The sequence below is a fragment of the Dreissena polymorpha genome, chromosome 12 (genome assembly GCF_020536995.1).
Source record: "Dreissena polymorpha isolate Duluth1 chromosome 12, UMN_Dpol_1.0, whole genome shotgun sequence".
Taxonomy (NCBI): domain Eukaryota; kingdom Metazoa; phylum Mollusca; class Bivalvia; order Myida; family Dreissenidae; genus Dreissena; species Dreissena polymorpha.
This window is the reverse complement of record NC_068366.1, coordinates 39,102,517-39,174,605: the sequence shown is the minus strand read 5'-3', so window position 1 is coordinate 39,174,605 and position 72,089 is coordinate 39,102,517. Positions and strand designations below refer to the sequence as shown.

Sequence of the window (72,089 nt, the reverse complement as noted above, 5' to 3'; positions counted from 1 at the left end):
ATTTTTTAAGAGAGTACAGCACCTACATGACACGATTATTTAGTATACGGTAACCCTGTGGTCCACCAACGCAACTGGACTAAAAAGTTCATTTCTATGAAAACTGGGCTTAATGCATGTGCGTAAAGTGTCCTCCCAGATTAGCCTGTGCAATCCACACAGTCTAATTAGGGACAAAACTTTCCGCTTTATGGCATTTTGCAGTTAAAGTAAGTATTGTCCCTAAGTTGATCGTGCGGACTGAACAGGCTCATATGGTACGACACTTTACGCACATGCATTTAGCCCAGTTTTCCCAGAATAAGGCACATATGAATAATCGTGTCCCTGTCTCTTCAACAGGCGTAGAGCTGGTCGGTCCTTCGTATCGCGTGGCGGCCGGAATCATAATCGAACTGTTCTGGTGCGCCGGCCTCTACATCCTCTGCCTCGTGGCATACCTCGTGCGCACGTGGAACACATTACAGCTTGTGCTCGCCTGTCCCACCGTGCTGCTATTCCTTTATTTCTGGTACGTCGGACGTGTATAAATGGTATCATCAAGAGTTTATATGTTACTGTAAAGTTCAAAAGATGTAAACTTAGACAGGAGGCAAATGGTATGTGCTTAATAGTACATTGTATAACGGCATATTCTTAAAAGTATAATAGTATGTTCTTAATGGTATGTTCTTAATCGTATAATGTCATACTATTAATTGTGACATGATCATGTGATATGTTCTTAAGGTTCATGGGGGGGGGTAAGATTCATTAAAACTTCGCTTTGGTTTTTCTTCATTCAATGTTTTACAATATGGTCAACTATATATCATTTTAAAGCTTAAGACGGATATAATAACATAAACACATTTTTGACATTCAATATTTGTGTGCTTTATTCATATTTTGGTTTAAAACCAATACATTTTAACACTGATTTACAAAATCTCAATCTAAAGTTAGGAAGGATATGCACTACCTTAAGTTGAATAAATACAAAGCTATATACATATACAAGGTCAAGTTAGCAACATTTCACAGAAAATTATTGTCATAAAACAACAAATGAGTTTTTATTCAACTGCCTTTTTTGGATAAATTTCCTAAACAAAGTTCTAAAATAACTAAAACGTAACTTCTTTAAAAAAAAACAGGTATGGTGGATAATTAGTCACAATTCTATTTCAAAGGCTTAACAATTTTGTTATTTACCTCTCAACCAAATTGCAAATTTTAAACCATCTCAAATTGAAATAGATTGCAGACGACATATAAAATTGTAAAGGAATATAAAGAAATTGGCAAACCGATTGATTTTATATTTCGATTCCTTCTACCCATTTTGAAAGCGTGGCCATCGCTGTGCTCCGTAGAAAAACGTGCAAAACAAATTGGTCGAAACCACGTGCAGTGGTGAGAAAACCGGGTATGCGTATACATATGCATACCTGAGAAAACATATACTTATTTTGACAGTTGGGTGGCAACTAGCAAAACAACTACATATTAACATTAATCAGCAAGAGATCGCACTAAATAGCAGAAATGACCACGTAGAGATATCATCACTTACCCTATTTCAAATATTTTCCAGCTGAAAATTGTCCCCCACAAGTCTTTTTTAGTTTATTTGTATTGTTTTTCTGGAGCCGAAGTGCATCTCACAGAATATCCAACTTCCGTTGTTTTCACTTTCGTTATTAAAAACTCCGTTTAAAAGAATTATTTCTACTTTTAGATTGTTAAAGCGATGTAGTATTATATATTATCAATAGAATAGTATACCGTGATGAATTGAACGGAGTTACGTATCGATCTTTCTGTCAGTCTGTAAGGGTACTATTTTATGTGCAATAATATACCAGTAGTACATGTGATTCGACAACGATTGTAAACATTGGTGAAATGCTTCTTAAATAGTTATTCTTTTGAGTGTTTATGAGGTCTAATCGTGCAGTTTGCAAACATCAACGGAAAGATTACAATCCAATGCATTTGTCATCGTCAACCGTTTGGAATGTCATTTAGGCGATGAGTGAGTTTTTAGCATGTTTCTTTCTATTTTATTAATTTAAAAATGGCTGCCCCCATGGTGATTAAATGACATGTGTTCGAGTTTTGATATTTCTAGATATGTAAACTTTTTTTACTATTTAAGCGTAACTTGCCCTCGTCAATGTCGATATTAATCACTAGTTATATAATTTTCCGCCGAAATACTAGGAATAAAGATGATTCAGATTTTTTAAAATAATGTATATTTTATTGTTAAAATCGCTCTGTATTTTGATTGATTTTGTGGATGTTATGATACGTTGATGTACAAAATTGGTAGCAGTTTGAAGGAAAAACATCCTTTAAAGCATATATGTATACATTTTCAATGTGGCACTCTTCCTTTAGTCAAATTTGAGTTCAATGCTAGGGGTCCCACATTTTTCAAAATAACGCCTCTACATGAACCTTAATTAAATGTGGTTATGGTCTTTATAGTATACCAGTATTCTTCATATGTTCTAAATTACCATTGCTTTATACAATATTTGATATTGAGCATTTGATGTATGCAAGTGTTTCCATAGTGTAGTGGTTATCACGCTCGCTTCACACGCGAGAGGTCCTGGGTTCGAGCCCCAGTGGAAACATATTTTTTTGTAAATAGGAAACGTCAATTTGATTATTAAATGGTATTGTTATTGTCTTGTGCTGATGGGGGAAACCAGAACAGCCCACCTGTCCGGGTATTGAACTAGATAAAGTGTAAACAGCTGTAATCTTAATGCATAAAAGCAAACAAATCAGCTATAAATGCGTCATAAATACATTAATGTAGTTTCGTTATATATATATTAAATATAATTCAATGAGACGCGTTATGTGAAAGCGGGGCGTAATGCCTGTGTGTAAAGTGTCGTCCCAGATCAGCTTGCGCAGTCCGCACAGGCTAATTAGGGACGACACTTTCCGCTTTTATGGTATTTTTCGTTTGAATGAAGTCTCTTCTACACGAGAATCTAGTTAAGGCGGAAAGTGTCGTCCCTGATTAGCCTGTGCGGACTGCACACAACGCGACTCAAATATACATGTATGTGCTTTTTCGCAGGCTTTCACAAGCTCTCAGTCTATGAATACTGGCTATAAAAGGGACCACTCAGTAAATTCCTTGTATTGACAATTTACTGACATTAAAAAAAATCAATTAGAAGAACTGTCTCTACGTGAAAAAGCATTTTCCGATGCATGAGTTTTAGCCATCAATTATTCTATTAAATTTTAAAAATCTGACCAACAAGTAACTTTGATAACATTTAGACTACCATGTATTTCCGGTCATGATCGCCATCTCCGGAAGTTGTATTTGCTCAAATTTCAGTCATGCCTACGAGAACAAAATGTACCCATGCCTTTTTAGTTTGCGTTTAAGCTATGACATGGGCAGGTTTAAGCCCGGCTTTCATATTGTGCGCCTCAATGCCTCATTGGCGTTCGGTCGGAACCTTAGACCTTTGGGCAAATATTACCGAAAATGCATCCACTCCGCCTGAAGGCAAACCATAACAGCCTATTAACATATAACATTTTGCAAGTGCAATTACTTCAGTAATGAGTTATTCCAGATGAAAAAAAACACTCTGTATTTAAGATCCTTAAATATTTTTGCGAGAAGAGTCGAATTTGTTTGTCAAACAAACACGGCTCATTTTAACTTTGCTTAAGCGTCTGGGCTCAATACAAATTATAATGTACGCACGTTTCAATGTCTCGTCAATGACAGGTTAATTCCCGAGTCCCCGAGATGGCTTCTATCTCAAGGTCGCACGGAGGAAGCCTTAAAGGTCATCAAGAAGTGTGCAAAGGTAAACGGCGTTACCTTGCCGCAGAAGGTCATGGAAGGGTTGGGTGAGAGGGAGGTCACGGTGGAGAAACAAAGCGTCCTAAAAGTGCTCACGGTTCCTAAGCTGCTTATCCGAACGTTGATCATATTTTTAAACTGGTATGCACCTGACTCGTTGATTTTAAATGTCTTATTATACTTATGTTATCTTCATCGGTGTTTTTTGCATTGTTTACACACGTTAATTAACATACTCTCCCATAGATAATTTAATAATAATCGTTTTATAAATCTGAATAATGAGTTTTTACATGTTCTTACAACCCGGTAATTCATTCACAATCACCGTCCCTTTGTTCATTAATGTATTATCAAAACTTCTTACCTGAAAAAATAAATCAGAAATAGAAGAGGCAATATGATTGGAAAATTAGAAGAAAAAAAAAAGAAAACTATATTTTACAAATTATAGCTCAATTCAACACATTGTTTCTTCCATCAAAGCGCATAAGTTTTGAAAACTTAAACAATAATTAATTCCATGCAATCGTTCTTAACCCATTTATGCCTAGCGTCTAGAAAAAGGACCTTGGCAAACAGCGTCCACCCAGATGAGACGCCGCATGATGCCTGGGTCTGCGCTGTTTGCTTAAAGGAATTTATGTAAGAAATATTCTAAATACAGAAATAAATATACTAGACATCCCTAATTTTGGAAATAAATTGATCCAATTTAGAAGGATGGGAGAGTCCACCAGGCATAAATGGGTTAATAACCGTTCCTCTGCTTACCATGTCACAGGATGGTCGTGAGCATGGTCTATTACGGTCTAAGTCTCAACGTTGGCAACCTGAACGGCGACATCTACGTTAACTTCGCCATCAACAGCACTATGGAGTTAGGCGCCTACGTCATGTGTCTTCTGCTTCTCAACAGGGTGGGCCGGAAGTCGCTTCACGCCAGCACTATGATCCTCGGAGGGGTAGCATGTCTGTCAACAATATTCACGGTGCTGTACGCAGAACAATGTAAGTGTCGCGGTATGAACCTTGTCACTGACCTGTAGAGGTTATGCATCGGCCAGAAAATCTAATAACGGTAAACTTGACCTGTAGAGATTGTGCATCGGCCAGAAAATCTAATAACTGTGAACTGTGTTAAGACAGAAGTAACATAAAAACAACTTATATATATTCATCAAACATAGTGCTTCCCAATTTTAAAGGTGTCAGAAGATCGCACAGGCTAATCAGGGACGACACTTTCCGCTTTGATGGTATTTTTCATTTAAAGGAATTCTCTTCTACACGACAATCCAGTTAAGGCGGAAAGGGTCGTCCCTGATAAGCCTGTACGGACTGCACATGCTAATCTGGGATGACACTTTACGCACATGCATTAAGCCCAGTTTTCTCATGTCGCGACTCAAACTTAATTCCGGTGCCTTGCATTTGTGCTACAATGGTCCGACTACACGAATTTATTTTTAATAATTAATATTTCGTAGTTAACGTAGAAATTTGATTTGAGATCAATGCTTTGCCGTTCTTCTCCAGCGCTGTACTGGGTCACAGTGGTCTTGGCGAACGTGGGCAAGTTTGGTATATCGGCTGCGTTCGCGATTATCTACGTCTGGTCGGCGGAACTGTTCCCTACCCTGGTGCGCAGCTCGGGCATGGGCTCTAGCTCCATGATGGCCCGCGTTGGCGGTATGGTGTGCCCCTACATAGCGGACCTGGTAAGTAAGGCGGGGTGATTGTTAATCAATGATTGAATATCGCGATGGTCTTCCGGTAATATAATACTAACTATATCTTCTTACTTACACAATGAAGAAGTTTTTATTATACATATTGTTGCGGTATTCAAAACACGTATACCCGTTTGTCCATTCGGTGGCTGTTATTGTTGTGTGATTTTTTAATTGCTGACCACATAAAAACGACTCTTCAATAAATAAAATTCTTATATACACAAATGGCGTGATGGATATGCGTAAAACGTAACCCGTTCCTTGTTCGTCATTTACTCGTCATTCAATCGCGTCTCGAAAACACACTTTATTCTTTTGTTAATCTGCTTGCTCATTGTTTTAAACACGTTTTTCCCGAATGCATTAATATCTATTATTGTTATAAATAAAATGAATATAATACTATTGTTACAACACACCAGATAAGGAACTTCAATTGTCGATTGATACCGTTTTGATCACCGGGCATGCAGTTTGTAATAATTACAATAATCTTTGTGATATAATTGTTAATGTTAATTTAATCTTGTATTTCAGGGAAAATACGTGGACGGTGATTTTGGAAAGGCTCTTCCCCTGATCATATTCGGTGGATGCTCTGTACTTGCTGGTGTTTTGTCACTCTGTCTGCCGGAAACGCGGGGCGCCATTTTACCGGAAACAATCGCCGATGCGGAGAACTTTGGGCGGTATGCGTAAAATGTTAAAGGAACACTTGTCATTTAAATTTTTTATAGCAATGTCAAAAAATGTCCGTGAAAAAATAATACAGAATCAACAGTTGCTTACATTTAATTCAGTATATATGATAATCCACGTTCTTCCAACAGACGCAGAAGAAAAGTATCGTTATCAAACTACGCATAAACAACGCAAAAAAGAAGTGTCGAACATAAGTAGCTCTTAGTGAAATATAGTTCGCATTTAATTTGCAAAATTAATTGCTTAGATTATGTTAGAATCTGATAAACATTCCACAGTATCATTGTTTGTCAGTTGATATAGAACGCGCTGTACTTCTAATTCAAGACTCGTCGCGTTTTGAGGCTTACGCACCAACTATCTAAAATGATTTTTGCAAATTAACAACGATCAATAGGGGGGGGGGATTCTCATGGATAATAAATTGCTTTAAGCATGCCATGCATGGTTCATTTGACGTGGAATACCTAAGAATACTCTTACATTTTAAGAAATTAAACAAAAGTTAACAAGTATCGAAAGCTCCTTCGTTTTTAAACTTTATGTTACAAGGGAGATAATTCTTCGTGCCTGAAGTTTACGTTACAAGGGAGATAATTGCGCGACAGGTTTTCCCATACGAGGGTGTGTCCGTTTTATACGGTGGCATAGAGGTGACATTCACTCCTCTTTTTTTAAATTGCACTCCTACTTTTTCTATCTCGTGGCCACAACTTAGTAACTCGTGGCCACGAGTTAGCTATGTCGTGGTCACGAGATAGAAAAAAGAGGAGTGCAAAACTAAATAAAAGAGCAGTGCAATTAAAAAAAGAGCGGTGCAGTAAATAAAGGAAGGGTGATTAAACAAAAGAGGAGAGAATTTCGAGATCTCGAGATCCCGACTTAGCTAACTCGTAGCCACGAGTTAGTCAGCCAATCAAATACTATCTTGTTCCCTCAAATTAATCAGCCAATGAAAACGTCCTAAAGGCAAGGCTCTGATATAACATAACATACTACTATTAGTACTAATATGACTACTACTACTACTACTACTACTACTACTACTACTACTACTACTACTACTACTACTACTACTGCTGCTGCTGCTGCTGCTGCTGCTGCTACTACTACTACTACTACTACTACTACTACTACTACTACTACTACTACTACTACTACTAAGACTACTACTATTACTACTTCTACTACTACTTCTACTTCTACTACTACTTTTAATACTACTACTTCAACTACTACGACTACCACTTCGACGACGACGGACGACCAACGGACGACCGACGACCGACCGACGGACGATGGACGACGACCGACGGACGACCGAGAGACGACTGATGGAGGACCAAAGGACGACCGATGTTTGGACGAGGGACGACCGACTGACGACCGACGGACGACGCGTGATGGACGACCGACGGACGACTGACGGACCACGACCGGAGAACGGACGACGGACGACCGACGGACGACTGACGGACGACCGACGGACGGACGACCGACGGACCACGACCGGAGGACGGACGATGGACGACCGACGGACGACCGACCGACCGACTAACGACCGGACGACGACCGACGGACGACGACCGACAGACGACGACTGACGGACGACGACGACGACTACGACTACTACGACGACTACGACTACTACTACTACTACGACTACTTCTACTACTACTACTACTACTACTACTACTACTACTACTACTACTACTACTACTACTACTAGCAACAGCAGCAGTAGTAGTAGCAGTAGTAGGAGGAGGAGGAGAAGCAGTAACAGCAGTAGCGATAGTAGTAATAGTAGTAGTAGTAGTAGTAGTAGAAGTAGTAGTAGTAGTAGTAGTAGTAGTAGTAGTAGTAGTAGTAGTAGTAGAAGTAGTAGTAGTAGTAGTAGTAGTAGTAGTAGTAGTAGTAGTAGTAGTAGTAGTAGAAGCAGCAGCAGCAGCAACAACAACAACATCAACAGTAGTAGTAGTAATAGTAGTACTAATAGTAGTATGTTATGTTATATCAGAGCCTTGCCTTTAGGACGTTTTCATTGGCTGATTAATTTGAGGGAACAAGATAGTATTTGATTGGCTGACTAACTCGTGGCCACGAGTAAGCTAAGTTGGGATCTCGAGATCTCGAAATTCTCTCCTCTTTTGTTTAATGCACCCTTCCTTTATTTACTGCACCGCTCTTTTTTTAATTGCACTCCTCTTTTATTTAGTTTTTCACTCCTCTTTTTTCTATCTCGTGGCCACGACATAGCTAACTCGTGGCCACGAGTTACTAAGTTGTGGCCACGAGATAGAAAAAAGAGGAGTGCAATCTAACAAAAGAGGAGTTAATGTCACCTCTATGCCACCGTACATTTATCCCAATGATGGTGTCGGGTAAACAAATCAGAGTATTAACATCTCGTCGTTATATATGTATGAAAGTGTGAGTTAAACCTCATGTAAACTGTATTCTTCATTAAACTAAACACGTGCTACATGGTACTTTAACTTATCAGTAAAGATAACAGTATGACACTCGTGAACTCGATTATCATATAACTGATAAAGCATAGTAGCGCTAGACTTATCTGTTAATTAATTAAAGGGACTTGTTCACAGTTTGGGTCATTTTATAAGTGTGTCAGTAAAGGCCTTAAATTTCTAGATTTAGAGATTTGAACTATAGAGCTCAATTATAATCAACATTTTATAATTTAAGAATGATAAAAAATCCTGACTACTATACAGGTAAACACGTTTGATTATTTAAATAACATTATAAAAATGTAACACAATTTAAAGAAAACCATATGTTTGTATTCTAAGTAACTCAATCGGTTCGCGTTTGTAACGCTTTATAGTTTCTTCAAGGTCCAATGATGATTATTCATTAACAAAACTATTTTCAATATGAGTGTACGCCATTACTCCCTGGTGAACAGTTTTTATATATGTTACAAAAAGTAGGAAAAGTGTCATTTCGACAAACTCAAACTCAAACATTTATATTTAAGTTAATACATTCCATCGGCCCAAAAACACAATATACAAAAATTATATACAATCACATAGTTGCCTTGTAACTACTTCTATCCTTATTTATTATACATTTTGGTAGATATACATATACACGTACATACAAATTGATGTTGTTTCACGTGTATATATACATATAAAATACACAGTTATGCATTGGTGTCGTTTAACAGATGGTATACAAAACTTGCGACTCTATGGATAATTTCATAATTGTTTGATCCCATTAAGGAATAAAAATCAGATACTGAATGAACATCAACCATGGTACCAATCAAAAAGATATTGGGTACGGATGTCTCTGTATTTTAAATAATATAAAAATACATGAAATTCATAATCACTAACACGTATATTATTTTTATTCAGACAAAAATAACATGGTCGATCATCAAATGGGATATTTGATTGTCTACCCATCTCAATATTTAATTTATAATTAGAGCATTCAAATTTAGAAAATGCAATTTTATGTTTAAATGGTATGTGTTCTGAGGTAAGATACCTTTCAGTATTTAGTATTGTTTCGTGATACATGTAATGGTGACAGCGAGATGAATTGTTTTTATCACTTTTCCAGTTTTGACAATATGTGAACAAGTAACTTTTAAAACCATTACGTTTTCAGAACGTAGAACATTAATACGGTTAAAACTAAAACTAAAACTAAATGTATACATGTTATTACAGTGTCGATTTTTCTTAAGTTTGAATTCGTGTATAAATCGCGTAGTAAAGTTTATGTTCCCAACTATGATTCTTACCTCCATTACTATACATTAAAAATAAGATTTTTTTATTTAGACGCGAGGAGTCCGCAAAGACGTCACATTCCTCCAGAGAGTTCTTCGTCAACGAAAGTTTCAGCGCCGAAGCAGCAGACTAAGTGTGGACGTTTGACTCGCCCAAACGTGGACGCAATGATAAATACGTCAATTAGAAACATTATATTATTGCATTTGCAAATTACAATATATGAGTATTTCAGATATGTATTTTTTCAGACTGTTAACTCAAACTATATTATCATTGCATTTTGATTAAACAGTCCCATTAAATTAGCCCTGCCTCACTGTAGCAGATACCTCTATGGTTGCAACCAATTGTTATTACTTGAAACAAAACATGAAATTAAAACCTGATATTTTGACTGTCTGGCAAGCAAACAGGTAAGAACGCACAATAATGATTATTTATAGATCTTGTGGTCGGACTCTCACTGCTAAAGTTCCTGGTTTCGATTTCAACCCGCGACACAATGAGACATTGGCATACTCCATTTTCATAAACTGGCCATATAAAGGCCCTATAAAAGTTACGATCCGTAATTATTTATCGGCTATTTTTAGAATACGTCACCGCTTTGAGGCTACACATTTCGTTAGTTGCAAAGTTGTAAACATTTCTTCCAATTATGAAACGGGTATATCTTCCATAATTCTTGACAACGTTGCACCTAAGCTGTGTTATTAGCATGTTTTATGCAAGAGTAACTGAAATCCGGTAAAAATTAGACCAATTTATATGGATAATAATTGGATTTGTCTCCTTTATAGGGCGTTTAAGACATTTCCGTTCAAACTACTTTATACTTGATTTCACTATTTTTTGCATAACTATTTCCAGCTTTTGACTACTTCTTGCAGCATCTTATGAACAATCGGGGGTTTATTAGAAATTTATTATTAAAATCGACAGAATAATTGACTCCAAAATTTATATATGAATACTAAATGTGTATGCAAATAAACTTTCGATAATTGTTTAAGTGTAAGGACGCATTTTTTTTTGGTAAAGTGCAGACGACTTTCGTGTATCAGTCATTGTTTGGATAACAAGATGATAATGCGAGAGGTAACTTGGGGAGAGGTTTTATCATGTCTTCACTGGTTTAATCTGTTAGTTTACAAGAGTTTAAATACCCATCGCATTATCTATTGTCCTAGATAATTGACATGTTATTCACATTTCAGCGCCTCGCAATTAATATAACAGAGGCAAGCGACTTTCGCTACCTTAAAATTACTTTGATTGTTATATTCATAAATGAAAGCGATTGATACTAAATCCATTTAAAAATAATTGTGGCTCTAAAGTCCGCAGAAAAAATAATGCGAAATCAAAAAACAAATTTTGCAACCAAATACAGTCTATTGTACCTTGTACCATGAGATTTTTCCTGTAAAATGCAATGCATCGTGTGGAATTTCTTTAGTTAGCCACTCTACGTAAGGGAGGTAATGTCGCCGAATATGTTGTCTTTATTTGTAGAAGACCTTGAACTTAACCTACAAGATAACATCAACTCTGGTTTCAATATAGATGACATGTTGTTGATTTTACTAATATTTGCTGATCACGTGGCTTTTTCAGAAAAGTCACTGGCTGAAGTTCAAACACATTAAGATAACTCATATCTATATTGCAATTCCTGAGGGCTAAATGTTAACACTGCACAAACAAAAATAATGGTATTTTTCGGAAGAGGGAGGGATTAAAAGAAAACGAAAAATGGGCATACCATGGAACTTATATATTGAAGTGGTTGTTTACTTTAACTATTTAGGCACAGCGTTAAATTATACTGGACGTTTAAAATTAAACCAGGAACATCTGGATGGTAAAGCCCTTACGGCTATGTATACATTATTGTTTAAATGCAATGACATTGACATAAAACCAAGAAATGCTGGCCAGTTGTTTGACTCCTTTGTGGGTTGTATGTTAAATTATGCTTCAGAAGAATGGGATTTCACAAAGTCGGATGATATTGAACGCATACATTTAAAATTGTGCAAAAGATTACTATACATGTATGTTTAAATAAATACATGCATGGGCGTCCGCACATAGGGGCAAATGGGGTCAGCTGACCCCCTTGGAAAATCGGTGAGCGAAAAAGATAGTTGAATATGGAAAAATCTAAACGTGTACAATTATGATTCCTGAATTGAACAATTGGGGTCAGAATGACCCTTAGCTAGTTTCACACGAACATCAACTCCCATTTACATGTAAACAAGTCATGAATGCGGTTATTGCACAATTTATTTACTCTCAAAACATTGTTTTAAACATGATTCATTCGTACGAAATCGAGGAAAGAAGTCAATCAATTAACGTTTATTCAGTCCATGAATAGGAAGTGAAGGTGACGTGGGTCTCTGTCGAATTTCTTGATGATTATTTTAATAAACATATTCTTGTCGGTGTTGATCTGATCCCTGTGAACCTCATCATGCATAATCCTGCGATCCTGTCGTCGGACATGGTGGATCATAGCCATGTCTTGACTCGTCTCATCGTCCTAAATGATCATTCCACCGCACAAGTGGTGGCTGGCAGGGTCAGTAATATGATCATCGCCTCACGCACGGCCGGAAACAAGTCCATTTTTTGACTAAGTCAACAAAATCCTACTCATTCTGTTTGATGGATTCATTCTTGTTCATGTCGTACCATGACAGTGCGTCTTGTTCAAAATTATCGAATTGATTACATTCTTCGATGATTCAGACTGTATCTTTATAGTCTGATCGATCAAATTTTTTATGTGGTTCGGATGGAGTTGATATAACATGAACGCAGGCATGTTAGATTCTGAAAATCGGCTTCCTAAAGACTGGATCAGTGAGTCCATGTACAGAATTTAAATCGTTCGTCGATAGTATTCTTCACTGGTTCCACCAACATTTGCTCGGTGTACTTGACGGCCACATTGCGGTGGTATTGTCATTATAACACCAATATCTTCGGCTGTTTTTAAGGCCGGACCGAATATATCCTCCGCGAAAATCGAATCCGCATTTTCTAGATGATCGGTGAACACCGATGTCACTAAAATGGACGAATATTAGGCTATTATGTGAAGCGTTATCACAAATGTCGCCGTTCCACTGGCCGTCCATAGCTGATGTGCGGTCTGTCGTCCTTTAATATTATGTTCGTTTTGCGCTAAATATTCTAACTGACGGCGTATTTCGATGAAATGGTAAGCCAAGATTCGTGTGCTTTTTTACTTTGCAGTCCACCTTGTTTCGCTTTACAATAGTGTGTTCGGAACAGGCCGTCTTCTCTTAGGGCTCTCTCTAAAATATTTAATGATTGCTTTCACAGTTCCTATGGTATGACGTACGTCAGAAACTGTATTTAGATTCCATATGAGAAAAGTCACTATGATCAAAGGCGAGAAAAATAGGTAGAACCCACTCCAATACAGTCAATTTATCAATTCAAAATTCTCACTCGTAACCTTCCAGATATACTTCATGGTGCACCATTATCTGGCCTTATTCTCAAAATTGTATACGCCTCCGGCGGCAAAGGGGAAGAAATCCCCCTTGACCCTTCCTAGAATCATTCCTGCGGACGCCCATGAATGCATGTAATGTGATGTTAATGGTGAATTATGAAGAAATGCATTGTATGTAAACAGATTTGTTCAAATAATAAAAAAGTGGTTTAAATTTAATAAAAAATATGTAAATAATATACAAATTTATGCAAATTGTCAACAAAACAATTTTTTAAAAGATTGTAAAAAAGTTTATAGAAATTTGGCATCAAATGTTAAATAATTTTGGTTTTGGTTATGTCTTTGAAAATTCAAACGTTGTGCAAGTTAATAGTTTTATTAGTGAGTTCAAATGTAGACTTATATGTATTCCACATGTTATAAGTTCCATGTGACAAATCAGTAATTTGAAAAGTATGTACAACGATGAAAGAAGCATTTGCTGTAAGAAGTACGATTGTCAATAATGCTACTGTATGTATTGTATTACCGCTTCGATATAATTTACTTATTCTTGCAATTGATTGTGTATATTTATATTCTGCAATGCAAATTTTATGCAATGTTATGTTGTTTTGTCTGTCTTCCTGTCTGTCTGTCTGTCTGTCTGTCTGTCTGTCTGTCTGTCTGTCTGTCTGTCTGTCTGTCTGTCTGTCTGTCTGTCTGTCTGTCTGTCTGTCTGTCTGTCTGTCTGTCTGTCTGTCTGTCTGTCTGTCTGTCTGTCTGTCTGTCTGTCTGTCTGTCTGCCTGCCTGCCTGCCTGCCTGCCTGCCTGCCTGCCTGCCTGCCTGCCTGCCTGCCTGCCTGCCTGCCTGCCTGCCTGCCTGCCTGCCTGCCTGCCTGCCTGCCTGCCTGCCTGCCTGCCTGCCTGCCTGCCTGCCTGCCTGCCTGCCTGCCTGCCTGCCTGCCTGCCTGCCTGCCTGCCTGCCTGCCTGCCTGCCTGCCTGCCTGCCTGCTCTGCTCTGTCTGTCTGTCTGTCTGTCTGTCTGTCTGTCTGTCTGTCTGTCTGTCTGTCTGTCTGTCTGTCTGTCTGTCTGTCTGTCTGTCTGTCTGTCTGTCTGTCTGTCTGTCTGTCTGTCTGTCTGTCTGTCTGTCTGTCTGTCTGTCTGTCTGTCTGTCTGTCTGTCTGTCTGTCTGTCTGTCTGTCTGTCTGTCTGTCTGTCTGTCTGTCTGTCTGTCTGTCTGTCTGTCTGTCTGTCTGTCTGTCTGTCTGTCTGTCTGTCTGTCTGTCTGTCTGTCTGTCTGTCTGTCTGTCTGTCTGTCTGTCTGTCTGTCTGTCTGTCTGTCTGTCTGTCTGTCTGTCTGTCTGTCTGTCTGTCTGTCTGTCTGTCTGTCTGTCTGTCTGTCTGTCTGTCTGTCTGTCTGTCCGTCCGTCCGTCCGTCCGTCCGTCCGTCCGTCCGTCCGTCCGTCCGTCCGTCCGTCTGTCTGTGTGTCTGTCTGTCTGTGTGTCTGTGCGTCTGACTGTCTGTCTGTCTGTCTGTCTGTGTCTGTCTGTCTGTCTTTCTGTCTGTCTGTGTGTGTGTCAGTCTGTCTGTCTGTGTGTCTGTCCGCCTGCCTGTCTGTCTGTCTCTCCTAACGGGTTTTGCGTTAAATACATTTTTATTTCATTCTTGTTACAAAAAAGCTCCAGACAATGCATGCTTACAATTTTAAAACAGCGACCTGATAACATTTGCTATCTGCGACGTTAAAATCCATTTCCGTACGCGATCTAAATATTAATTGTCATGATTTATCAAAATTCTAAATCATATGTAAGATTAGCCTTTTAAAGCATTATCAATACTTTCATAATTGTATAGATTGATAGCTTCCTCGTGTGAATGTTAGTCTACAAAGAAGTCTAAAATGTTCAGTATTCGATACTTGATACGAATCTTAGAACTGGCTGTATTTGCTGGCAGTAATAATTGAAGTTCTTTCACAACCACTGCACTAGTTGGGCGTCCTTACCCTCATAAACTTCACTGACGTGTTACGTTTAAATTTAAAATGTTGAGAATTTCGGTTAAAAGAGGGGGTACCAAAGGGTACGTAGAAAGTTTCGTGTCCAACCCCAATCTATACAAGTTCGAACACCAGTCCCCAAAAGAGAATGGATAGCGTATTTCAAAAGTCCCACTTTACTAATAGCTGAAACAATATAAGTGGCATATTTTCACATTATTCAATATACTGTTTGTTAAATGTTTTTACAATATATGTGTGAAATATTATATCTTGTTCGTTGAAGGCGAAGCGAACATAGTAAGAAATGTTCTTTCTACCTTCAAATACACACTCTATGTCATGAATACATCATTCCGTAGCGCCGGCATCTCTTAGTGCTTAGCAATTGAAATCAAATTTGGACGTATTATAATACACTTGGTGCAAGGCGTGTTTGCATGTTACGTGCAATTTGCACTGGCAGACGACAATACAGCTCGGGCGCGTGCATGCACATTCCTTCAGATGTTTTCTGTTTCCCCACTGATCCAATATCGTCCGTCGCATGTTGTGTTTTTTTCCCCAAAATTTCGTCTGTGAGACAAAAGCAACAAAAAGCAAACGTTTTGTGTATATATTTGTCACTTTTATTACACAATACGCCGGTATATAATTCACGTCGAACAGGAATACAGGAGCAATATAACAACAATTAACAGAGAAGATAAGTTGCCAAGAAGTCTCATTAAGCTCAGATATGAATCTGCAAATTGTATCGTATATAGCGATAGCATGGATAACACTTACTTGCATGCAGGTATGATTATCATTATTATATATCACATATCAATACTCTTTAAATGCGCATTTAATAACGTTTTAAATTATATGTACGTAGGAATACAATCAAATTACTATAATAATATTTTTGTAATACGTGGCTTTAATTAATTTAAAATCATTTGCATACGGGTTTAAAACGAATATTCACACGGGCCGAATATTACTATTCAAATCCAAAATCTTTATTCGAATATTTGATTAGGTATGGAAATATCCGAATAACGTAAATCAAATCTCCCGAAATGAATTCGGGATTCGTGTCAACCTTTAATTTACTTTGATTGTCATCGTTGATCTTTTTAATGCCCTAAAACTAAAATCGGTTGAACATGTATACAATTAACTGAACCACGTCCATGTTGTTATAGTCATTAACAATTTCAAAAACAACAAAATAGATTTCTTCTTACATTACAGTTGGCCACCACTGACTGCGACATGACCAACTCGAGCTCGTGTCCAGTAGGCACGTGCTGTGTGCACGACTTATTGTACTCGAGTACCACGTGCCGCCATCTGGGTCAGGATGGTGCTTCGTGTACGATAAGGCCCACTTCGCTAGAGTGCGCATGCGCCGACGGTCTAGTCTGCTTGACCAACATTCATGGAGGCCACTTCTCTTCCGTTTACGGGAAATGTGTACGAAAATACGACGCGCCGATTGAGGGATAGTTAAATGAACATGATGTGTTTTATATCCCAGTTTGAAGACGATGTGCCATATGGAATTGTTTGTCTGTATGTTTGTTGCCGCTCAAAATGCTTACATTATGTTCACATATTTTATGTCGTCGTTGTTTGTTTGTTTTCTGACCATATTTGAGCAGCGCCCTGGGGAAACCTGGCTAAATGCATGTGCGTAAAATGTCGTCCCAAATCAGCCAGTGCAGTCTGCACAGGCTTGACATGAACGACACTTTCCAACATGACAAGATTTTCGATAAGATGAAACATCCTTTAAATGAAATATTCATTAAAGCGGAAAGTGTCGTCCCAGATTAATATGTGCGGACTTCACAGGCTAATTCGGACGACACTTTACGAAAAATGCATTAAGCCCGGTTTTCCCATAGCGCAACTCATTTATAATGTCGCAATAAAGCTTCAGATCTGTATTCATAGCAAACCTGCAATTTTTGGTGGAGGTGGAAGGAAGGATTTATTATTTTTATTGGAACTTTTGAGGAAGCTATCATTTGATATGTTTCGGAAAAGATGTGCATACAGTTAGCCATTAAGATGCTAGCATTGTCGATTTACGTCTTGATACTGTAAACTTCAGTATACGTTTACCCTTTCCCACTTAATGCAAAGTGAAAATGGCTATGTGCATACAGCTGAATCCATAACAGCCTGCGAGTAACTCGCAGCCTGTTCAGATTTTATGCTGTTTGCTGCTCATCAGTATCTAAGGGTTGGAAATTAAGCCTTTACGATTGGAATCTAGTGAGATAGGTCTTTAATTAAATTTAACTTTCTAAAAGACTACAAATGCGTCAAAAACGTATCTAAGTGGTAAAGGGTTAAAATAGCTACTTACACAAACAATATTCTGGTCATAGTTTGATTTAAATAAGTCAAAGACCTATCAGTATATTGATAGGTCTTTGAATAAGTTCGCTCCAAATACCGATTGTTGGTTATGTATATTCCTCTTCAAAATAAAAAAACTTAATAACTGATAACGATCAAATTAAGATATGCATCGAGTTTGCCTTTTAAACTCGAAGTAATAAATTTCATTTCGTCACATATTCGATGATTGCAACATAAACGAACCTTAACACGGGGCACGTGCGCTATGTCATCTGCGTCATGATTGGCTGGTTTTATTGTCACCTGCATGCGCTCGATCAGTGGTCTAGAACGCTAGCAGGTGGTGTAGCCAAGCGTCGCGGCCACGCCGATTTGTTCTAATTTTATCCCCGCGCGCGCGATAACATATGCATCGATAACAAAGCTCGTCCCGAGATCAAGGGGTGAATTTCATATTTAATATCACAGGGAAAATTAAATAATAGGCCGGTCTTTTTGTTTCCAAATGGTCATTTGTTGAGTATCCGTTTGAAGTCGGAAAATCAGCGTACGTTTCGCGTACCCACGCGACAGTGGTTAAGGGTGATGCTAGATTTAATGAAGTTTATTGTTAATCCACGAACCAGAGCTAAATAGCGTTTTCAAACGAATTTGAATACATATATGCGGAGAGTGATTTCGAATGCGACGTCTCTGAAATGCACAACCTAAGACCATTACAGCAATGCTACGTATATATTACATGCATTTCATTGATATTGTATTATTGTGTTCGTCTATTAAACTGCCTGCTATATAAGTGAAGTTAAACAATATTACACAAACGCTTTTTGTTCACTTCATCCACGGTCCCACAGTGTGCTTTAACAATTAGCGTTGCTCAAAGTGTGGGAGTTTTTCGAAACTTCGGCAAACTCGTATGCTTAAAATAATGATATAAAATGTTTCGTTGGTTGGAAAATTAAACACGTAATAAGCAATTTTATTATTGCAATAGGAAAACTAGTTTCCTCTTACTATTTCGTAATTATTATATCTGCCAATAATAGTTTATGTATTTATTTGTAGTCATTCTTATTACATAAAACGAAACATTTTTGTCTAGGAAGCACGATGTTTAACGAGTTTCTGTGCAAGTGTGTTTTCAGAATCGGGTGTTGATCAGTATAATCATTTAAAAATAAGATTAAAGGGCCAATACTTACTTATGCATCCTTTTTGCTAAAAAATACACTAATGTAATGTTATTTTAAAATCCATTGAATTCAAAACAATAGCAGTTGACTGCAGACTTTGTTCGCCCAAAACAACTTTCAATAACAGAAGACAAAAACATGAACATGACGATGTTCGCACATCAACGAGGAACACAAATAAAAAGGACTTGTATTGACTATTGCATCGTTTAAATGTGTCTCGTTTTATCACAATTTTTTCACATTGGTTTCGTAAATAATTAATTAACTTGTCGAATCATTAATTAACATGTCGCAACAATTTAGTTATCATTTTTAACACATCTTCTCTAGCGCTTAACAAAAAACCGCGCGAACTTCATTATTAATCGGTGACTATTTCCGTTACGCAAGTATGGATCTTTTCACAGATTTTGGCATGAATTGAAGCTTGTCATTAAATGCTTTATATTGATCAATGTAAACATTGGACCTAACAATCTCCAGTAAAAAAAAACAACAATAATACAATTTAAAAAAGGGAAAAAAGTAACCATCAACTGGGCTCGAACCACTGACCCCTGGATTCCTGGAATAAAAAATCTCCCGCTTAGATCACTAGACCATCCGTGCTCATGCTAGGAGCGGATGTATTTTTTACTTATATAAGCAATCCCCGTAATTTCCCAAAATATAACGACAACAACAGAACTTTCCAAATTATTCAATCGTTTCGCATTTCAACGCTTGATAATTTTCTGGTTTTCAAATCGTCAAAAGATGCATAAAATGGATATTTTAGAGCATCGTAAATGTTCAGTATTACTATTTCCTCACAAATATCATAACTAAAACGAAAATTTGCGAATCTGAAACAACTTTTTTAATTTTGTCAATTTACTAAAATTACTATTATTTAAAGACGTATTATTTTTTCTTAATACCAATGAACAGCCTTAAACGCTTTAATGTGTTATTGATTTCGAGTGATGTTTATCCAGCCATCATCAACCGCTATTTTATAAAGCGGGAGTTTTGTTTCGCTATTTTATAAAGCGGGAGTTTTGTTTCGCTATTTAAGACATAACGTAAACGTTATTTCTAGAATCTTTTGATTGTTTTTTTTACCGAACTGAGACAACGTTTTTTCAAGCTTTGCACAACACGAGACCACAATATTGCTGCTGGACTTCAACTAATTAATAGTTCGTCCTTGTTAAATTTCGATACTACCAAATAAAAGTATGGATGGAAGGTGAGAGGATGCGCTTGTTAACTCGGAGTGACACACAAATTTTCGTTTATTCATCTGGTCACCCATTATAGCCGAGCCGAGACATAGTTGTTGCTTCAGAAAATGGCTCACCGGGTATATCAAAATAACACCACACATGAATAGGCTTGACAGAACGACGCCCACACACACGAGTATTATAACAGTTATGTCAAGGGCACTGCAGTATTGCAACATCATTGTACAAAACAAGCAAAATCACTCCCGTGTTAGTCAATTCAGTTACGCTTGTATACACCCAAATACAACTGCGGATAATCAAACTTATTCTTTTGAAACCTTTTATGTGGAGCCGTTGTTCTTCAGTTATGATCTGAATCACCAGAGCATTTATCACAGCTATTTGCAACAATTTCGAACGTAGGAGGTACAGTTTATTGTTCAACGCAGTATTAAAATTTCGTCTTTTCACAATAGTGTTTATATGAAATTCAGTTTGCCAGCGTTGACAAATTGAGTATAAAATGAAATATGACCATTATGACAGCAAATAGGTGCTTTCATATTTGTTGTGCAATTGTTAAACTGTGCATTATAAATCAACTGCGCATGCATCTACCTGTAAATAATTAATATGTATTTTTGAATTTCGTATAGCACTAAACATTTTGAATATGGTGGTTCTTTTTCAACGAGATAAAAAATATTTCGTTTAACACACTTGCACGGTAAAACATATTGTCACGGGCATTTGACATTTTGGCTATTTGATATGACGATTATTTCGAAAATCTATGCAAAATTATTAATACTATTGGGTTCTGGAGTCGAATATCTTGAAAGAAAAATTATATTTTAATATATTTAATTATATTGAATTAAAATGCTAGCTGTGCAATGATTATTTTTGGTTGTTGTTGGTGTTGTTGTTTTATAAATGTAGCTGTTATGTTTTTTGTTGTTTTTTGCATTTTCAAATAATCATATATTTCTGTTTTTACTTCTTAGAAAGCAGCAACACTCCAAATGCATACCATTGTGTCTTGACTAAGCATGCAATCGTCCCTATGAAGCAATATCGGATAGTAATCTGCCATTCGAGTGCACGTGCTCGTAATTAAAGAGTCATATTTTTTGATGTTATAATTATCGTAGATACAACACTACCGAGACGAATGACCGTCTGCAAAAGCAATTTAGCGCCAAAACATTTAAATTACCCGCGTTCTGTTAAAATTTGCTCTTCTATAGTACCCGTATACTTAAAGATGTTTGCGATTGAGCAAATACAATGCTGATGCCTTAACAGATAGGGCATATTAACAGATTGTGATACAATTCTTGACAAAGCGATTATGAAAATCACCCACATTTGATATCGGTTGTTGTTCATTACCGATCGATCATCCGCTATTATTTTCTCATCGAAGAACTTTTGCAAGCATATAAATAGTTGTCCCCGCAGAATAATGTCAAATGCACGAAAGAACTAAACACCGTTCGGACTTAAAATAATGAAGATCTACTTGAGCACCAATCAGCAGCGCATAGGTTCCTAATCACGGAAATGATCCAGGAGTTGCGCTAACTTTACTCACAGGTAAGTTTTCTTCTCACATTCTTCTAGTTTATAAACAATGTTAATAATTCCGCAACTAATATTAATGATACTATATTATTTCTATGTAAGTCGCGTTGTGGGGAAAAATAGGCTTAGTGCGTAAAGGGTCGTCCAGACTAGCATTTCTAGTCCGTACAAGCTTATCATGGACGGACTTTCCGCTTAATATGGTTTGTTTCGGGTTAAATAAGTATCTTCATAGGGAAAATCCAGTTTAGTTGGAAAGTGTCGTCCTTGATGAGCCTGTGAAGACTGCACTGAGCCTGTGAAAACTGCACAGGCTAATTTGGGACGAAACTTCACGAACCTGCATTTAGCCAAGTTTTCGCTAAACTCGGCTCAAAAACTATTACTCGCTTTCATCTGCAAGTGCAGTGATGGTACAACGCACCGCCCCGCTATTGTCACTACTAGTGACAGCTGCAACTGTTGCGCAGCTGTAATTGCTTCTGATGATGCTACTGCTGTTACATCTGTTATTAATTATAAAAATAACAACAACACTAACAACAACACTGGAAAATGAAGTAAAAGGTGCTTCCGAAGTTTAAGGAAGCAGCTGTTAAAATGCTAAAGCGATGTAAATTGCGCGAATAAATTAGCCAACGCCGCCTGTGAAAATCAATTGTAATAATTACCATCGATTTTCGATGTCAGTGTGCCACATTGCGATACAGAGGCCTATATTTGGTCAGGTATGCCGCTTAGGGGTTAAACTCCGTGCGAAAATTATGGGGCCACCAATGAACAAGCGATGGCAGTTTTAAAATAGGGATTTTAAAAATAGCAGTTTTTTCCCGTATTTCCGGAAACTGATGCGGTCACAGGTGGCACTGACTCCGTGGGAGAATTTTAACGGTTGAAATTTTAATTTGCACACACCTCACCAATCATGATACATCGGCTATCTCCGGACTCCTCCGTAAGATTTATGGAATAAATCGTCTGCTGGTCCAGAATGACACCTCACTACCAATAGTGTTTGTCATTACACGTGTTCTTGGAAATCCATTTGTTTTTTAAATCGACTTTTTTCTTCATATATTTTCATATAATATTTCGTATATCATTAAATTTAACAACATTTATACGGTGTCATTTTCTAAATCATACAAACTATAGTTGTCTTCAGCTGGGGTTTATCATGTATTATATTTTATCATGTATATAGTACTTTTAGATGAATTCCTTCAACCGTGTTGTATGTTTTTACCTATTTTGTTTATACATCTTGTTATAATTATGGTTGCGTTGTCATGTAATTTCATGTGAAGCGCTTTTGAACGCACAACTATGTGCGCTATACAAATCAGGTATAATAATAAATAATAATAATAATAATAATAATAATAATAATAATAATAATAATAATAATAATAATAATAATAATCGTATACTGCTCGCACGAGTTATACTTTTTTATCATAAATTTAAATGCATACCTGTCCGTAATGTAAAGACCAATTTTATGAATTTTAACAATCTTCAAATCCCGAATCATTGACGCATTTACCAGCATTAAGCAATGATTCGGGCCAGCAGGTACAATTACTATAAAATGCACGGTCTACGATAATAAAATATGTAAATACTGCATAAACCCCTTTGAAATACTCAAAGGCAATTATGCACGGTGACTTTGCGGGTTTAAGCACGCACTTCTAGTGGAATGTGGGTTGGAGGGAGTGAGGAGAGCGTTATTTGGATTCTCTTTGTTGTTTAAGGGCTTCTAAGGGCATTGACAACGGCGAAAAATAAATATCGTTTACAAGAAATGCAAAGTTATATCCATGTTGCGATGACTTGAATGTAAATGCACAGTTTCACAGTATTAACAGTATTAAATAACATGGCATTTCCCGGTATCTTTGTGGCTTTCTTTATTTGGAGCAAGGAATGTATCGGTAATTCATTTTTAAGATCGACAAACAAATATTTATATTATTAGGGAATATGAGATACCTTGTTATGCAAAGGTAAGTCTTGTCAGTTTATGCATCTAAACCTTCATATGTTGTGGTTTTGGACGGTGAATTTGAAAATAAGAATATTAGAATATTAAAAATAATTAACATGATACGTTACATAAATTATCCCGAGCCTGGTTAAGGTTACGTTGAACAATTTCATGTAATCGGAAACCATGAATAAATTGTATAAGTCTATAGTCTGTTCGGCTTACAAAGCTGCCATTTTAATAAAACAGCACTATGGTATCATACACTTCACTATAAAAACAGCAAGCCTATGCAATACAACGGCCGCAATTTGTTTCTTGACACGATACACAGTGGAAATAGGATGTTGAAATAGCATGAGATGTGAAAATGTTCGTTAGCATTAATATGCGACCAAATAAACAATAATACTGTCAGATATTTACCTACATTTCTTTGGCACCGGCTAAGGTGGTACTTTCCTGAAATATTATCATATTTGAAATTAAGTAATTGTTGTACCCCTCGAGCGTTCCATTAACCCATTTATGCCTAGTGGACTCTCCCATCCTTCTAAATTGGATCCATTTATTTCCAAAATTAGGGATGTCTAGTATATTTATTTCTATATTTAGAATATTTCTTACAGAAATTCCTTCAAGCAAACAGCGCAGACCCTGATGAGACGCAGCATCATGCGGCGTATCATCTGGGTCTACGCTTTTTGTCAAGGCCTTTTTTTCATGACGCTAGGCATAAATGGGTTAATCTATTTGGGTTTCAAAGTAGTGTATGCACTATGATTCACTGCCCTTTTTACTGACTTTTTAATTTACGCAATAAGACACTAAAGGGACCTTTTCACAGATTTTGGCATGTTTAGAAGTTTGTCATTAAATGCCTTAAATTGATAAATATAAACATCGGAACTATAGAGTTTCGGTATAAAACAAACATGATATTTAAGAAAGAAAAAATCCACAACTGTGCTCGAACCTCTTGTTATTGTATTGGTACCTGATATAATACAAGACAATCGATACCGAATACATGTATATCAACAGCCTCTTTGTGTCTAATTACAAAGAATATTCACACGGGTGACAATTTCCCATGAAGATGAATTTGAAACGTCCGATAACTGGAAAACGGAGATAATTTAATATTTAACGATTATTGGACAAACAGCTTCATGATTTAATGCCAGTGGCAGCAGTATATTAGTTTTCTATTTTGCACAAAGCCTTCGGCAAAATCGATATCGGGAGTCAATTCTTACTTGAAAATTCCGCTACATATGTTACATTCACACAATATCGCAACCTTTAAAGGGGACCGAGGGTTATGTAGCCCTTATTTGTCGTCTGCAGCCTTTGTTAGCTATTGGATAAAACCGGGCGTGCTCGATCGACACAGCTGTCGTTTAAAAACATCTGCCGCACTTTTGTGAATCGATTTGAGACCGGTTCGGTGGTTTAGAAGTTTAGCGAATTATTTGCACATTCAAGTCAGTAAGCAAATATACAACAGTACTATCCAAAAAAGGAAAACGAATTTTGGATTTTTTTAATTATATTATTAATTTGCTGATTTTAAAAAACTGATTGTTGCGTATTAAAATTGGAACATTGCTGTCATAATTATAATGACAGTGGATATTGGATTTACTCGTAATAAATGACAAAACAAGTTCACCTTTAACCAATCTAATCTAAAAGTGGTATGGATAGATCGGCGTTTTAACCAGGTAATTATTTTGTTAAATCAGAGATACAGGAGATTTTGTTTCAGTACGTCTTTATACAAAAGTATACTAAATGCAATCAAAATATAAAAAAAAATGAATTTTCAATTTGTTACAACTTTCTGATTAGCAATTTGTAATATGTACTTGTGATTTGAAAAGTAAACAACGCAGCTTACGATAGTACAAAGATAACTTAAAATTGTGTTGTTGGCACTTATCATAAATCATATTGATTATAAAATTATTATTACTAAAATGTCAATTTTCAGAAATCCTATACTTTAGAACTTTACAGTATAACGCTTATGATTTATATTGTATCGGTGTTTAATTGTCGCATTGAGCTGTGCCTTTTGCACGTGCAGACCTTTACCAAAGTAAAGAGTAGGTAAAGCGACAATAACAATACGTATATATGATACTAAAGTTAGGCAATCTTTAACTTTGATTGTATTGATTTTCGATTTATCGTTGTCTATTGTTCAATAAACAACGAAATAAGTTATCATGAGTGTATTAAACAAGATCGGCATAATGTCTAATTTGTTGTATAGACGGTATCTGAACTAAGAGTTGTTAATCGATCGGTAAATAAATATACTGCGGAAATAGTTGGCTTCTTAAGTGATCTTATAAAACGCAAGAACATGGTCAAAATAATACGAGTCACAATCTGTGAAAACAGGCTTAATGCACTTGAGTTAAGTGTCTTCCCAGATAAGCCTGTGGAGACCGCATGGTATTAATAAGGAAGGACACTTTCACCCTATCATGGGTGTTCGTTTACAAAAGACTTTTTCAAACAAAAAATTCCATATCTGATACGGCACTTTACGCTCTTGAATTAAGCCACTATTTCGTAGAGCGAGACTCATATCTATATACCAAGGAGTGCTCAATTAACGACTTCTTTTCTAGCGCTGATAATCATTAGCTTTTATTACATCGACTTTTTGTATAAACAGATTTCGCGTTAACGCCGTGAAGATATCTAATAACGGAATGAGTTTCATGGACGCAATGATATATTGCATGTTGCTTCTCATGAACGCAAATAACATTTCAGTCACATAGTAACTTTGGTTCAAATAGCAAGTTTTTATGTCACAGAAAAATGATAAAGAAACGAACAAATGTCCGCGATTTCAATTCATCATGTTACTATGTATTCGAGAAATTCATTTTGTTAAATTGTTTTTGTTTGTCTATAAACGTCTTTAATTTTATGCAAGTACTGCATTATATTTCCACAATGACTATTGACATTTATTACAGACAGGAAGTATATTTATTTAGTAAGGATAATTTTAAATTACTTGAAAACATAAATGGATCCAAATATTAGAACTCAACCAAATATGTACGGGACTCAACTACATATGTAAGGAAATCAGCCCAATACGTATGAGACTCGATTAAATCGGTATGGGGCTCGATATAATTTATCTGGGAGTCCACAAACTATGTGTAGGAATCGACCAAAGCTGTATAAGACTCAACCAAATTTGTATGGGACTCAATGTGACTCGACCAAATATATACGGGACTCCACCAAATCTTTGTGGAACTCGACCAAATGTGTATGCCATCAACTAAATCTATATGTGAATCAACCAAATCTGTATGCGACTCAACAAAATCTGCCATTAGACTCGACCTATTTGTATGGGACAAGACATGTTTGTAGGCACTGATTCCCAGGGACTCTGCGGAATTTTAAGTAAACGCGAACACTGGTATCATGTCAAATTTCAAATAAATACGCACGTGTGTAAGGTATTACACGTATTCAATCCATTTATATGCAAAACGTTTTACAATTGCACTCGTTAATTCAATTAAAGAATTAATGTTTCACCGAGGAAGTGTATCCCGATATGACATTGTTTTGCTGTTTTTCCCAAAGTCTATCAAATCTTTAATTAACTCATTTAATGGCAGAATTGGCTGCACTCAGCCGCTCTAAATGAATTTTCTAATAAATATCGTTCTCAGTTTTCATAAAGTTTGCAATAAGGTTCACAAAGGAGAGTTTAATCCAAACAGCTGTTACCATTTTCTGATTAGTTTAACACTTTGTTACAGCGTTCCACGCCTTTATTTACTGTTTTAAGCGCATTTCGAAACTCCGGCCTTGAAACCATCGTAGGTGAACTTAACCCATTTATGCCTAGTGGACTCTCCCATCCTTCTAAATTGGATCAATGTATTTTCAAAATTAGGGATATCTAGTATACTTTTTTCTATATTTAGAATATTTTTTACAGAAATTCCTTTAAGCAAACAGCGCAGACCCTGATGAGACTCATCTGGGTCTACGCTGTTTGCAAAGGCCTTTTTTTCTAAACGCTAGGCATAAATGGATTAAATTTAAGAAGTGTTTTGAATAATTAATGTTAAGATTTTCTTATGTTTGCGTTGTTTCTTCTGGTGTTTAAACACAATAAGCGTGATGGCGGTTCCCATTTTGATATAAAAAATATTATGACGTTTATATTCTAAAATATAGTCGAAGTTTAGCCAAACTTTGTTTTATGTTGCGTTAGTACAAGTGCAGAAACCATTTTTATTAAACAAGAACTTCAATATCATTTAATATTAATATACTGCGTCCGTGCTTCAACATAAGTAAAGTTTTAAAACACATTGGAAATGTCTTTTTTGTTAAAGCCACACACCTTGAAATAAAGTAGATGTTAATCAATACATATAGATGCAATTTGAACGTGTTCAAAATTGTTTTTAAATCTAGAGCCTTGTTAGCTAGTAATTTATTATTTATTTTTAATTTTAAAACCGTAAGTAGGATTTCTATACGTATACGTACATTTCGACAAACGCGATTATTTTTAAGTTTTAAGCGTAAAAAAGACGGATTTTTACCTTGTTACCACCATATATATTGTAATTGAGATAGATACAATTAAATAAATAGCCTAGTTAGCAAGTCATTCTTTTTTATTCAAACATTACCGCTTTAAAACCGAAAGTAGGATTTCTAGACATATACGTCCGTTTCGACAAACGCGATTATTGTTAGGTTTTAAAGCGCAAAAGAGACGGATTTCTACCTTGTTACCACCAGATATATTCTTATTGGCATAGATAAAATATGTTTCTTATTTATACTTAAATTTACTATACCATGAATTTCATTTCAAGGTGTGTGGCTTTAATTGTGTGAAAGCGTTGAAGTCAATTTTGCTGAGTCAGTTGGTAATTTCGTGTTTTGTTAACTAATGTCACCTACTTGCAATAGATAAGATCTTGTACGACAGCGATCAAGTGTCATTTAAATTCTGAAGATGTAGCCCGTGATTAGTTGTACGACGACGATAGTTAGTTTACTTGATCTCCTATTGAGATATCTCTACCAACATCGGAACACATGTTTGATATGTATGTGTCGTTACTGTGTGATCGTGGGCAATTGTCGTGTCAAAAGATGTACCATGCTTTTGCACTTATGTACGTTGTAAGCTATTCATTGCAAATTTAAGAGGTATATTTATCTTATTCAAATTAACATAAATATATTTGTGATAACGAATCATTGTTACGGAAAATGTTAAATTTTACAGATATGAAAGACCGCATGTACCAATATAACTAAACAGAACATATTTTACAGTAGGGTCGTCTGCAGAGAATAAAAAGCTTCAATTGTTACAATAATTTCAAAAGGAAACCACATGAGTTTGTATAAGATTGTTTTACATTTCAAATCGAGATTGTTTCTTCTTTCAGTTCGAATACGCCACACCTCATACCAGACGACAATGCAGCACGTGAATACATCACCAATCTACAGTAGCGGCTTGCAGCACCTGGAGCACCAGGATTCTTACAGTTTCGAACAAAACAATTTCATTGGTTCATCGAATAACATGAAAAAGGTTACAAATCACCAGGATGAACCACAGCTCCCATCGTTATCGACAGTTGAGCCATGTAACATGTTTTTCACGGGTTATTTAGACTGTGCACATGAGGCTTTACGATACCTTATCGAGATAGAAAAGTTGCCGACTAGTCATCCATTAGTACTGGGAATCCAGTGCCAACTTTACGAGCACTATAGATTGCTACAGTTGCAATACATGTTTGAGAATTTGTATCCAGCTGGGCAAATGGTACACATCCCAAACGCGTTTCCAAACGATGTTGCTAGTGGTAGTTTGTGCGAACAATGCGACACAATCGCTGAAGACGAAACTATAGGTCTTTCAACTATTGGTACACACAGTATAAACAATGGTTGTTTAAATTCGGTTGATTGCGCTTTGGCCCCGGAGCATAGTTTTACCCAGAACTCGACAGGCGATATTTTGAAAAATTCGGGATTGCCGATTGAATCGCAAAAATTGGCGGAATCGCTCGCAGACGAAATTTACTCGCTTCTTCATTCAACAGACGACAGTGATGACGACGAATTCACAGACGAAGAGAGTATAGATGAAGGCTTTGAAGAAATGACAGAATTGACGAGCAACTGAAGAAACCTTTATTAATCGATCTCAAAATTTGTGAAAAATAAAATTGCATATTACTTATGTTCAAACCACTTTGAATTTGTAATGGCATTATTAAGTATAGACGTCGTAAGTATTATTCCATTATTGTTAAACGATGCAATAACATCTAGAAATATGTATTAGCAAATCCGCAACGTTACGTGCTCGCCTATTGTTGTCACGGAAATGCACTCGTCTATGTAATATTGAGTTCAGAAATAATATATTATCATATAAATCGGAAATATTATAATATTATGTCGGTCAAACATACCGATTGCATCGTAGAGTGGTTCAGATAGATTTTTTATAAACACGTAATAAATACGTGTACATCAAATGAAAACCAACTCATCACACTGTAAACATTTAAGTCGTTTAACACAAATTTATGTCGACATGGTTGTATTCATATTTGTTGTTTACTGTGTTCGTTTGTTTGTCTTTATTTATTTATTTCGTATTTATACCTTTTAATCGCTTGGATCTCATACCTTCTGTCTTCTGTCGTCTGCCTAAGGCGCATTTCTTACAATTGCGTGCTTAGTTGGTGTCGAAGAAACCGAGTTGCGTATAATACTAATGGGCAATGACTATTTATTGATTTGGTTGTATATTTATATGAAAAAAATGGATATAAACTGTCGTGATTTGTTCGTTTTTGTAAAATTGCTGCACCGACTTATGAGGTAAATGAGCATCCAACATCGCAACAACAACAACAACATAGTAGTAGTAGTGACAGTAGTAGTAGTAGTAGTAGTAATAGTAGTAGTAGTAGAAATGGTAGAAGAAGTAGTATTAGTAGTAGTACTAGTAGCAGTAGTAGTTAGTAGTAGTAGTAGTAGTAGTAGTAGTAGTAGTAGTAGTAGTAGTAGTAGTAGTAGTAGTAGTAGTAGTAGTAGTAGTAGTAGTAGTAGTAGTAGTAGTAGTAGTAGTCGTAGTAGTAGCAGAAGCAGTAGAAGTAGTAGTGGTAGTAGAAGTAGTAGAAGTAGTAGTAGTAGTAGTAGTAGTAGTAGTAGTAGTAGTAGTAGTAGTAGTAGTAGTAGTAGTAGTAGTAGTAGTAGTAGTAGTAGTAGTAATAGTAGTAGTAGAAGTAGAAGCAGTAGAAGTAGTAGTAGTAGTAGAAGTAGTAGTAGTAGAAGTAGTAGTAGTAGTAGTAGTAGTAGTAGTAGTAGTAGTAGTAGTAGTAGAAGTAGTAGTAGTAGTAGTAGTAGTAGTAGTAGTAGTAGTAGTAGTAGTAGTAGTAGTAGTAGTAGTAGTAGTAGTAGTAGTAGTAGTAGTAGTAGTAGTAGTAGAAGTGGTAGAATTAGTAGTATAAGTAGTAGTACTAGTAGCAGTAGTAGTAGTAGTAGTAGTAGTAGTAGTAGTAGTAGTAGTAGTAGTAGTAGTAGTAGTAGTAGTAGTAGTAGTAGTAGAAGTAGTAGTAGTAGTAGTAGTAGTAGTAGTAGTAGTAGTAGTAGTAGTAGTAGTAGTAGTAGTAGTAGTAGTAATAGTAGTAGTAGTAGTAGTAGTAGTAGTAGTAGTAGTAGTAGTAGTAGTAGTAGTAGTAGTAGTAGTAGTAGTAGTAGTAGTAGTAGCAGTAGTAGTAGTAGTAGTAGTAGTAGAAGTAGTAGTAGTAGTAGTAGTAGTAGATGTAGAAGTTGTAGTAGTAGTAGTAGAAGTAGTAGTATTAATTGTTGTTGTTGTAGCTGCTGCTGCTGCTGTTGTTGTAACAGTTGTAGTAATTTAAGTAGTTATGATATATAAATAGTTATATCAAAGTTATAATAGTAGTTGTAGTAGTTGTAAGCATAATTGTAGTGGTAGTTGTAGTTGAAGTAGTAAAGGTAGTATTACAACTGGTTATAGTAGTAATCATAGCACCTTCTAATGAAAATACGCGATCAAAGGGAAACTACTCTATAGACAGAATCACCCTTACGCTGTTTATATGTAGATGTACTTCAAAAGGAACTTGTTCACCTTATGCTGCTATAGAATGTGTCAGGATGGCTGACCCCCTAAACACTTTCAAATGTTCGCTTTTATTTTCGTTCACGATTACTTATTTCATAGTTCTGTGACGTAACTGTAGTAAATTGCTTTCGCGAATTGCTTATTTTCGACGATCAAGTTGTTTCGTTAAACATGGAATAATAAATGGAGAAGTTAGATAACAAATGACACCAAGATGACATCTGCTCCAAAACATATTGTTCCTGATTCACACAAAATAAATTAAAAAAATAAAATAAACATGAAGCGGATACAATTATAATCCATGGGCCTGTTCAGATCTTGGCTTAAAGGCATGTTTTGTTCTTAATTCTGAGTGGCCCAGCTAAAGTGCGTTCAGTATTGCTCTAAAATGTCCTGAGTTCGAATCTCGCCGTGGCAATACACTAATCCAACTTTTTACTTGTTTTTTTTTAAATATTTTTTATGCAACGTTTTGTTTTTGTTAACCCATTTATGCCTAGTGGACTCTCCCATCCTTCTAAATTGGATCAATTTATTTCCAAAATTAGGGATGTCTAGTATATTTATTTCTATATTTAGAATATTTCTTACAGAAATTCCTTTTAGCAAACAGCGCAGACCCTGATGAGACGCCGCATCATGCGGCGTCTCATATGAGTCTACGCTGTTTGCCAAGGCCTTTTTTCTAGACGCTAGACATAAATGGATTAATTATACAGTATCTATCTGTTTATCTGACTTTAATTATTGTTTAAGTACCATGAGTAAAAAGTTTACACCCTGAACCGATATATAACCCGTTTTCGGGATAAAATGGCAATACTAGTATATAAAATAAAAAACGGGTCCGATCCGACCGATATATATATCACGATTTTTTACCAGAACAGAATAGGACAGGCATTTCATTTAGACCTATACATATGTGCATCGTATTAATACATACAGTATAGAAGTAAGTATTACCAGTGTTTTGGACGTGTTGACTACAACAAAAGAAGCAAATTATTTAATAGTTTAGAATTGCAAGCACTGTACAATCGTATCCATTTCAACAGGTAATTTTTTCCAGTAGATTCAGATTGAATAACTGAATTGCCCGTAGATATCCGTGACTAAATAACCAATTAATGGTGAAACCAAAAATACGCAATTAATAAATGCCGGTTGCCGCATCTGCGTGAGCCCTTTCCGATCCATTTAATTTGGTGTCGTGTTCTTTTGTCCCACGAACGAATAAGGAAATTTGGAGAGTTCAATCGCAATACGTTAAACGTCATTTGTTAACAAAAAAATCTACCAGAAGGACGGGACGAAGTTGTATGAAAGGAATAAAGCCGCTTGGAAAGAGGTTTGAAATAAATATAAAGCGATAATACAGCTTATTTGCTTAGGTAAAAATCTTAATAGATTACTCATCGCACAATTCCGTGTAAATGCAGCTTTAAACCTTAAACGACTATGCGATTGTCCTATATGTAGTCATCGTAAAAGGGGAGTAACCTAATGAGCAGTAGGAAACTACGTTGGAAATTGAAAGGGGAATCCCCATACTACACTATAGCGAATCAAAACAAGTGACTGTTGGATTTAAAAAAAGGGTATGTGATTTTATTTAGAATATGGCTAAATGTTCCAGTTATTGTAAATGTTATTAAATACCTTTATTAGATTATTAATACGGATTTAATACAGTACTAAACAGTAACAACCCATTCTTAAAATATCTCTATATAATAGCAAGCAACAACGTAACTTTTCTTTAGCATAATTTTAGTTTTTGTCATCAATAAAGCGATTATAAAACCCCTATATTCCACACCTATGACTAGAAAACAACAGAATAAATCAGTTTTGTAAACACGTTTGTGATTACAATATAAACAGCTGAATTGGTGTAATATACAATTATTTAAGTACTGTTTAACAAGTAAATTCAATCTTGTAAAGCGATATTATAGTAATATTATAGATTTCTCATTGTAATTCTCTTAACTTCTACAAGCGTAACGAATTTTATTGAATTTAAAAAATACTATTTGATATCATTTTCATATCATATTAATTTCAATATTTATATTACAATTATATTCATTGTTTGCATTCCCGACCTATTTAGGATATTATTTATACCAACAATATACATATACCGAAGTAAAATTAAAAACGTTTAGTTTATGACCATATCTCAAAAACACATCCGCATGTTTATGTGTATAAAAATACATTAGTCCCTAAAATAACATTAAGTCACTTTCCTACATTAGTACTTGATCTCACATCATTCTCCATCTTAAGAACATACATGAGCCACGTTCTGAGAAAACTGGGCATAATGCATGTGCGTACAGGCTAATCAGGGACGACACTTTCTACTTCAGTGACATTTTTCGTTAAAATGAAGTCTCTTCTTAGCAAATATCCAATTTTGGCGGAAAGTGTCGTGCCTGATTAGTCTGTGCGGACTGCACAGGCTAATCTGGGACTTTACGCCCATGCATTAAGCCCAGTTTTCTCAGAACGCGGCTCATACATTGTTATTCATTCTGTGTACACAACATTAAACGTCAATCATATACTGTAAAATTAACATTACGGAAGATATAAAAGGTCATTCAACATGAACGTGATATACCTAGCATGCTTCCTGATCTGTCGTGTTTACAGAAAGCTATACAACCCGGTAATATAGTTTGATTAAGTGAACTTTCACTTTGACCTTTATGTTTCTTTTTCCGTGAGGAATAGCCAGTAAAATAGAAAATGCTGCAGATTTGATTGATATGCACACATGATGTGTTGCTGTTGTGTTTTTTTTCTTCAAAATACAAATGTATGACGTTTGCAAAATATCACCAGATACATATACATGTACATGTATACGCAAACTTAGTTTATAAGCGAACTAATGAATGAAAAACACTAGCCAAAATTGCAATCATTAAGTGAAACTATTGACTAGAATGGCTTGCTGTGAAAAAGGATTGCAACAGTTTTGTGAAACATCAGTTAGAGCACACGCTTAGACCTTGTTCTTATACCTTTCATTTACAGAAATCTTAAAATTATGTATATCAATATTCAGTTGCATGGTACAAATCTGATAAAACGTAGTCAAATACAGGTTTGTTAATGTATTCTTCAAATCAGTTACTGTTATAAAATGTCATCTTGAAATGTTAAACATGTCAGCGAAGAATAATGTCTCATAAAATTTGAATCAATGCATATACCGTTCAACAAACAATAAATGTGTTGTTGTTAAAAAGCTGTCTTAGTTCTGTTAATTAACATTCTCTGGCTGTTATCAGCGAAATACTGATAATGAATTCATATAGATCCATGATCAATATACTGCTACATTGTAGTTTATTTCTCTAAGAGAACAGTACCTTATATAATTTATATCTTAATTTTGTTCAAGCGTATTTTAAGTCATGTATAAATTGAAACAATAAAAAAAACTAGTTTTTAAAGTGTATTTATGCTTTTATTAACCAGGTTCTAAACGAACTAAAAAAATCCTGTTTATAAGATTGCGGTTGGGTGGGCGGGAGGCCGGCGTAAAACTTGTGGATTCAGGTCAATAACTTAAGTTTGAATTTAACAATATAGATGACACTTTGGTTGTGGCAAAATTGTATTGCGACCTTGCTTGGGATTTCCTTTGGGGAGTTTTGGGTCAATGTCACTGCTTCACAAACTATACGAACAGTTACCGCTCTTGAGTTTTGGGCCAATGTCACTGCTTCACAAACTATAAGAACAGTTACCGCTCTTGAGTTTTGGGTCAATGTCACTGCTTCACAAACTATAAGAACAGTTACCGCTCTTGAGTTTTGGGTCAATGTCACTGCTTCTCAAACTATAAGAACAGTTACCGCTCTTGAGTTTTGGGTCAATGTCACTGCTTCTCAAACTATAAGAACAGTTACCGCTCTTCAGTTTTGGGTCAATGTCACTGCTTCTCAAACTATAAGAACAGTTACCGCTCTTGAGTTTTGGGTGAGATTGTTTGGATTTTTTTTTTAATTGTGTGTGTATGTACACCGTCTATCATCACCACCGGAAATAGATGACCAGCGAAGCGAAAGTAAACATCACGCAAGAGGTAGTGCTCGTGAAAAGAATTTTTCACCATTTTTATCGCGAACGTTTTCCAAAACCTGTGTGACAAATTAATAGTGGGCATATCAAACTTCTATCGTAAGTAGTTGGAGTTCTTTATTAATACATTCGAGTGTTGAAATAGATCAATCTCATTAGCTACCATAAGTTAAGTTCATTAGGACATCTTTTTCCTTGTGTCCGAGGAAAGTATTCTAATTTTGCCGAATCTTTCAATGGTGTGCAAAAACAATTACAAAAACTATCGTTTTTTGCAAGCTTCAACCCACAAATCAAGTTAGTATGCACATGTTTGGCTAAAATATAAAATTCGTTGTGTACGGCGAATAGAACCTGATGTGTACGGCGTATTGCACAATAGAATTAAATTGTGTACGGCTAATAGTTTTGAGTTTGTTAGGGAAAATAAATGAAAATTTCGCAAATACGTCACCATCTCGATATAAAACAAATCAATTTAATTATATTATTTACTCTGAGACCGTTTTATGGCCAAATTATACGTGTGGTGCATTGTTTATATTTAAAACAAGAATATCAGTGCAACTGATGGATGCTCCCCGATGATGCGCTTTGTCAATCTATGTGTTAATAACCACCTAAAAAAATATATTATTAGCCTCTGTGACCTTGACCTTGACCCCAGTGACCTCAAACCTCATCAAAAGGTAGAGGTCCATGCAAGGTACCAACATGCCAAATATGAAAGAGATCGGTAAAGTATTGAAGGTGCTATGAAAAACTGAAATAAACGTGTGACGGAAAAATCTATTATTAGCCTCGGTGACCATGACCTTGACCTCAGTAGTCGGTAAAGTATTGAAGGTGATATGAGAAACTGTAACAAAAGTGTGAATGAAAAATATATTATTTGCCTCTGTGACTTTGACCCCATTAACCTCAAACCACATCAAAAGAAAGAGGTCCACGCAAGGTACCTACATGCCAAATATGAAAGAGATCGGTAAAGTATTGAAGGTACTATGAAAAACTGTAAAATAAAAGTGTGACGGAAAATTCTATTATTAGCCTCGGTGACCTTGACCCCAGTGACCTCAAACCTCATCAAAAGGTAGAGGTCCATGCAAGGTACTTACATGCCAAGTATGAAAGAGATCGGTAAAGTATTGAAGGTGATATGAGAAACGGTAACAAAAGTGTGACGGAAAAAGTATATTATTGTTAGCCTCGGTGACCTTGACCTTGACCGAGTGACCTAAAACCTATGAAAGAGATCTGTAAAGTATTGAAGGTGCTATGAGAAATGGTAACAAAAGTGGGACGAAAAATGTATATTATTATTAGCCTCGGTGACCTTGACCTTGACCCAGTGACCTCAAACCTCATCAAAAGGTAGAGGTCAATGCAAGGTACCTACATGCCAAAAATGAAAGAGATCGGTAAAGTATTGAAGGTGCTATGAGAAACGGTAACAAAAGTGTGACGGAAGGAAGGAAGTACGGAAGGAGCTTCAAACTTGCAACTATATGCTCCCCGAAAATTTTGAATTACGGGCACCTGCTACATCGATCGAACATTGTGAAGTCCGTATTTTAGTTAAATACGACTCTAGTGTATTTCATTTTAGTCATGTTTTAAAATCAATATAAATCGATAAAATATTTACTTACAAGTGGATTCCAATCAGGATTTGATATACAACTCGTGTAATTTATTATTGGAACTCGGCTGACTTTTTGTTCACAGCGTTGTAGCGTTATACCGCAAACGCACATGGCGCCGCGATTGTTTAAATTTCAGCACATGTGCTGTGTTTGCGTATTACTGCGGGGATCAAAAACAAAGTTAAAAGTTTAGATTTATACATCATTAAAAAGGGAAAAGACTTGACTTTACAAATATATATTTATCTTCAAAAAATATTTTCTTACAATCATTTTAATTTGCAACAATTTTGGGGCATATTTTCTCTGTCACCAGTTTAGATAGTGCAATGATTAAAGTACATGTATATTTTTGTAGACCAATCAAATACGAGTCTAAAACATGTACAAATCATTAATATTCATGACAGTTATGTGACCTGGTTAAAAAGGAATAAACAAGTACGTGTCAAAAAAACGCGCCTAAAAATGAAAAGATGGCGATCTGTAAGATTAATAAGATAATCTGACTTAACTTCTGTTTTTGTTAAGGCAATATAAATGGATACTTTATTGAAACTTTATTCATTTGAATGCAATTTAAATGCTCATTAATGTCTACATAATTTCATTTAGATTCAAAATCTAATAATGAATAGTAATTAATTTTCTTAGATGACTATATATACTGATCCCGGAAAAGCACGAGTTTAGAAAAACCCACTAATCACCCCGGTACAAACAACGCTGGTACATTATATCAACCAATGATAGCTTCGTTTAAATAATAACAGTTGATACGGTGTGTGATTTGAAAGGATTATAAACGGGTCATGTTTATTTGTACCAGCAGATTAGTGGGTGTTTCCAAAAAGTTGCTTTTTCCGGTATACATATATTATTGGAAATTCCCCACTGACCATTTGATAAGCATCTTGCCTGCTGGGGTTGCAAACCGTATTCAAAATTCAATTTGCAGTGGCATATACGTCATTCTGATTTTTCCTCTTAAGCATAACTCTATATTGTGGATAGATTCTATTTTAAAAAGTGAAACAAGTGTAACGGTACGTGTTCCGGCAGTGTATGTTTGGAACATATATCAGAACGAGTTTTCGCCTGAAAATGGTATTTGCAGAGACGTAGATAACTACGTCTATGGTTTTGCAACCACTAAAAAAGCAGTTTACTGCATAGGCGTGGTAAAATAGGTTAAACATTCAAATGAATTAACATTCAAGGGACAGTTTTCACTATACTATGTATTTGATTATAATCAATTATCAGACTAGTGTTAAAATGCCAATACGCTGCAACTATTCGCCGTACATGACGTTAACTATTCACCAAACACTTTTGCCATAAACAACTATTCGCCGTACACTACAGTTATTTTATTTTTATAGATTTCTACGAACAATTATCAAACCAAGACCATAAATTGCGTTAAGATGGTATATATTGCCTATAAGAATATGAAATCAACTCCATACACGATGACAAACCATGTAATCATAAAAGAAAAGCTGTTTCTTCGAGAAGTACCAATTTCAAACCGGTACAAAGCAGTCATACATTTGTGTAAATAACGTTTCATCAATATGTATTGCAATATAGATACACATTTTAAACATATCAATCTTTCTGTAAGATGCCTAACACGCAATGGTTCTCCAAGAGAGAGTAATTATTCGATATTTTAGGTAAATACCCACTGCTCTCCATGGAGGGTTTGTTTACTTTAGCTTCACTGGTCATCATTTCCGCTGTTGATGATAGACGGTGATGTAGTTTACATAATGGAATACATTTGGATTGCATATTGATACAGTCATGTCGAGTTCACTGCTCCTTAAAAATATAGCAATCGTTCCCGGTGAATTGCTAGTACTTGAGTTTGAATGGAGATATTGCATTGAAATTGTTCATGTAAGCTGCATATATATGCAGACCTCATTTCGGATGACATTTCGGACGAGGTGGGTCGAGATAAAAGTCACAGTTTCTAAAAACATGTGTAAAAAAACTTTCTTTTCATTAGCTTAAGTTATTATGTTGACCTTGTTCTTCAACTGTGTGTGTTGGTCGCTTACAATTTACATGCAGACCTTGTTTGGGATTGCACAATTAATTAAATCACAATAGTAACTAAAACCTGGTTTCATTGCATTGCCGTGTCATCAATAAATTATATAAAATGGTTAAATTGTCCATTTTTAAGTATTATATGAAAGTGTTATCTGTCTTTCAGATAAAGCTTTATGTCTAATTAACTTGATTAATTTTGAAATATGTTCATATGCTATTAAAGCTCCATCCACTGAAGTCAGAATGTTTACATATTTAATTAAATATATATATATACACACCTTGTGTGTTTTAACTTAGTTTATGAGGAATGCCATATATTTTAGTGGTTATATCTGCAGTATTTTTTGTTATAGCGAGTTACAGGTTCGATTTAATATTATGAGATAATATATTACACCTTTTCATTTCGATGCCATTACCGGAAATGTATCGTGTTGTGAAACCGACCGTTTTCATTAACCTAAGTTTTCCTGCATATACTATCCTTGATCTTACACGCGTTTGCATTCTGGTATTGTCACAGGCATAGAGGAGTCTTTAACAACGCATAGATCATCATGATCATTATCATCATCATTAGTATTACTAGTATTACTAGTTATTATTATTATTATTATTATTATTATTATTCTATTATTTATTGTTACTATAAAGCACAAGTGTGGGCAAGCCGCAATATAATATAAGTCTACTTCGATTTTATTTGAGGATTTATTATGGCGTGTTAAAATGCACTAGTTTGGAATTGCTTTACAAGCAAGTTGATTAGATTTGATAGGACAAAGGTAAAGAGTGTTAAGTATGGGGACTTTTGTTGACAGGTTTACATGTTGCAATTCACGTATTGGAAACAAACTCTTTGTTATTTTTTACTGACGGGAATAATCTCAGATGAGTTGTGTGGCAAATATATATTGAGTACATTGAAGGGACTTTTGAAAGCACAAAAGTACGATGTTGAGATGTTCAATTACTTTAGTCAAAACTTCAGTATTTGCGAAACTGTTAAAACACGTACTAAGTAACGTTGAACATTTAACAACCGGACTTACATGTAAGTTTACGGGACATGTCACACTTTGGCAAAATGGCATAGATTCAAAAAAAAAATGTATACAATATATTCAATTAAGCAAAATAATTATCCTGACTAAAACAATGTTTATACTTATGTTCGTTGATAATTATTAATCGAAATCGTAAAATGGATACAGCGTTTGTAATGCTTTTCATCAATAATTTAGCGAAAACGTTAACTGTCGCATTTATTAAACCATTTTCTTTGGTAGTGGTTTATTTTACCAGTTCTTATTCTCATACTGCTGCCACGAAATGACAACTGCCTTACATGAATCAGAGGTAGGGGTAGAATGGCCGTGAAGATAATTTGTGTCTTGTTCTGCGAAAATTGTTCAAAATGCATGTGCGTAAAGTGTCGTCCCAGATAGGCCTGTGCAGTCCGCACTGGCTAATCAGGGACGACACTTTCCGCGTTAATTGGATTTTTACTAAGAAGGGACTTCATTTAAACGAAAAATGTCATAAAAGCGGAAAGTTTCGTCCCTGATTAGCCTGTGCGGACTACAAGGCTAATCTGGGACGACATTTTACGCACATGCATTATGCCCAGTTTTCTCAGAACACGACTCATTTATACTCATTTTCTTAACCCGCGTTGTGGCTTGTCTTGGGTTCGATCCTCGGTTTTGAATTCGTATTCCAACGCTCGACCAAATGGTCTTGCCGAAAATTGAGTACCCGTAAACCTTGCAGAAATTCTGTTATAAATACTACGCAGAATAGTTGCAATAATCCAACTCCCAGCTATTGGCCTTCCGGGTACATAAAAGCTCAGAGCATTCAAAAAGAACTACTACGCATAAAAACGATATATTGTCAAGTGTCCAACTGTGTGTCATTGATTCAAACAAACAAAGTACGCTTTACGTTTGGAAGCTTAAGACCACTTATGACGTTGAATCGTTATGAAAAGAAAGCTTCGTTTATGAATTAACATCATTTGAAATTGATAAAATTATAACGCGTTACAAACGCGAAACGACTTAATACATTTGGAATGATGTTTTCGTTAAATTTTGTTACACCACGTAGATCGCTGATATCAAGCATGAATTGACTGTACGTATATAAGAGCAAAGATGGCAATATACTTTGAATTCAAAGGACGCTGGTTCGAAACCCGCTTGTGACAATCTTGTTTTCTTTCTTGAATTATATAATAATCAAAACAATAATGAAATTATTTTATTAAAAATTGAGCTCTACGGTTCCGTTGTTAAAATCTAGCAATTTAAGGCATTTACTGATACACTTCAAATATGTCCACAATCTGAAGTCACGTCACATTAAATGCGTACCTTAAAAACTATATAAAACTGTTTATACATCAGACACCATTTGTCCATGTGTCCAGTTAATCATGTATAGTTTTATAAGCTATGGTTGAGTTTTATAATAAAGGGACTTGTTCAAAGATCTTGTCATTTTATGTAGTTCGTTATTAAAAAACTTTAAAAGTTAACCTTATTATTTAATAGCTCAACTGTATTACAAAAATAAAATTAAAGCAACAAAAACCCACATACCTCACCTGCACTTATCACTAACCTTTGGACACAAAAATATAGCCTTAACATTCTTACCATACGTGTTGTTGCACGAGGATCAGCATTTAATACTTTTTATAAGCAATATACGTAAGTCCTAAATTATAAAGAAAAGAACAGAAAAAATAAATTGTATTCAATCGTTTCGCGTGTGCACCGCTTTATAATTTTATCAATTTCTAATGCTGATAACGCAGAAACAAAAAAAGTGTCTTAAGTATGAGTCTATGTTTAATTATGTTCAATCTTTGACACAAAGTTGGAAAATTGTCATTTCGATCATCTGTGAATAAGTCCCTTTAATCACAATCATGGCTGTGTTGTCTATCGGCTGATATACTGATGTAATATCGAACAATTTAACCTGGGTTTCCATACAATGTGCAATACATTTGAAGGCATGTGATCACGCGCATAACTATCTAACACAATTATCGTATTATTTATTATTATCTGTTTTATGGATATGTATACTCGGAATTGTGGGTGGTTAAATCTGTGACCTAATCGCGGTAAGTCTATGAGTGTTACTCATGATTACTCATTATTTAGATTTTGAAAGCATTCCAGGATATAGTAATCTGTGACGGTTAAGAGGAGGGTGGATCCGGTGTACACCCCCACCCACCCACCATAAAATGTACAACATAGTTCAATTGGTACGTCTAACACTAACGGAAGAAAATGCAATTCGTTACCATTAATGTGCTCTTCAAACTATTTATATCATTTGTATTAACCATTGCTCCTGTTATTTCGTAAACAATATTCCGTGTATAAGGTTTACATAAAGTTCTGATCTACTAGTATGTTATCTTACATTTAATATAGCAGAGGTATATCTGCATTTACTTAATACTTCCGCTATCTCTCAATCAAAATCGTGTACCCGCGCCACATAAAGCATTTTGCTGGCTATACTAGTTTATCACATTGACACATGCTATGTCTAAATTTAATATATTTTATCGTTCTCTAAAGCATAAGATTTAATATTTTAATAACTTTATTTTGCCGATTTTGAAAAAGGGAATGTTTAGGTCCAAAACGACGCTATAAATATATCCAAAGACCTATAGATAACTATAGGTCTTTGATATATCTCTACTGAAAAATTGGTCTTGTTTTACCCTTGACATTTCAAAAGAATTCGATATTAATCGATTAATAGATAGTGGCGCGCCTGTAAAACGCGAGTAGAGAAGTATTTTTGTAATCTTAACTGGCGTTGCAAAATGTATCCGTTCAATGCATTGAGTATAATGGTATTCTTACGTTTTCCAAAAATATGCAAAGTTAAGCAACCATGCTTGAAAACTCAATCTGCGATACGAGGGACAGGCGTGAACACAATAAGGGAATGCATGAACACAATAAGGGAATGCATGAATACAATAAGGGCCCCTCGGGTAAGTGCAAGCAAGCAACTTTTTTGTACGTATCTTCGGTGTAGCCATTACGCTGCGTTTACATGCACGTAATGAATGATAATCAATTGTAAACGACGTCTTCAAGCTTCCGCAGCAAAAAACACGTTTTTTGCTCAATATAGGTATTTGTCATTTTAAACAAAATTCTTTGGAGGTTTATAATTAGGGTTGTGGTAAGCTGTTTTTTATATCTTTTAAATAAAAACTGTATTATATTCGTTCATATGAACATTTAAACTTAACCCACAATACGGCATACGTTTTTCATTTACAAACAAGATCTTCTAATAAATCAATAAATAAATAATCTACATTTTATGAAGTTTATTTGAATTATTTCTCACATACATCATAGGCCATACTTAACAACATTACAGAAAGAATGAACAGACTAGCAGCTAGCAGTTGAACACTTGCCGTTAAAATAAATGGAATGTACATTAGCGTGACGGTAGATTTCAATACAAATCTTGCTAATATCAGATATCAGGAACTAACGGCAATTAACAAAAAACAGTAGAAGCAACTTTATTTTGGTTTTAATGCACACATGTGGACTATAAATATGTTAAAGCGTTCGTACGACGACACATACTTTTAAAAAGGAGAAAACGTAATAAAATGTGATCCTATTTTGTCATCTCATAAGAATACAAACAGGAACAAACATTTTTTATTCAACTGGAAAATAAAGCACCTCAATGTTTCTTAAAAACACAAATATCATTTTTTCATCTTAATGTTTCTCAAAAAATAAAACAAGCTTTCATTTATCTTAAACACTTATTATTTATAGAATAAATAATTTTTTTTATTAAAACCAATGAAACAACAAGACTATTGCCAAGCAATATATGACCCCTATCGGCTCCACCATTGTCAGATTTTATATATATATATATTTGTTGCCATAGCAACCAGAATTCTTGACGTAGGAAGAAAAGGAAATAACGTGAATAATCTCCATATTGCCATCTGTTCGTGTTTCAAGTTTCATGAACAAATATGAAGAACTTTTAAAGTTATTGCAGGATCCAGAAAAGTGTGACAGACTGACTGACAGACGGACTGACGGACACACTGAGCGCAAACCATAAGTCCCCTCCGGTAAAACCGCTTGTGGACAATAAAGCATTTAATCACTTCAAAACAGGCACAGTTTTTAGTGACATGAGACAGTTTAACTTTATAACAATTACATACTGTATGTTATCTTTAATTGCACATGTTCTCTTTTGAAATATAAGCACAAACATTAAACAATAAAATTAATGCATAATACATCTTGATCCTTGTGTCTTTGGATTTTTTAAAAGGATCTTTTCACAGATTTTGGTATGTTTTTTAAAGTTTGTCATTAAATACTTTAAATTGATAAATGTAAACATCGAGACTAAGAGTTCTGTAAACAACAAAATATTTATTTAAAAAAGAAAGAAAAAGAAGGTTATCCACGCCCAGGTTCTATTCACTGACCCTATGAGTATAAGTCTAGCGCTTAAACCATTTTGCCAGGCATGCTGACATAGTATAAGATGTATATTACACCTTGTAAATGCAATCCTTGTTATGTCACAATATATCATGATAACAACAAAACGTTCCAAATAATACAATTGTTTCGCGTTTCTAGTGCTTTATTATTATCCTCAAAAGATGCTTATAATGGATATTTTAGAACATGGTTAATGTTCAGTATTAAAATTTCCTTGCAAAAATCATAACTACAACAAAAATTTGCAAATCTGAAACAATTTTTTTTCAACTTTGTCAATTTATCCAAACGTGAAAAGATCCCTTTAATGGCACGTGTGTATCACATTGAAAACATCAAGACTACAATCACAGATATTAAAAAGTTAAAGCTATAAAAGCAAAAACAAAAAATAATCACCAAAAATCAATACTTAATGATGCAAGTACACTATAACATTTACTTTACTACATGTAGTATCAAGTGACACAACAAAACAAGACATCAAAACAATTAATAAATAGCTTTTGATCTTGGAATGCAATCAATAGGATTTATTAGTCGAGCCCAGCACCAGGGTTTACCCACTCAGCAACCTTTGCTCTTGCCAACTCTTCAGCCACAGCAATGGACACTCGGTCATAATTCATGCCCGCCACAATCTGCATACCCATGGGAAGACCCTCTCGGCTCAACCCTAAGGGAATGGCCGTAACAGGCAGTCCCATCGTATTGAACAGCCCGGTGTACGCCCAATTAAATGGGTACAGCAATGGCTGGTTATGGTAGGGCGCAATCTTCGGATGGGTGGGGTAAATTAATACGGAATTTTCATCCAACAGGGTCGTAATCTCTTCCTCCATTTTGTCGAAGCTTTTGAGAGCCCGCTTATTGACATTTTCTAGCAAGTGGTCCCCCTTTTCAAATAACCCCAAAGCAATAGCCGGCAGTGTGTGCTTGGAACGACCCACCAGCCATAGTAGCAGCTCTTTCAATGGATTTACCTCCCCTTGGTCCCCTCTCATGTAATCGCAGAACGATTTGCCGCCGGATTTCGTCATTTTTGCTCCCCACATGTCTATGGCATATTTAAATTTAGATATTGACGTGTTCTTTACTGTCGCTCCTAATGATGTCTGGAGATAGTGTACAGCCTGCAAATACATAAATAGTTTCAAATTATTCTTTGTCTGTGTATTTTATGACTTACTCTTCAGTTCTTTTCAACTACTGAGGTAGTCAGAACACTGGTTAACCAAACATAATTTAACATAATTGCAGACTGCACAGGCTAATGTCTAGGACGACACTTAAGGTACATTCATTAACCCCCGATTTTACCAGAAGGAAGCTCAATTGGTCCAGTATTTTTTTATTTGGAAAAAAACGCCCATATTCAGAATAACCAAATGTGTCTTGTTCTGAGAAAACTGGGCATAATGCATGTGTGTAAAGTGTCGTCCAAGATTAGCCTGTGCAGTCTGAACAGGCTAATCAGGGACGACACTTTCCACTTAAACTCGATTTTCAGTAAAAAGGGACTTCTCTTAAACGAAAAATACCATTAAAGCGGAAAGTGTCGTCCCTGATTACAGTGATTAGCCTGTGCAGACTGCACAGGCTAATCTGGGACGACACTTTACGCACATGCATTTTTCCCAATTTTCACGGAACAGGACACAAATAATCAAACGGAAGCCTACCCTGGCTTGCGCCTGTTTCAGCTGTGGATCAACTCTGGACACAAGCAGCCCTCCCCCATCATCCTCTATGTTGTATATGGTCAGCTTGGTAACATCCACCTACCATGGAAAACAAGCAGTAAAAGTACGGAGTCATAAAATACAGGTGTTCAATCCAGTGTTGAGTCATGGAAAGTTTTAACTAGAGGCCCCATTTCTTGAGACCACAAAAATGTTAACAGCCCACCACCTTGAACTAGAGATTGTGCCAATAGTGACAAAGATCTTCAACTCCACATGAAATTTATAGGAAATTGATAAAAACAAAATGGACACAATTATACAACTGTCGTAAGAAAATCATTTGTAGTGCCTGGTGCAACTTGACTAACCATTGACCTTGGACTCCATTGTTTGTCAACAAACATTTCAAGAAAGTTTGGTGAAGATTCCATGAAAACTGATCCACTTAGCCGTCAGCCCAACCGCCTGCCAAAACCTTGATCATTCTAGCCATCCTTCTTGGTAAAAAACAACAACACTGTACATAGCAAATAGTACACTATGGTTTCCCATCCAAAATATTGTTTAAGTTATTTTGATTGATAAGTCAATATAAATCATGTGACCCCAATTTTGTGGCCAGTTTTGACCCTTGGGGCATGATGTGAACCCATTTATGCCTAGTGGACTCTCCCATCCTTCTAAATTGGATCAATTTATTTCCAAAATTAGGGATGTCTAGTATATTTATTTCTTTATTTAGAATATATCTTACAGAAAATCCTGTAAGCAAACAGTTCATCATGTGGCGTCTCATCTGGGTCTACGCTGTTTGACAAGGCCTTTTTTCTAGACGCTAGGCATAAATTGGTTAATACATTTTGTAGAAGAAACATTGCAAACATTACACCTGTGTGTCTTGTGAATTCAGAGGGAATGATTCTGTAAGTTATTGTGCTTTATAATTCTATATAACTTATTCTCTTTAGTGTTGGGTATTTAACTGATTTCGTTTTAAATCTTACATAATTCTTCTACAGTTACAATGAAGGTAGAACTGTGACAAAAATTATCAATCACGACTTCATACAAACCAAAGACATATGGGGCTTTTACTTAGCTTTACCTTCTCATCCAACTGTGCCTGTTTATTATTGGCTGACATGACTTTCAACATGGGCAAAAGGTCCTCAGCATACCTGCACATGGGCCCTGTACTCAGCAGGTCAACCTCTGACCCCGTTGCCATGGGAAACTGACCCTCGTTCGGGACCAGGCCTGCAAGAGCATACTCGTTGTGCAAATTTCATAAAAATAAGACTCTAGCTTGCTGACAAGACCTTGCAAAATATAACAAAAATGATCCTCCAGCTATGCCCAATGATGTTGCTGTTTTGCACTACAATACATAGTGAATGTACTTGGACAAAATATGATTTTTAAACTGAAACCTGGGAATAAATTATTTGAATTTAACCTGTCAGAGGTATAGCTGTACCTGAAGTGATTTAACTCCACAGTAATTCTAATGCATAGCATAACATGGTTTATTCCAATTTTGATTTGATTGATTCCAGCAAAAAGTACTAGATCTCAAATTCTCAATGAGATGGCATGTCATGGTAACAATACCACAACTATGAAAAATACTGGTGTTAACAATGATGTTGATTCTTCGAGTATATTGCTTTATTTGCTTTTTATTTGTTGTGTTTTTTTAAGACTTAGGATTTTAAAACCACAACAGCTATTTTAAACAATATCCCTGCAGATGCTGACTTTTAATCAATGTATCACACAAATTTTAAAGGTTGTTTTAGGCGCATAAGATTGTTATACCTAATTAAAATACTGTCAATTCATATAAGGGAAAATCAAATGTATAAATTGTTGTTAATTGCCTCTTGAAGATCTGTGCCCAAAGATACCACAGAAGAAGGCAGGCATCCGAATACTCCCGCCAATATCTGACCCCACTCCCAACACTGCGGCACCACTCGCTATGTTAGCAGCCTCTCCTCCTGTATACATGTAACATAAACACATCACAGGATTGTTAGATATGTCCCTTGCTCTGAGAAGACAGGCTTTAATGCTTGTGCGCAAAATTTCGTCTCAGATTAGCCTGTGCAGGCAGCACAGGCTAATCAGGACCAATTCTTTCCGACTAAATTGGACTTTTGCTTAGAAGAGACTCCTTTCAACAAATACCTGAAAAGCGGAACATGTGTTCCCTGATTAGCCTGTGCAGACTGCATTAAAAGCTGTTATCTAAGAGCAAGGCTCATGTCTTGATATAAAATGTTAACACGAAAAACATAAAACGATTGCTTTGAATTACTCGCTGAAATTTCTTTTTAATATGGATTTGAATAAAGCGAGTTGATACAGCTTTACATGGGTGCTACCTCTACACTACTCCTATACCTTTATTCCACCTGTTGATCAATATTGTACCTATATACAATTATAGATATTAAATATGCGTATACTTATAATATTCTTTCTGTTTATTGATATTCTACGTATATACATATATACTTCCTCTTAATTGAAAGCCACATATCAGTCCAAAAAAACAAGGTCAAATAAAACTTCCTCCTCACAGATCTAAACAGTAAACTTCCTCCATTAACCCACATAAGCAATTATTCAGCTAAATATAACAGCAGGCAACCAGTTCAAATAATAATATAGCAGATTGTTACTTCCTTCCAATTTTGTAAATAGATCTATGTGTAAAATTATAAATAATACAATTACAATACAGTCAGCATATTGATTCATAATCAATATTAAAATATTACCATATATTCAGTCATAAATGCCAGAAACCTGATAGATGCTCCCATCCTCAATTTTCCAGCTTCATTCATGCCTTCATTTTCCAATAAATCATATAATGATCTCAAATCAGTTGGCAGATTAATAAAACTCATAACAATTTTGTTGATTTCTACTTGTACTGTATTTCCTCACCTGAACTCCCGCCCACGATCCTGCTTGTATTATACGGATTGCTCGTGCGTCCATACACACGGTTTGCGGACTCGTACCACATACACAGCTCGCTGATATTTGTCATACAGAATGGTATGGCTCCCGCCCTCCTCAACCGCTCAACCACTGGACAGTCTTGTGTGCTTCTGTAGTCCTTACGCGATACCAAACCACTGCAGTTGGGCATGCCTGGAATACAAAATTGTTTCTCAAATGTATTGAAGTTTTACGATTACGACATAGTGCAATTAAATTTATTGAAATAAGCAGAAAAAAAAGTCTTCAATTTTTACTTTGTGTGAAAGTGAATGCATACAGTGTATTACCTAAAGAGCACATAACTATTAACTACGTCTCAAATTGATTTCTGACTAATAAAAATGACATAACTGACATGAAAATCTCTAAAACATACTTTAACCTAAAGAACAACTAACTGTCAATTAAATTGGTTTCTGATATTTATATAAAAAAAGTCATGAATGGCTTGACAATCAATAGTATGAACTTAACAACAATTGGAAATACCTTTAACAGCAAAGGCCTCCTTTACACTCAGTGGCACCCCAAGGAATGGCATGTTAGTTTCAGAAAACTCTTCAGCACTCGAATCTGCATCCAACTTTTTGTCTAGTTCTCTGGCCTCCACAATGGCATCCTCATAACGAGGTGCAACAACTGCATTCACAAGTCCCTGCACTCTCTGCACTCGTGCTATTGACGCTGACATAACATCCTCAGCTCTTAGCTGCAAAGGGTGCAAATGATTCAAAATAAAGATTAACTTTTCTTATTTAAAGTGGAGAAAACAAAGGTGCACGAAAAGATTTGTTTAAAGACCATTCATATAATAAAAAAGATGTCTTTGAAGCTCAACTATTTTTCAAGTTCTGCTTTAAAAGTAAAATGTTCATTTTCCATTAGTCAACTTAATGACCCCATTGATATATTTTAAGTTGGATATTTGTCAAAGTTACAATCGAATATGTAAACTAAAGACTGAAAATTTAGAATTTAAAAAAGGTAACTTATTCAATTTAAATACTCTTTAAAGTTATTAGAATTGACGTGTGACCCTCTGCAATAGTCTAGCTAATAATATTTGATGCCAAATTACCAGAAGCTATGACTGAGTTGACCATGACTAATGGAGGTGTAAATCAATTGTAGATAATAATGCAAGGTACTTAATCAATCAACAATCAACTTGAAAAACAAATAACCTCTGACCACCAAAGAATATACTGTGTCTACATGTTTTCATTGTTGCTACTAAGTACATGAATCGAAGTTATCTCTGTCTCAGGTATTAAGTGTTATGAATAAAGACATTTAAGATTCTGTATACATAAAACAATCCAGAATATTTCAATTACGTTGGAAATGAAGTGTTTAAAAAAAACAGGCTTAATATTACAAAGACCTCTCTGGAGCGTATTTTCCTTGCTATTTCTGTGGCACTTTTAAGCAAAACTTCATCCTCCACTGGTTGCACTGTTCTTACGGTCTTATCATACCATCTTGAGAACAGATAGTTAGTAAGTGGCACAAACACCCAGCCTAATAATGTCAATAACCAGGAAAATACTGTCTGGACATGTTTAGCCACAGCCATCTGCAAAAAGAACAAAATCAGTCAGTTTGTTATTTAGGAATAAGCACGCTGCCCATTAGAAAGTGTGGCTAACGCACGTCAAGTAATAAAATATGAATGTTAATGTTACATTAATAACCTTCCGTTATACATCTATAAAATTGTCAATGACCGATAAAACAAAGTTTAGTGTGTCTGCATTAATGAGAAAATTGACAAATGAAAAAGGGAAAAAAGGGTGAGACAGATTTTTAAAAGATGTGGCATAAAAATTGAAAGGGTAGGGGCCATATATTTTTAAAGGGTGGGCATAAGAATGGAAGGGGCCCAATGTCCACCCTGCTTAATCTAAGGCCTAACCAAAGTAGAATGTTTTTCACAACCACTGTAGAAAAAACAAGAGCACCGCCTTGCGGGTGCAGACCACTCATCTATTTTCTTTTTAAAGATGAAGGGACTCTCAATTTCAATTTGTATCTTATTTATATGTGAGTACGCCCTTATTTTTTTTTTTTAAATGAAATGAAAGATTCAAATATGTCCTATATATATTGTATCCATGTTTTAAATGTGTCTTATTTATAATATATGGTAAATAAAACGGATAACAAAGTTAATCAGTAAGTATTTTTTTATTCAACGGATTTGTTCAGGCAAAACATGAAATCAGTTAATTTGGCCGTGATTCCATTGTTCCAATACAATAGCCAGGTGCCTGTGTATTAAGCTGATAAGATATGGATCACCACAGCAGGTTGCTTATACACAGTGTATTCATTCAGGTCTGCTGGCGTTATGTTAGATGTCATTTTTATCAGTTTTTAATTATGTGTAATTTAGTTTGCATCTCTTCGCTTAACTCAATGCGCACTTAACAAAATTATAAAACATAACGCGTATAATTATATTTCGTTTTATAAATTACGTACACGTATAATATGTTGTTTTTTTTCTTGTGTTTTTCTCATCCAGAAAAAAAATAAAACATTGTTATATATAAAGCGCACTCGTAATTTGACCTTTAATTTCAAGCAATCAACAACTTCTTAAAGAATTTGTTTTCAAAGTTCAGAGGTAGCTCATTCATGCCCCTTTATTCTTTACCGTAGGCATAGCATTAATTTCTCAACTCAAAATTAATCCACCGTTTGCAAATATATGCCCCTGATGTTATTGTAAGCCAACAATAGGTGTCATTAACACCTCATTGTAGATACCACCTCTATAAAAACCAATTTACTAAAACCTCCACAGCATTTACTATATAAATCCAATTTACAGAATTTGTCATTTACCGAAACCTCCAGCACCCGGAACCACCCCCATTAGACATACAGTCAGTAAACCAGTTAAGAATAACCTGGCAAAAAACGTTAATTCTTTTGACCACAATAATTTCTTTCAGGATTTAGTGTCAATGTGAGAAGATGTAAAAATAAAGGCTAGAATTTATTTTGTTTTATAACAGGTTAGGGCAGACAGCATATCACCTAATGTATACCGGCTAGATTGAACTTTACCGGTACGCAGTTGTTTACCACTTTCGACAAAGCGGGGGTTTGGGGGCGGTAGCCTCTGATACTAAAGAAATATATAGGATAAAAGGATTATAAGGTGTTGCGTTAGTTGTTATGTGTTAGGTGTTAAGGGTTAGGGTGCGCTGTTTGATGTTAAGTGATGCGTACCGGTAAAGTTCAATCGTCCCTGTATACCTTAGACACTTATCATTTGATTTTTATTGGGGCATTATGGAAAATTAAATACAAATTAATCGGAACTGCTGATTATCCGGAACTGGTTGACACACTGTATGCATTTTTTTATATCAGTCATATGATATGATTATTATATTTCCGTTTAAAATTATACTTGAGTCAACATGTACTCATGTATTAAAAATCAGTGAATGATAACATGTCTCAAGTATAATGTAGCCTACATGTCCACCCTCTCGTTCAGATAAAGAGTAATTGCATATCTTAACCTACAAAGGCTTCCGGCTTAGTCGACCGTTTCCATTGACATTTTCATGGCCGATCGTTTCCATTGACATTTTCATGGCCGATATATCAAAATCTGATCTGAAAAGACAAAATAACAAGCAAAAGCTAGAAAAGTACTTGCCGTAGTTGATTTAACCAACGCTACAAGCATGCGTTATTTTAAAAACAAACACCATTTAGATAGTTGAGATCTAGATAACCAATCGGGACTCCTCGGACAATTCCGCCATAACGGCGACGGTGTGGTGTAGGTTACAGTACACTAAATAACCGTTTCATGAAGGGCTGTACTCTCTAAGAAAAGTTGACAGGAAGGCATGTTTTACACTTTTATCTATTATTCGGGTGTTATCTTTCGGAGATAATGGTAGGGCATGAATAGGTGTTTACTACTGAATCCCTGAAATATGATAAACTTGAAGACTATAGTAAACCATCGCACTGAAAAAGGTTACATTCCACTATGAAACGGCCGAAAAAAAAAAGTTGCAAAAACAGTCGATTTTGATTTGTTTCAAGTTCTTTCTTGCATTGAACATGACATATCTTTTTTATTGCATAAATCGATTCTGCTTAGAATGGCCTTTAAGAAAAGGTATGGTTATGGGGGTCTCTATGCGCAAAATGTTGCATTTATTTTGGCCTCAAGTTGTCGCTTTCCCATTGAATTATATAGGGAAACTATTTAGTGTATTCTGACCTGCATAGCTTAGTAATTACTACTCTTGATATCAATTGTACATATATCGGTACTTTTGTTCATATACTTATTTAATTAAATGGGATTGTACTGATATGTTGACGGGTAAGTTCAGATATAATCACAGAGGACTGATGTTGGTTTTTCTTTCAAAGCGTTTGTAAAATTTAATTGGAAGTTATTCATTTCTTCAATTTTGGAATCCCCAGATCTATAAATAGACCTGGATACTACTATCAGTTGCCATAAGTAGTCACCATTTTATTTTTGTTTTAATATTTCGAAACATTTGACTCAGCTAAAATTAATGGCAACAGTTATCCATATTTAACTGATTATATATTTTAGAGCGTTAAATAACGTTGAAAAAATGGATAGACAAAATGGTGAACACACAGAATGCTTCAAGCAACGGTTAGAACATAGCTGTCCAGGTCGTGTAAAGATTCTTAAAGAACTGATCTCACAAGATGTTCCAGTGAACAACGGGGAAGCCTTGCTGTATATGAGGTAAATTTCTTTCTCTACATCCCACCTATATATATAATAAAATATTATATAATATGAAAAGAACATTATAAGTTAAAAAATCATAAATTGATGTTTTACTATCATTTGTTTGTTTTTTTAAACAGAAACCAGTAATTTATATCTTCCTTGTTTATTTGTGTTATACAGGTCATTCTATTTTAATATATCAACAGTTATCTTCCTGGTTTTTGTATACGTTTTCAGTTTCTGACTGAACACTCAAAACCAATGTCCATATCATTTTCAACTTTAAACATGTGCTGAATAATCATGAAAAGTGTTTATATGGTTTAGGCTCAAGTGCCCCATCTAGGATGTGAAAAGAGCAGGGTTCACTTTTGTCATGGTCATATTATCCCTGTTTTATATAGAATGTGTAATATGAATGTAGGTTGTAGATCCTGAGATCGCGGTGTGCTGGTGGATATGGTGTCCACTTAGCAACCAGGAGGTCACAGGTTGGATCCCTACTGTGGGAGCATTCTTTACATCAACCTTAACTCTTTTAGTGCTGGAACTGAATTTTGAAGGCCTTTGCAAACCGTTTGGATCCAGATGAGACGCCACAGAACTTGGTGTCTCATCAGGATCAAAACTGTTTGCTATTCTGATATTATTCTTTGAAAAAAATCTAAAAAAACGCTAATTTTAGAAATTCAGCAGACGACATTTTAGCAGATGACAAATTTCCCAGCATGCACAGGGTTAAAAATACCATGTACTGGCTCTGCCCAGGAAACGGACTTGAGGTCATTTCAATAACCTTTAGATGCCATTGAGTTGAAATAAATAGCTTTTGACTAAACTAATATTTGTACAATGTATTTAAATATAATAATATTAATTTATAACTTTTCAATTTGCTTCATAATAATGTGATCAGATCAAGAAATTGCATGGTGGGGGTCTGTGGTTACAGGGTGAGGGTGGGACCTTTGGGCGGCATAGTACTGCATGCTGCCATATAGGCCTTCCCTTTGTTTGACATGTTTTTACTATAAATGAATTATTTTAATGTACACATCATGAGAGAAATTTTACCATACAGAGGGTTTCAAACTGTAGATGTTTATGACCCTGATATCTTCTATTTTAATGTTATGTACCAAGTAGTGATTTTCCAACATTCAAAATGTTATTTTCTTTAAAAAAAATGTGTTTTAGCTATAATGAACCTTGTTTTCTGCTATTTAAATCATGTACTGGCTGTGTTTAAGTGCTAAATGTTTCTTAACCTGTTTGTTTTGCTATTTACATGTACTCAGTTTGAAGTTTTAAATAGTTTCAACCTTGTTTTGTTCTTTTGAAATGTAGTAAGTATTGAGTTTGTACATTTTTCATCCTAAATGATTTTGTCTTTTTAAAAGTGCTGAGTACTAAGGGCTGCATGCCATTTTTTTCTATTTATATGTATTCAGTATTGTTTGTTAATTGCAGTGCATACAGCAAGTATCAGATTGCGCTGCCAAGTAGTAAATTGTTCCCCAGAAGCTTCCACGATGCCATGCTTGAGGCGTTAGTAGACCGTGACATGCTCGACGATCTGGAACAGGAGCGGATCATCAACTGGTGTAGAACAACTAAGAAGTTGTATCCGCTGAAAACAACAGGTTTTTCCATTTCCTCTCTTGTACTATAATAATTTGAAGTTTGTAAGTGCCATCATAGTATCATTAGATATTATTATACCTGAGTACCTTAAAGCATTACTATTTTAGACCCAAATTCTTTTATTTTTTATCTTACAAATTACAGCCTTAACCTGCTGGTATCAGTACTACTGATAGTACATATTTTTGCAGTCTTAATTTCTATGTTCATTTTCAAGGTTTTAAGGAAACACTTCAAATATATCTAATCAGCGATTTTTTTGATTTTTTTTATAAAGTACCTGAAAACGGCACTTTCCCAATAAGGAAAAAGCTACAAATTTTCCAATGGCTGTCAAAAAAATTCCCAATTGAAAGTTTGAAAAATATATTTTGTTTACATAAAATGCTAATTATAATATTTGATTACTTGACAACATTTAGTTATCAATTTTAAAGTAATTGGGAGCAAAAAATCAAATACACCAATTTCCCAATATGTAAACTTCACAACCCGAATTTTCCCAATTTCAGGGTTTTTCATATTCAATTTTTCCAATTAGGCTGGTACGGATACTTTTCCCAATCCGGCAAAAAATGAGATGCTATCAATAAAACAAAGCGGTAACTCTTTTTGTATCGCACAGCCTGATTCTGTTTTTGATACATTTTTTTGCCGTCCCTATTTTGACACTCTATGAACAAGAATTTTAGGTGACATTGAACCTTTTTATACAATTAAGTAAAAAAAAGTTTTAACTTGTTGATTGTTAGCATTTCTTGTTTTCAGGAAAATGTTAAATACAGATAAATTTTGTTCCAATCAAATATTATAGTTAAAAACATAAATAATGAGAGAGAAAAACAATTTCAATTTCAAAAAATGCAAAATCAGTGTTGCTAAACCTACCAGGTGATGGCAACTGCTTACTGCATGCAGTATCACAAGCCATGTGGGGAATGGAGGACTCAAACAGCTGGTTGAGACGACTTCTCTACCTAAACATTGCAATGGATCCTGGTCGACAGTTCAACAAAAGATGGCTGTTTAACGAACGCGTAGATTTCGGTGCATCCCAAGTTGAGTTCAGGTTGAACACTGAGGTATGAATCCCACATTTGCTTTATTTGTATATTTGCTATATATGTTGACCTTTGTAAAAGAACTTCATCTTCTTTCACAGATTAATTAATTTGTCAGCACAGTTACTGCGAGGTTACTACCGCCGGTGCTAATAATTGGACATAACTTGTTAAACAATTGTACCTCCTATGCGAGTGATATTACTTTCCCAATGTGCATTAAGTTAATAATATTATTAAATACAAATTGTGTAACCCAGTTTAGTAAAAAAAAACAACACATTTTTGAAGACTCAACATGTCAACATATCCTAACTTAATAACAGTGTACCATAATTTAAGTTCCTATAGTACTGTTTTTCGAAACAGAATATACATAGACCTATTATTGTGACCAGAAGGTCATGGGTTCAATGCCCACTATGGGAGTATTCTTTCAATCTCCCCTAAAGACATCAAATACTACCCAGAAAATGGACTCGAGAGCGTTTCAATCAGCATTAGGCTTAAGATGCAATCAAGCTTAAATAAATAGGCTTAAACTAAATTCTGTGTCAAATGTTTGTATACATTTTTATAATATACGGGTTATTCAATAATTGCAGGAACACAATTTGGAATGGGAGAAAGTGAAGAAAGGGACAGATGACTCAGAGTCATCCCACGGCCTCCCCTATGAGACACTAGAGGCCATCCACCTGTATGTTGCCGCAAACACCCTTCGACGAGCTATCATCGTGCTTGCGGACACCAGGGCAAGGAACGTATTCAACCAGGAGATTCAGGAGAGTCACATTGGCGGGATTTATCTCCCTTTGGGAGTTCCACCGTCTCACTGTCATAAAAGCCCACTTGTTTTGGCCTATCATCGGAACCATTTTGCGCCACTCGTGTTTGAGAAGGCGTCAGATTCAGATGACCTTTACCAGGGTGTTGCCATCGTCTCCAAGGACATTAGTATGTTGCCATGTAGATTCTTGTTACCCGGAGAGCAGAATCGAGTCGAGCAGTTCCTGAAAGAGTATTTGAACGTGAGGACTGTCGTTACTAACGGCATAGAAATCCCTGTTACAGTTCTGAACCATACTCCATTGCCGGAACAGGTAAATCTTGTGGATTCTTACGGGCAGGACTGCAGAGAGATCTACCAGCGTATCCTGAATCCTCAACCACCACCAAACGTTGCAGTGCACCCATTTCAATTCCAGTATCAAACTAATCGACAAGGTCAGAATGTGGTAAACATAATTCCAGCGGGAGGTTTGAACCTTCCGCAGGATTTTGGCATGGCCAACCAGTTGGGGCCTTTCATGAGACAACAAGAACTGGAACGATGCTGTACCCATGGCTGCGTATACTTAGCTGACCCTTCTCTGAATGGTCTATGCTCTAAGTGTTTCAAGGATTTCACCATCCAGTATGCTAAACAAGAGGAGATTAAACGGAAGATAGAGGCAGGTCTTTTGCCAGAACTGGAGAGGCCTATGTACTGGGGCGTTCAGGGACCCCCAGTTAGACATGAACCATATGAGGATATTTCAATGGTGAACGAAAACTGCCAAGGTGGCTGTGGTTTCTTTTGCTCCAAAAACACGTACCCTTTCTGCCATGAGTGCTACCCAAAATTTGTAGGAACTTTGAATGCCCAAGGACATTACCAGATAACCACAAATCCTGTTGCTGAAAATGAGGCTGCAGTTGGGAACTCGCCACACGGTCTTGACCCAGAGTTCTTTTCGCTGATGCCAGATAGGTGTGCGTCTCCACATTGTCAGTTCAGATGCTCTAAGGCCACTGCTCCCTATTGTCACGAGTGCTATGAAAGGAACCGCCCACCGGTTTTAGCTCCGCCCACTGCTCCCCCACTCTCCGGACCCTTAGTTCCAAATACTGGCCCTTTGGTACCAAATATTGGCCCCTTCGGTTTGAAATCTGGTCCCTTTGTTTCAAACGCAAGCCGTCTGGTTCAGAACCCAGGCAATGTTCATAGAACTGCAAGTCAACATGGTGAAGATATGGAGGAGACACAAGTGGTGTCTTTGAAAGATAGAAACATGAGGCCGTTCAGTCAGGTTAAGCAATTAGAACAATCCACTCATGCAGTAGCATCTACAAGTCAAATGGGTGCAGTGTATGGTGATACAGACAAAGTTTGTAAGACCCAAAACTGTAATAAAAAAGCTGAGATAGCTAACAATGGATACTGCGACAAATGTTACGAACTGAATTACTTTCCAGCGCATGGAAGACCGATTGATTTCTGTCAATCGAAATGTTCCGGAACGTTTTGCCCCAACATGGCGCACACAAACGGTCAGTGTTCAAACTGCTTCCTTAATAGACCCCAGCCAGGTTTGAATATAGTTCAACCTCCCGAACTGAAGATCCTGAACAGCGAATCGCAGTCACGTTCAAATTCTCTGCCACCAAGCTTACGGTCCTTACCTGCTGAACACGATGAGAGAGAAGAGCATCGAAATTCAGCACCAACTGCACTGGAACTACAGGAGAGTAAGTTGGCAAAGTATGACCACAGAAAGCGTATCTGCTCTACACCGGGTTGTCAAGGGTTACGGGATCCAGGTAACACGCATGACTTGTGTTATCAATGCAACGAGCTAGCTAATGAACGAAATACTCCAATGTGGAGTCCGTTAGATGAGAACCAACTGGAAGTCTCGAGTCCGTTAGAAGAGAATCAGCTAGAGGTCTCTTGCACGCCGGTGCAGTTGACGAAAGAACAAGAAAGGGAGCTTAATCCAATCAACCTGAGCTCTAAGGACAAGGTCAAGTGTTTGTACCCTGCCTGCAAAAATATGATCTACCCTCCTCGGAAACTTTGTTCAGAATGTACGGAAGACATTGAGAAGGCGAAGAGCATTAAAAGCAGAAATCTTAGCAGAAATCTGGCATTGCAAACTTCAGGTAATGATACTATATTAAGATAGAGAGTTTGTAGTTTCCTGAAATGTCTAATTTTTATATGCAGATGTTGATTTAAGTAAGTTTTGTCTTACTAATTTAACTGCAGAAACACCAATATACTGATGAACTGGCAAAATGTAAGCCTTACACAAACCTGCATGTATGAATATCAAATAATAACTGTTATGGTATCAATTTTTGTTCTGGAATCTAAATTACAAAAAAAGAAGAATCAATGGAGAATTTGTGTGATTTCATTTTACTTTTGTTCAAACACAATATTTAACAAAACAAGTCAATTTCATGTTCTCGTTTTATACCTGCTCATCTTAATTTACACACAAACAAATTAAGTGTTGTGCCATAAAACACATTTATAAATAGTTCTCCAATTTACTTGCGCACATTATTAGATCCAGTAGTGTTAATTGTGGCCTGCTTGTGTTGATATACACCACTCAACCTCTCTTTTATTTAAATCTGGAAGTTTTTTATTGTAGAAAATGGTGATATTCAGAGATGTAAGACCGCTGGATGTGCGTTCTATGCAGCCCCCCAGTTTGGAGGACTGTGCTCTTCATGCCATAAGGGAACCAGTAAGTCAATGAGCTAGCTGGTGGAAAACTGGGCTTAATGCATGTTCATAAAGTATCATCCCAGATTAGCCTGTGCAGTTAGCACAGGCTTATCAGGGAGGACACTTTCCACCTAGACTGGATTTTAGTTCAGAAGTGATTCTTATTAACGAAAAATTCCATAAATGAAAAAAAGTGTAGTACCTGATTAGCCTGTGCAGACTGTGCACGCTAATGTAGGACGACACTTTACGGACATGCATTGAGTCCCATTTTACCAGAGCAATGATCAAATATGACATCAAATCTGGTAATTATTGTTTAAGGAACCAGTATTTTGTGTAGTACAATTTGTTATCAGTTGCATAAAATATTCAGCTCAACTATGTAAAAGTGAAATAAATATAAAAGTGTTTATGTCAGTTTTCATCGTGTAAGTTAATAACCAAGATTGTCTTGAGAGTTTTTTTAGACATAGTATCCATGTGGTCTTCATTTATTTTCCTGCTCATCAATCTGATATCTATTGGTTGTGTTTTTTTGTCAACATATTTGTCATGGCACTTGGGTAATTTGGATTGGGAAAAATCACATTATTTTGACTAAAATTTTGAAATTGATGTTGTCGTTTTTTGCTAACGAATACTTTAAAATTAAGAATAAAAAAGTTTTCAATCTTTTATTTACTTAGGTTCAACGTAAAGGAAAATGAACTTAATGTTAAGTTTTATTTTATTTTTGAAACTTTCAATTTGGAATTGTAGGCATTTTTTTGAGAAATATATATACCTTATGAGAGTTGGAAAGGGGCAGAATTTCTTCCCCCAAATAAAAAATGTTCTGCCTAGGTAAAGAAAGATCCCTCCAAATCCTTTTGGTCAGTGTAGATATTTTGTTTACCTTACCAGTTCTATATGTGTTTTAGCAAGCAGTAATCGAAAGCACATGACTGAAGTTCTGCAACAGACTCCAAAGGAAGTACCAAAGGCCCGCCCTTTCACAGAATCATTAAGCCGTGCACAAAGGTGTGTCCAGAAAGGATGCGAACGTTACGGCGATCCAAAGCAGGAAAACCGGTGCTCGCAACATTATCTGGAAGCGAAGGCACGATTTCCTCCGGATTTCACGCAAGAAAAACTTCAGGAGCTCCATAAAATACAGAAGGCAAGTGGAGCTGCTCAGCTGGGGTTGTCAGTTCATGCTGGTTACCAGGCAACCAGGCCACCTGTACATGCACAGACTACTGAAGGATATGCGGACGAATTCCAGAATGCATATGCAAGGGTGGAAAATAGTAGGAAGATTAATAAAAAGTGTGCAAATTTTACATTGACAGGGTGTGATAATTTTGGCAATCCAGCAAATGAAGGGTATTGTAATTCTTGTGCGAAGAATGGGAAACTTTTCATGCGATCTTAAATGTATGGATATGTGACAGTAGAACAATTAATTTATTAAAAAAACAAGTCACACAGTTTAAAGCTGGAATTCATTCAAATTGTGTGTAAAGTGTAAAATACATGCTTATTAATAAGTGCACATATATTTTATGTGTGGTGTTTGTATAGACGGCGGGATGTTATGTAAATATCAACATTGTTACATCTAAAGATGTTTTAGTATTTTGTGATACTAAATTGTGATGTCCATGAAGACCGTAACCAGAAATGTATATATGTTGAACTTATTTATATATCATTTTGCTTATTTCATTTTCATAAGTTTAATTAATTGTACTGTCAATATTTATAGTACAGATGTATGAACATGTATCACCTTGTAGGATGGTTTCTTTGATAAAATGACACATGTACTGTGTTTGCGGCAAGTACAGCCGTTAAAAAATGAAAATGTATATTTATTGTTAAGATTTTCTTTTTAAAGTTCGAAATGTTTATGTGTTTTGTTTTCTACTTTACATTTAAAAAAGTTATAAGGTGCCACAGACTAAACTATCCCATACTTTTTTTATATGGAATACAAATTTATTAATAGAAAAATCACTCAGCTTCACAACCATGTACTCTTTTTTTCCTTTCAAAAATATCAGGATTGTTTAGTTTGGGTTGCGTTATAGCTTTTGCCTTGTATATATTTATTTATTTTTTGTTTTATTATTTATATCATTGTTTTTTTATTTACAAGTTAAAGAGTGACATGCACAATTATGTCAGAAATGTTCACATTTTGAATTGATTATTGACCAAGTTATAACATAACTCAAAAGTAGTGAAACGTCTATTGTGAGTTGTTTGTCTTATAAAACAAAGATGAGTGCCATACGTTTTGCAATATAGTTTTGAGTATGAGTAATGTTTCAAAACTTTAAAGATGGTCTTGATAACTATTTGTAACAAGTGGGAAAAATCAATATTTGTGTTTATGAGTGAATTTATAAGAGATTTCTTTAATCCTGAATAGGATTTACTAATTTAATTAACACATTTGTTAATGGTCAGTGTCAATAGTCAGTATCTTATTATAGCTTTTCATCCTCTAATGTTGTCTCCTTTGTTATGATTATTTTTTACAATTGTTGCTTTTGTTGTTGTTGTTATAGCGGTGGATTTAAAGTTATATATCACATGTATATCAAAAGTTGTTACAAAATGTAATCATTTGTTCTTTTTCTGCGCTAACATGTGAAACGTTGTATTACGTGAACAAGCCTACAGCATTCAATATCTTCACCAAAGCATGCCATAATTGCACCAAGGACTGGTTTTACCCAGAAACATTTTTCCTAATAACAAGGAAAATAATATAAGAAGAAAATGATAATTATTTCTAGATGCGCAGCAGAAATACACTGCACGAGATCAATCTTCCAAATAGAAGTTTTGTTTTAAATACTTCAAACACGTTTGTTCTGCTATATGTAAATTGCCCATATGCAAAATATTCTTTTAAATACATGTTTGTATCATATATGTTTTCAAATATATGTTTAGTGAGTTCTATATATTTGTTTTGTTTACCAACTCTGTAAATAGAGAAGTTCAATGTATTTGTTGTTAATTTAGAATGATTGAAACATAAACAATTATAAATACTTTTATGTAAAATTGTTGATAACTCATTTACTTATATTGTTTGTATGATCACAGAACTGCGTCATGTGATATTTAATGTTATTTTAGGAAAAGTTTCTATGTACGAGGTGTAAAAGACTGTAAGGTACCAAGTGACATAGGGACGGATCCAGGTGTACCTGGGCGTGGAGGGAATGTTAAAGTGAAGTGACATCCTAACAGTCATTATGCCGATCATTCGTTCGATCGTTCTTTCATGTATGCATGCATGAGTTGACAATGAACCAACTATCATTTTCTTATCTTTAAACATATATTTGCATAATTGAACTATTCTATATGAAAACTAGGTACCCGGTAGTTCCGAATATAATTGTTTAGGTGAGCAATATGAATTGAATATAAATTAGTTGGGCCGATTGCGTTCGTTTACAAATAATACGCTTCATGGTATTTGTACATGTGAGCAAGTGTATGTGAAATAAGATAAGCGTTATGACATATTCATTTGTGTTAAACATGGGTGCCTATGCCAGTTGACCTGGAACTTAACATTTGTATGGCGACACTAAAATACTTTTCTATTTTTCAATCAAGGATGCCCTCTGGTACACCATAGGACATAATTACCCCCGCCTGGCCCCCACCCCGGTAACCCGAGGGCAGTATTCCCCCGGAAACACATCCCACATGGTAAACCCGAGTACAGTATTTCCCCGGACACCCCCTTGTGACACCCGATGACAGTATTCCCCCAGACACACAAACACACATCCTGGTAAACCCGAGGACAGTATTCCCCCGTATCCCCCCCCCCATGATACACCCTAGGACAGTATTCCGCCGAATATTTACCCCGTGGTACACCCGAGGACAGTATTCCCCCAGACCCCTCCCCCCTGGTACACCCGAGGACAGTATTCTCCCGGACACTCCCGCCCCTGGTACACCCGAGGACAGTATTCCCCCGGACCCTCCCCCCCCCTGGTACACCCGAGGACAGTTTTCCCCCGGACATTTTCCCCTTTGTAAACCCGAGGACAGTATTCCGCCGGACATTGCCTCCCTTGGTACACCCGATGACTGTATTCTCACGGACATTACCTCTCTTGGTACACCAAAGGACATAATCCCCTACCCCCCCACCCGCCTGGACCAATCGGTAAAATGTTACACCTATAATATGGATTTGATTATTTGGTGTGAAAGTTTGTCTGATACTGTTTACAAGCCGCGACTGTTAAAAGACTTCCCGATGAAAAGAAGTATAATGGTGTTGGACACTGTAAGGAATTGTACATAATTAAATCGTAACACAATGTGATATGGGTGAGCCTTATTCTAAGAAGACCCAAACCCAGTTTGCAATAGAAATAAATATATTGATGAAATATGTTACCGGTATTATTTTACAATAAACCAAGGGGCGGGGGTGGGGGCTTTTGTCCGGAGGGTGATATTACATCCAAGGGTACCTTGCCCGTACATCTGGAGCCCTGGTTGTTACTGTCTGGGTTCTTACTCAAATTATATATCGTGCTTTTTATGTATCGGTGTTTAATCATCAATTAACACAGCTATCATTTGGTTTGAAATGGGAGTTTTAAGGTATCATTGTTGTATGTGATATATTGTTCATCATGGAAATATGTATACACATGTCATGTACTGGTGATACATTTGCGTATATTTTCCCTAAAGACGCAAAAGTATGTGTAGGTTGGTTTATAAGGTTTGTTTATTTGTAATGATTGTTATATTCTGAATGATGTGTTTATAGTATTAAACCATTTTAACACGTTCACCGAAAACAATAACATGTTTTTATACTTTACTTTACACACATTTCATGCGGTGAATATGCAACACAACACAATAGTTTAACTTTTGTTTAATTGTATTTATTTATTTAGAAAAGTAAATTTTTAACTTTATTTCAAAGTCAGCGTATACGCCGACTACATTTTTAAAAGATATTTATTGTTATAAAATATATTTAATATAATATATTTAGTTGTTTTCGTTTTTAGCGATTATAAAGCATTTTCGAGGTTGCCTATAGTATGCCTGTAGTAATTGATGAACTCATATCAAACTGTCTATGTATTGAGAACTGTGAATATAAACAAGTTAAACCTTCTACTAACCTTCTACTATTGCGTTGCTAGCACCCGTAAATACAAAAGATCGCCGCTATCTGTTGAGAACCAAAGAACGTTTTCCAGAAATATCCGCTGTAGTAGCATGAACGAGGTTACGAAACAGGTCATTCGTATTATTATTATAAATTGTTTGTTATATTCGGGTTTAGCGATTATGAAACATTTTTTTGTTTTCGTCTATCGTATCGCTGAAGTTATTGTTGAACTTATGTTCAACGTTTTAAAAATTTAGAATATAAGTAAGCGTTAACTTTTTCCCGAATCTATTAATAGCCTCAATTTAGGAATGACCTGTACTACGTCATTGAGGTGTATGTGAGAGCGTCACCTATTGCGTTGTTATCGCCCGTGGACCTTCCTTTGTTTATCGACAGGCGCATCTATTAATAGCCTCATATTATGAATGGACTGATCAAAAATACTACGTCATGAAGACGCTGCAGTTAGTGGACTATTTTATTCATTCATAAACAATCTCCTTCGCGACACGTACAATGCGATCATTGTTTATTGATTCTTTTCTATAAAAGCACCGTTCGAAACTATTGCATTTAACACGATATTAATATCATGTTTCCATTTGTGAATGAATATAATTGGAGAACTCAAACCTCTTGCATAAATTATACAACTCTTTCTCGCGCGGATACGCGTAGTAAGCGGGTATTGGGCTCCTAGTAGCTAAGGCGTATCGACCTGAATTTTAGACTAACCACCTTAGACGGTGGCTAAGCGACCATCTAAAAACAATAATAATTTGCAGGACAGAATATCACGTTTATTTATGCCTTTAAAATGTACGGCTTATTGTGAAATAACTACAAACAATAAGACGGAAATATACGGGTTTTTTTAATGACAGATCTGTCAATAGTTTAAGTCTTCAAGTTTTTGGTAAAGCGCAATTGTGATCGATTGGTCATGGTCGGCTCATTACTACTTAAATATACCCCGGATACTCTAAGTTATACTTAAATGTACCCCGGGTACGGAAAATATACTGAAACGTACCCGTGAATTATAACACTAAATTGGTCGTTGTCTGCTTTTTCCCAAATTAATTATGTTCATATTTATGTCTATATTCTGTAAAATGGCCTCTTATATTATCGAAACTCCTACTAAAAAAGCATGTTGATGCAGGTTTTGTTTAAAGAGAATTGTGTTTACTGTAGTATTTCGTAGCGCATTTTACGACATCGGGCTTTGGGCGGGCGCAGTCTAATTGGTCGGGTACGTGTTAGTATATTTTCCGTACCCGGGGTACATTTAAGTATACTTAAGAGTACCCGGGGTACATGTAAGCAGGACTGGAGCCGACACTGACCAGAATATCCATAATTGCGCGACAAAAAAGAAAAACCGCTGTGTTTTCCAGAAATAATAACGTTAAATGGCAAGCAAATTAAAAAAACAACGGCTAATCCTACCAAACATATTGACGTATAATAATCATTGTTAACCATTTGCCAGTCGTTCATAGAAATATACAAGATGTTCATGTCTTTCTATAAATATACAAGATGATCATGACGTCGTTCTATATATGTGGCCGCACACGCAAATTTGACCCATTTGTTCAAATAATGACATTTTGAGATATCATCATTTTCTAGTAGAGTAGAGTTTGGGGAATCAAAGTATGAAATTTTGTGCAAAAATTCCTAGTATTTTTCATTATACAGCCTTTTCGTGAACACAGTGTATCAAATTAATAAAGTGCAAACGTCTAAAATGAGTTTGTTTTTATTGCTCACATACTACTCATTCTAAGCATTATTCAAGTAAAAGTATACACAAGTAAAATAGTTTAAACAAGTTTTCATATAAACACAGGTTTAAATATAAACATTTATTTATTGTTTGTTGAAGGCATCTTTTTTTAAATTTAAAATGGTTTCCATGGTTACCATTATTTGAATGTTGGTATTTTATCCCCAAATTATTTTTTTATGTTTTAAACATACATGTACTACTTAAAATTTGTTACATCAATCTTGATGAATAATTATAGGAAATGTGTACATAATTTTTAATATAAGTGAAAATGCGTAAAATGCATAAAATTAAAGTAATGAACTGAGTTGTTTTAATTATTGACATTCCTAAACTAATTAATGTAAACTGTAAGTACTTAATGTGAAATACTGTTATATAAAATCATTTCGCATACAAAGTACATGTCAATACACAAAATCCATACACCCAGTCCACTGAAAGCTTTTAATAATTTGAAGCAAAAAACTGGTTGTCATGGTTACCATTTTTTTTTAAGATTGTACAATATAAAAATTTGCCTTCAAATAAAGGCTGGTTCAACAAGTAACGTTGAAATTGTACCCTGTACTTACATTGATACATGACAAATGGAAAAAAACACCATTGCAAAGTCAATGTGTATTACTTTATTTCAGTTAAAATAACATTAATACTATTATCTCCGTATATATGTAATCAAATTACATAGTTATATAAGTATGAACCAAATGAATAACTTACTCATATAAAGAAGAGTTTCTAACAATGTACTGGTTATTCAAGAATCTTAAAAAATAGAAACAATGCAATGTATCACTATTTGAATATTTCTAAACGTGAACCAGGTTTTTAATTTTTTTTTATAAACAAAAATCACACAATATGGGCTTTACTTGAAATGCATGTAAATTAAAATAATAATGACATCATAATGAAACATTGACAGAATTAACCATTCATTGCAGGCAAATCAACAATACGTGCAAATATACACGTAATACTACTTTACTGCACACAACTCCCTATACAACATTTATTAATGCCTTAATTGTCAGCAATTTTTCAAAATTGTACATTCCAAATAAACAATTACTTTGGAATAAGAGGTTTGGGACATGTTTTTTCTTTTGCTGACTCAGACCTGAAAAATTTCGAAATGAGATCATACAAGTACCACTGTCTTGCTAAAGGGAGCACTGGAATTGTCTAAAGTGGAAGCATGGCATTCTTATTTATTGCACACTTAAAAAGATCAAAACACTCCTTGGTAGAGTCAGCATACTCCTTATGATGCAAAACACTGGGATCATCTTTGGAAACAAAGAAATGGTGGTATTTAGTTATGCTTTTTATGTTCCTGAACGCGGCTTTAAGGTGTGACCGCCACTCAAAGAATTTGACCGGACTCTCCATGTCAGACACGAGATGGAGAATGTTGTGACCCGACCGTTATGATGATCGTACGGTTGTAGCAATGTCTTGCATTTTCTCTGCATCACTCAGCCTCCACTTCACTTGACAAACCAAACACCAAAATGCCAGTCAGGAGCAAACTTTGTGTAGCCTGCTAGCATGGTGTTGATGCTGATGGATTCATGAAGGCCTAAAAAATAAAATGTTAAATGTCAAGTGTAAAAGTAAAACAATATTGTGTCTAATTATTCCCCCTGTATTATTTAATTGAAAAACTTAATAGACTGTTATTTACTTTTAAAAAAAAATATTTCATGCAATTTTAACAATATTTGAGTTACAAATGTAAATTTTAAGCAATCTTTATTTTAACAGACATACTATGATAAAGTGTTCACTTTAACACTATAAACTCAATAGAAGTTGCATACATTCAAATCAATACTTATCATTTAAAATTGATTACAAATGTCACAATGATTTAACCATAACATTAAATATGAATTAGTTCTTAACTATTCTTTCATACAATTGTATTAATAACTGTTCAACAAAGAACTATTGTTTGGCATTAAATAACATTGAATCACTCGCCACATGCAATACCACAGGACAGCATGGTTCTTAAATTGAGAGACATACAAATAAACAAGTTCACAACTTCTGTATATAATGTATCAATGTACCAGTATATGTTCAACATATATCAAATACATTTGTTTACTATCGTATTAAAAAAATCCACAGATACACATTTTTGACAAAGAACGTTACATGTAAGTTGTTTATATGGAGCCAAAAATGATTTTGAAATAAACCTTTAAATACTGCTTTACCTGTGCATTCTTCTCTCCATAACCATGGTGCTTGAAATAATGGTACACTAAGCTTATGACACAGTCTGCACCTTTTCCAGGCAGCTCTGCCTCATAGTGTTATCATGTACAAACTTCACTTTTAAGAAAATGCTACCTGTTCCCCTGGCAACGTAAAGTAGATAGGACCAGTCTGTCTTGCATGGTGTGGATAATGCACAGTCTGTGCAAAATCCCTCGAGTAATGCAGAGTTCCATCAAAGGGACATGGATTGGCTCCTGTAACAAAAAGCTGTGTATAGTTTTTAGGATAAATTACCGTAATTCTGATATCACAGTCAGTTATTGGTATGTTAATGTTACTGATTTCATATTCTTTTACTAGTTTGTGCATAAGTATTTCAATATTTGACACATGTCACTGCCTTTTATAATCACATGCATTATTGATATTCATAAATGTAAATTATTATCACTTCATACAAACTCTCGAGTGCTTTTATTATGGACCAAAGGTCTTATTTAACATTTAACAAAAACATGTCATTGTTATAGAAAATAATGAAAAAAATCATTATAGTTAATATAACAAGTATAATAATGATCATTGCAACAAAATACACAAATGTATAGTCCAATTTATTGTTCTATCTCACACCTATAACAATATTGTGAGATGCACAAGTGGCTTTATAGAAAGTATCTAAAAATAGTATCAATAACTTGTGTTTTATACAGAAACCTCTGTTTCCTAGCAAGTTCCAAATGATCAGAGTATTGTTTTGCTGAATCTTCCTTGTCTCATTCTGACATTTTGCCACTAGTGTTAAGCTTTGCCAAAAAAAATTGACAGACTAAAGTTAAACATAAATCTTTAGCTGGTGTGGTTATGTGGACCGAGTTCTTTCCATCTTGTTCTACATGTTTGAAGTGAAACTTGGCGACAGCCTGCTTTTTCTGCACTTTATTGTTGTCATTATTCTAAAGTTATTTATAATAGCAGTAAATGTATATTGTCGTCATTATGACGACATTCAATCACAATAAATACGATATTTTACCAAGAAGAAGAAATAAACATACCATGTTAACAATCCAACAGTAAGTGTGTGTGTTTGTTGACAATGTCAAATTGAAGTACTCTGCAGCAACTATAATAAATTAGGGTTGCTATGACCATGAATTGTAAATTAAAGTCATAGTGCACGATATTTCGCGTACTTGAAGTACTTTGCAGCAACTATAATAAAATAGGGTTGTTATTACCTGCTGAGTGGTAAACTCTTGCTTACGAAGATTATGACGGAGGGTTATGTTATTTCGAAATGCAACTGATGAGATGGGTCGAGTAGTTACGTTTGTTTTTCAATAAGAACCCCAGTACAATCGTGATACAAAGACTATATCGGGAATCTCCCTTTAGAAAGCGGATCGTGTCAGCATTGGTTTTTAATACAAGTCATTGTATATATTGTTACCGGTAATATACGTTAAACAGTTGTTACATATGCTGTAAATAAAATATTAATTTCTGATTAAGTATTATTATACAAAGGAATATTAGCGAATAGCAGAAGAAATAATTAAAAATAAAAGGACGTGTAATTACTATGCCATTGAATAGTTGAGCGTCTAATTCTTGCGACTCTATTTGAATATGGTTTTACCAAGAGATCAGTGTGCGCGGGATATGCGCTATGAACGTCATAGACTATTTTCATGCTCAACGTTTCCCCAGCACGCAAATGTTAGTGGACTATGATTGGCACAAGAGGAATTCTT

The 72,089-nt window shown here is 35.5% G+C and overlaps 4 protein-coding genes, 1 long non-coding RNA gene and 1 other non-coding gene across 9 annotated transcripts in view; 5 read left to right on the top strand and 1 right to left on the bottom strand.

The window, feature by feature from the left end:
* LOC127852541 (uncharacterized) overlaps positions 1 to 10,214 on the top strand; it is a 62,109-nt gene extending 51,895 nt beyond the window's left edge. The window contains exons 20-25 of the mRNA XM_052386496.1: positions 343 to 511; positions 3,758 to 3,976; positions 4,620 to 4,846; positions 5,375 to 5,556; positions 6,109 to 6,260; positions 10,101 to 10,214. Of these exons, the coding sequence (XP_052242456.1) occupies positions 343 to 511; positions 3,758 to 3,976; positions 4,620 to 4,846; positions 5,375 to 5,556; positions 6,109 to 6,260; positions 10,101 to 10,182 (1,031 nt within the window). The 3' untranslated portion in view covers positions 10,183 to 10,214. The remainder of the gene's footprint in view (positions 1 to 342; positions 512 to 3,757; positions 3,977 to 4,619; positions 4,847 to 5,374; positions 5,557 to 6,108; positions 6,261 to 10,100) is intronic.
* Positions 2,555 to 2,627, top strand: Trnav-cac (transfer RNA valine (anticodon CAC)). Its single transcript has one exon. It is a non-coding gene; the product is annotated as a tRNA-Val (tRNA).
* A 5,825-nt stretch (positions 10,215 to 16,039) lies between the features above and the next one.
* LOC127853828 (uncharacterized) lies at positions 16,040 to 18,722 on the top strand. The gene is made up of 2 exons (XR_008036771.1): positions 16,040 to 16,336; positions 16,780 to 18,722. It is a non-coding gene; the product is annotated as an uncharacterized LOC127853828 (long non-coding RNA).
* A 6,529-nt stretch (positions 18,723 to 25,251) lies between these two features.
* Positions 25,252 to 30,772, top strand: LOC127853432 (uncharacterized). 3 transcript variants are annotated; one of them, XR_008036603.1, is made up of 2 exons: positions 25,252 to 25,612; positions 29,360 to 30,161. XR_008036603.1 is itself a non-coding variant. In XM_052387966.1 (2 exons), exons 1-2 carry the CDS (start codon positions 29,014 to 29,016, stop codon positions 30,106 to 30,108), a joined length of 816 nt encoding a protein of 271 aa, XP_052243926.1. In that variant the 5' UTR covers positions 28,890 to 29,013; the 3' UTR covers positions 30,109 to 30,161. The 3 variants fall into 3 exon arrangements, 1 of the variants encoding a protein (XP_052243926.1); XR_008036604.1 differs by lacking the exon at positions 25,252 to 25,612 and adding an exon at positions 28,885 to 29,114 and having other exon boundaries at positions 29,360 to 30,772; XM_052387966.1 differs by lacking the exon at positions 25,252 to 25,612 and adding an exon at positions 28,890 to 29,080.
* A 2,859-nt stretch (positions 30,773 to 33,631) lies between these two features.
* LOC127852932 (tumor necrosis factor alpha-induced protein 3-like) lies at positions 33,632 to 66,020 on the top strand. Of its 2 annotated transcripts, none has more exons than XM_052387011.1 (7): positions 33,632 to 33,689; positions 54,773 to 54,934; positions 56,393 to 56,565; positions 57,458 to 57,648; positions 58,233 to 60,552; positions 61,053 to 61,148; positions 62,053 to 66,020. In XM_052387011.1, exons 2-7 carry the CDS (start codon positions 54,795 to 54,797, stop codon positions 62,544 to 62,546), a joined length of 3,414 nt encoding a protein of 1,137 aa, XP_052242971.1. In that variant the 5' UTR covers positions 33,632 to 33,689; positions 54,773 to 54,794; the 3' UTR covers positions 62,547 to 66,020. The 2 variants fall into 2 exon arrangements, with proteins under 2 accessions (XP_052242971.1, XP_052242970.1); XM_052387010.1 differs by lacking the exon at positions 33,632 to 33,689 and adding an exon at positions 42,927 to 43,050.
* Positions 44,278 to 51,773, bottom strand: LOC127852933 (fatty-acid amide hydrolase 2-like). Its single transcript, XM_052387013.1, has 7 exons — positions 51,551 to 51,773; positions 50,656 to 50,875; positions 50,107 to 50,316; positions 49,029 to 49,148; positions 48,254 to 48,405; positions 47,146 to 47,244; positions 44,278 to 46,596 (listed from the first exon to the last, which is right to left on the bottom strand). The coding sequence occupies exons 1-7, from the start codon at positions 51,740 to 51,742 to the stop codon at positions 46,000 to 46,002; spliced, it is 1,590 nt and encodes a 529-aa protein (XP_052242973.1). The 5' UTR covers positions 51,743 to 51,773; the 3' UTR covers positions 44,278 to 45,999.
* Positions 66,021 to 72,089: the final 6,069 nt, after the last annotated feature.

Coding starts and splice junctions, on each gene's coding strand:
- LOC127852933 (XM_052387013.1), bottom strand. CDS start 51,742: ATGGCTGTGGCTAAACATGTCCAGACAGTATTTTCCTGGTTATTGACA. Junction 49,149..50,106: donor GATCGTGGGCGGGAGTTCAG/GTGAGGAAATAC, acceptor ACATGTATACAG/GAGGAGAGGCTGCTAACATA. Junction 47,245..48,253: donor AGGCACAGTTGGATGAGAAG/GTAAAGCTAAGT, acceptor TTTCCATGGTAG/GTGGATGTTACCAAGCTGAC.
- LOC127853432 (XM_052387966.1), top strand. CDS start 29,014: ATGTGTCGTTACTGTGTGATCGTGGGCAATTGTCGTGTCAAAAGATGT. Junction 29,081..29,359: donor TACCATGCTTTTGCACTTAT/GTACGTTGTAAG, acceptor TTCTTCTTTCAG/TTCGAATACGCCACACCTCA.
- LOC127852932 (XM_052387011.1), top strand. CDS start 54,795: ATGGATAGACAAAATGGTGAACACACAGAATGCTTCAAGCAACGGTTA. Junction 56,566..57,457: donor GTATCCGCTGAAAACAACAG/GTTTTTCCATTT, acceptor TAAACCTACCAG/GTGATGGCAACTGCTTACTG. Junction 61,149..62,052: donor TTCATGCCATAAGGGAACCA/GTAAGTCAATGA, acceptor TATGTGTTTTAG/CAAGCAGTAATCGAAAGCAC.